This window comes from Elgaria multicarinata, chromosome 6 (genome assembly GCF_023053635.1).
Source record: "Elgaria multicarinata webbii isolate HBS135686 ecotype San Diego chromosome 6, rElgMul1.1.pri, whole genome shotgun sequence".
In the NCBI taxonomy this organism is placed as follows: Eukaryota; Metazoa; Chordata; class Lepidosauria; order Squamata; family Anguidae; genus Elgaria; species Elgaria multicarinata.
In genome coordinates, this window is record NC_086176.1 from 32442729 (window position 1) to 32514817 (window position 72089).

At 43.7% G+C, this 72089-nt stretch overlaps 1 non-coding gene across 1 annotated transcript; it reads left to right on the forward strand.

Annotated features, from left to right (window-relative positions):
* The first annotated feature begins 33997 nt into the window (after positions 1 to 33997).
* Positions 33998 to 34210, forward strand: LOC134400979 (small nucleolar RNA U3). The gene has a single exon (XR_010025612.1). It is a non-coding gene; the product is annotated as a small nucleolar RNA U3 (small nucleolar RNA).
* Positions 34211 to 72089: the final 37879 nt, after the last annotated feature.

Here is a 72089-nt window from a genome sequence, read left to right on the forward strand (position 1 = left end):
CCGTGGTCTTGGGATGATCCCAAGACTGCGGAACGTGTGGTCAGGCGTCGCAGGTTGTCCTGCCTCCTCATGAGTAACTGTGAGGAGCTGGGAACCAGGCACAGGGCACGGAGCTCTGTACCCATCGGGGGTGGGGGAGGTTTTTGTTTTTTTTAAACCACCTTACCTTTCATTCGAGTGCTTGTGCAGGAAGTTTTGTTCTTTTTGCTTCACTTGCTACCCCACTGGAAAATGGATACTGTTATGGAGTTGCTTTTTATTACTTTTCTGCATTGTTGTTGTCGTTTTGGTTTTGGCCTGATTATTGCGAGAGATTTTGTTGTATTATTTTGCTGCCCTTCTACTTATGTTTGAAAGTCAGATTGAATGTTAGAAGGGTGGCATGAAATGTTTAAAATCTAAAGAATCCAACACAACAGGCAACAAAATGAACTGCCTCTTCTGCCTGTCTCTTCTGCTGCACCATTGCAGTCAGGGTAAAAAAAATAATACATAAATAATAATAATAAAAAGAAAGGACAGATTTTGTTCTTTGCAGTGCTTTTTTGAGGATCGAGACGTTAAGCTTACTTTGACTTTTTAAAGGGACACCTGAGTGCTATATTTTAAAACAGGGTTGCTTTTGTTTTTATTTTGAGTCCTGCAAAACCTGCAATAGCTCCTGGGAAGTGAGGCCTTCAAATTGCTTAACCTAGAAGCGAAGCTTTTGTCTACTGTTTCTTAAATGCAATTTCACCTGTGTACGATTTTTCAAGGTCCAGCGACACAGACAGACAGCACCAGCTAGATTGCTCAAGTCATCTGTGGTCTCAGTCAGTCCTTTCCCTTCTCCTTGTAGTGGCAAATACAATACGCCCCAGGGTGATTAATGCAATATCATGATACTGAAAAGTCACTTCAAAGTTTGGCCGCCAGTTTCCTGAAAGCGCTAAGTGTTTTATCCACTCTCTGGAACTTTATAATCGCCGCCTCTATTTCTTAATTCATTTCCCCTGCTCATCTTTTCTGTCCTTAGTCATTCTGCTGCTGTGTCCAATTTCACATCTTTGGGCCACCAGCAAATACTGGTATCCAAACTCAAAGTCTGCGTTCAGATACAGCCAGCGGTGCAGTTATGTAATTTTTGACCCTGGACCTAATGGTCTTATTGTACACCCCATTCAGACAACTTCAGCAATTAACATCTCTCTTCTCTCCACTGTGCACCATCATTCCATGCTTTATGACTCCCTCTACATTCCTGATAGAGAAAAAAATACACACACACCGAAACTGTTTACCAAGATAGTAGTTATTTCTAAATTCGCAGGTATATGTATAAATTAGCAAGTGCAAATGTTCTTTTCTTTTGTCCTATTTTGGGGGTGATGCATTCCCCCGTTTTTTGGGCAACGTGTGAGTGGCCTCTCTAAATTATGGAAACACTCTGAGAAACAGACAGATTTTAGAGTGTGTTTTTCCTCACCTCCTGGGGCTCTATACTGTAACAACACAACAATTTTCAGTGATTTCTTTCTTCCTTCTGCATAAGCATTTCTGATTGTATCTGCACAGTAACTGCAGGATCCATGAATGTTTCACATTAGAAGATAAGCTAGGTGTATTTTCCTTATAAATAAATAAATAAATAAATAAATAAAACCCACCCCTTTCCTCTTTGCAAGCGATGCATGGCAGCCTCTTAGAGAAGGTTTCCTTTCTCTTGAAGTCCTTTTATGTCCCTGCAATCGAATAGAATTAAGTTATCACGAGGAGATAACCATCAGAAAGGGCTGAGGAAAGCACTATCAAGATGCACACGCAAATATAGCTGCAACAGAATCTTCAGAGAATTCACACAAGTGAGATGGGTGGAAGAAAGAAAAAAGAACAGTCCGTTCATATTTTAAGCTGCCTGCTTGCCTCCTTTACATAACCATTTCCTTTTTGAAGCCTGTGCACAACAAACTTGGGAAAGGTAAAGGGTGTGTGGAATATACCAGCCAAATCTAAATACATTGTAGAGAGGATAAAAATAACATCACAGCTAAGTGGGTGACCTTCACATGATTTTGAACAGTTGCACGAAAACACTTAGAAGGTGTGTCCCTCAGCTCTTCCTTTCCTATCCTTTTTCTCTCTCCTTTCCTCTCTCTGGCAATTGCACAGCCTTGTCTACCTGGATCTAATCTGTTTTAAGCGGTAAAACGGCAAAGAGAGGAAGTCATTATTTTTGCATGAAGAATATAATGGCAACCATAAAACAGGGGGGAGCCTGAAGGAGACCATCTGGGAATTACCCAATGGGGACAGCTAATCCGCGGAATCTTATTAGCATCCTTCATGCTGCAGTTCTGGCCTGACAGGAAGTATAGTGTGTTTTGCGCCTTCTACATAAATGAAGACCCCCTCCCTTAGATATTAAATAAATCTTTGCCTTCTTTAGGTAAACACAAAAGGGAACTACTGGCACAGGGAGAGTGCCTTCTGGGGGGTCACATTTACCTAACCCCACAGTGTTAGTGGCTATCAGAGATTAAGTATGGCATGTGCAGGGCATCACCCCATTTCTTAAGAAGAAAGGTACAAGCTCAAGCCTGCCTGGAAGCCAAATCCCTCTAACCATATGTACAAGAAGGATGTCCATCATTCTGGTGTGTTTGTGTGTGTGTGTATGGACTGAGGGGCAGACAATGCATCTCTCCATGTGGCGCACACTGCCACACACAGCTTGGAAGGTCATAATACACACAAAGAACCCTGGGCATGGCTCTTGGATCTAGATCTGTGTTATTCAACATAGCCCAACCAGTCTTGGGGCTCATCAACACCAAGCAGGATATTCCACAATGAAAGTAGTATATAAAAAGCAGGAGCCACACTTCTGCTTTATAGCAGTATTGAAGTGCACTGACAACTGTTGGGGCCCATACCACTTTCATACTGCTTTCATGGTGCTATATCCTGCTAGATGCATCATGGGCCCCAATAGTTGTCAGTGCACTTCCGTACCACTATAAAGCAGTAGTGTAGATCCTGCAGTGCACTTCAATACTGCTATAAAGCAGAAGTGTGGCTCCTGCTTTTTATATACAACTTTCATAGTGGAATATCCTGCTTGGTGCAGATGAGCCCCTAGACTCTACAATGGCCATCCTGTGATGTACCTCTCCAACAACTAACACCTGCCCATTTATCATCTTCTTCGTCTTCATCACCACCATAATAGCATGGGGAGCTCTGACCAACTTGCATACCTGACAAGAGGCATATAGCTAGAAATATGGAAGAGGTAATTCCAGACGTTGGAGTGAAAAGGAGTTCATGGTTAGTCTTAAATGGCTCTACCCTGGATCCTAGTACTAGCATTGCAATAACTTGTCTCTAGTTGCAGGGAGACAATTTGATCTTTGGGCAGAGGAGAATTACCTTCTTGCTGCTCTTTCTTTCTATGATAGGGTAATACCAGCATGGTGGTGGTGGCTGAGGGTACCAGTAACCTCTGTCATCTTCTGCTAGTGTCCTGCTTCTTCTGATTTCTGTTCAGTGGACATGCTGGACTTTATAGCCAGAACTAGGCACTCTGTGAAGGTGTGCATGTGTATGTGTGTATTCTGTTAAAAACAGCATTTGGAACCTGGTGCAAAAATTATTTATTTATTTATTTATTTATTTATTTATTTAAAACATTTGTATCCCGCCCTATATCACTAGGATCTCAGGGTACAGATAAAATGATACAATATAAAACAATAAATATACACAGCTAAAAACAAATTAAACCATTAATCCAATTAAAACCAGTATATAATTTAAAAGCAGTAAAAACAATTAAAACTGTTAAAACCATGTGCGAGCTTGGTGAATTTAATCATTAAAGGCTTTGTTAAAAAGCCATGTTTTTACTTGGCGCCGGAATAAAGTCAGCGTTGGCGCCAGTCGAGCCTCCAAGGGGAGGGCATTCCACAGTCGGGCTGCCACAACAGAGAAAGCCCTCTCCCTTGTCCCATCATAGCATATACAATGCATTGGTGGGATGTGGAGAAGGGCTCCTCCAACAGATCTCAAGTCTCGGGCAGGCATATATAAGGAGAGGAGCTCTCTCAAGTATTGAGGTCCCAAGCCGTTTAGGGCTTTAACATGGTGACTAAGCCAGGTGTACCCCATGAACCATGTAGTGGGATGACTTGCACATACAAGTACAAATCTACACTTTGGTTACTACAGATCAGGAATTCTAACAAGCTAATTTAGGATAGGGATGATGGAGAAATCCTTTCAGTTTGCATTTTGATGTGAACGTACTTAATGTTGCACTCTCAAACCACGATGTGATCCAAAACTCCGTTCTCCTTTGAAAGTCACACATCTCTGAATTTTGCAATGGAGTTCTCCAAATAATGTGTGCTAAAATGTATATGAGGTGGAAAAGGGTAAATAATAATAATAATCAATATATATTAGGAAGATTTCTTGCAAAACCAACCATGGCTATCAGACAAAAATACATACAAAATGCATGGATCTAGAGAAATGTGCACAAAAGTGCAAACAAATTTCCATATAAACTTAAAAGAAGTATCTCAAAGTTTTAGAGGAACCAAATTTAAGGTTGGAGAATTGAAAATCTGAGAGAAACCCAAATAGACAGCTTTTGTCAGTGGAGGCTGGTGGCTCTGATGTCAGTGGGGTGGTGAATCTGCTCCATGGTTCAGTCAGAACCACCCAGAACTCTAAAGGAGCTATCAAGGAGTCTTCCACATCTTAGGTAGCTCCTTTAGAGTTCTGAGTGGTTCTGACTGAAACTCAGAGTGGATTCACCACCCCACTGACATTGAAGCTGCCAGGTTCCACTGGGCTTTGACCATCTCTAATTTAGGGGTGGGACAGACGTTTTGTTATTGTTAAACAATTGAAAGTTTATGTTTAAAACCTTGCCGCTTTACTGCAAATCATCTAGTAGATCCCATTCTACTTTCTGCCCTGTTCTCAAGGATATATTCACAGTTCCCAGGGGAACGGTGATACCTAACAGGCCTAGACTGCACCCCATGTCAACTGTGTGCAGAACCCAGAATCCTTTGCAATTGACAGTAATGTCAGGGGTTTCTTAGCATGCCTACGTGGCAAGAGACCTTCAAGGTACATAGTTTGAAAGAGATGGCGCACTTGGACAAACATGGCCAGAGAAGTCCATCCCAGGGACTTGACCTTCATCATGATATCTACAGTTTCATCTCCCACACATCGAGTTAGACAGTTACCTAAAGAACAAGGCTATATGGAGGTGAATATAAAACCTGTGATCTGCTGAGATGCTCTGCATGTCAGATTTTGGCAGTGAGAATGAGTCATTTTTTAATGAATGTGCCTTTGCTGTAATATGACTGAAGTAATATAACCATATATTTTCAGAATAAACATGATTTAACACAGATCCCTAAAACCACAGTACCATCCCTGAAACCTACCCAGTGCTGTCACTCTCTTCCATACAGAGGCTTTGTCACTGGCAGCCATAAACTTTGTGAAATGACATTTCATTGTACAGGGGTTATGTGCACCAACTATTTATTTATGTATTTTATTAATGCTTCATGATAGAAGCCACAAGGTTGCAAATAAACTTGACTGCATAACATGCCCGGCTCCCATTAACAATAAATAATGGGACAACACTGATGACTCACCATGTGCCTGCATAAAGAAGAGGCATCCCTCCTGCTCAAATCTTCAGTTTTGCTGAATAAGATAAATTCAATGAAGACTGACTAGAAGATGAAAAGGCACACTTGAGCACTGGCGTGCGCAAGGGGTGTGCCAAGTGTGCCCAGGCACACCCTAATGTCTCAAGCAATAAGCACTGAATTGAAGGGGGCTTTGAGTAGGGATCCAGATGCAGTGGGGATGGTCTTCCAGCTGCCCCCGAGCTCCTCTACTGCCACTACCCCCAACAGCACACTGTTGCGCCTGGCAGCAGGAGCAAAAAGGAATCACTCTGTTGGGAGCCTCTTTGCTGGCAGCCATGCTTCAAAGAGGCCAGCAGGAGTGGCCTTAAGGTAATATCAACTCCTAAGCCCCTCTGCTGGCCAGCGTCACCACAAAGCCCCACCAATGATGTGGCTTGAGGAGTGTCTCTTCATTCTCTCCCCCCCCTCACCTGCAACACCCCTCCCACAGTCAGGCAAACTGAACGCAGAGTAGGACATCAGTGTCTACAATGTTTAATAAAACATTGCATAAAAATGTCTTTTATGGTTGAGTAAACGACCGCCTTAAAAAATAATTCCAGGGTGCACCCACTTATGAAATGTTCTGCGCATGCCTATGCACTTGAGCCAAACAGTTTGGGTGTACCAAGATGGTCGCTCCTGGTGAAGCATGCTTACCCTCCTCTCTCTGTCTTGTGTTAGAAAGGTGAGATTTGGAAACCACTGCTTTAATGGTGGGTGGGGGGAGAAGGAGCAGGATGGCATCTAGAAAGCTCAAGTTTGTCTTTCACTGTGCTGTGCTGTTCTTTTCTGTTATTCTCCCAGTGCAGAACTCACAGCAGCCACCTCGCCCATAAGCCCCGAGCCTCCACCCCACCCCAGGGTAAATACCTAACCCAGAGCAATGGAGAGGATGGAAAGGAAGGCTTGTAGAACATCAGATAGACACAGGAGGTCTTGACACAGAGTGGTAGATTTCAATCAATATTGTGCCCGTCCCCAGCATAGAACACAGTTGCATTCTCTCTCAATCTGGAGCAACATGGTGCGGGACAGATGTGTCTAAGGACCGGTGAACCTGACTATTTCTGGTCCATGTCAGTTTTGCCCATAATCAATCCAAAAATTCTGTTTCCACATTCATCTAAACATTAGAAACAAATCCTTCCAAAAGATTATTTAAATATTGGTTTGAATACATATTTTGATGTGTTCAAACTGCTGAGAACAGTACCACACTATTTGGAAACGTGCGAAAACTGACACTCGTTTATTTGTTTGTTTAAAACATTTCCATTATTGCTCAATGCAAAATTTTCAGGATGGTTTCTGTTGACTGATAAAAACATGACAAAAATGCTACAAAAGCTGTGAAAGGCAATGCTACAAACAATTGCAGCAGGGTGGGGAGGAGGGGGTAAAATACACCAGAGCTGAAAAGCCTGGGAATATGAAACAGTTTCTGCCTGATTCCTGAGAAGTATTAGCGTAGCGTAGCTAAGTTCTGATCTGTACATTACTTCGAGTGCTGAGGCTCAGCTCATTTCTAATAGGCTTTTGCAAAGGCAGAATCCCTCAGGCATCCATATTTATGTCCAAATCCCTACACTAGGGAACACTACCATCCTTACCTCTGGCTACATCACTGCAAGCTACAGGGTGGCAAAATTAATTATTGCCTAGGTAACAATATGACTTCGGCTAACTCTTCAAGGACTCACCCTCACCTGTCTGTGTTTGTGGGTGAGTTGAAGGAGTCGACGAACTCCCCAGAGCACAACGCTTCGGTCTTTCGTTGAGCCGCATGCTCCTGCTTGCAGAACTCTGTGGGCTTCTCAGTGGTTTGGTGAGCACTCACTAAGGCCACAGGGTGGGCTGTCCACCCTCTTTGCAAGCCACCTCCCTTTGGTGCACAATGGTGACGCCTCCTGCCGCCACCCACTTTTCTCGTGTTCTCTCCTTCCTTGCAAGGAGGGCTTGACCACCGGTGGAGTATAGGAGTCGCTGCAGTGGCGCCCCAATGCCTGTTCTTTCCTCCTTAAAAAGAAGGGGCTTGCAAGGGCTTGACAGCCAGTGGGGGCAAGAAGGCGAGACCACGACACAACAGGGGAAATGCACAATTTCTGGAGCCTCTGTTGTGGTGGGTGAGTGCAGACAGAGGATTCGCGGGCACTGAGAGAGCAGGTCTGCAAACATGCCATGGTACCCAACTGGGTCCAGGGGGGTGGACGCAGGGGGAGTCCTTTGGACTCCCAGACTTAGTGCCATGCCTATGTGAGTGAGGCCTTAGCTAGACCTAAGGTTTATCCTGGAATCATCCTTATTCATGTAAATGACACACAGGGGATACCGGGAGCAGGCAGAGATAACCCCGGGACAACCCCGGGATAAACCTTAGGTCTAGCTAAGGCCTGAGTGTGACTGGGGTCACTCCCCTGCTAGTGCTGTTAAATTAGCAGGGCCAGTGTGCATATTTCTGCACCTGTATCAATTTACCTGCTCAACGTGGTACATGGCTCCAAGTTGCTTTTGGATGTAAAGGGCAGCAGTGGCAACCAGAAAGACGCTTTTCTGTACCAGTTCACAAAAGCTCAATGGAAGCAAATATACTTAGAAGAGCAAAAGGGAAAAAAAAAAAACGATCTCGTGTTTAATGCTGCCCGTTAACTTAAAGAGCTAACAGAAGCCGAGTCTGATACATCACTCATTCAACAACTGTGTTAGGGGAACAGCCAAAAGCCGAATCCAGTTTTACAACATTACCAAATGCTGTAGCATTAAAATTATTTGAATATACATTTTTTGCCATGATTTTTCCTCTCACTCCCACAGGTTCTTTTAAAGCTGCTCTGTTTGTAGTCAATACTGGAATGTTTCTGCTTTCTGCACTGCTAACTGCAGATTGCATTCTGTCAACATATTCTCTCGCCAAAGGCATCACAGAATGCTAATCATGGAACATTTCTCTCTCCCCCCATCATAGTGTCTCTGCTACCTTGCTTCTTAGATGCTTTCCTACTGTTGCACTTGGCAACCATAAAATGTTTCAACATCATGAGCGCAATACTTTAAAATGTTAAGATTGGTTTTTTAAAAAATGACAGCTGATTTGTGTGTGTGTGAGTGCTTTTCAGTTGACTCCTAGTTTTTGAGATCTTTATTTATTCATTCATTTATTTTACTGTACTTTTATACTAGTGAATGCAAGCTCCCTGGAAGATCGCTGAGTGCTGTCTGACCAGTCCTCTTCCAGCTGAGCTGGCCTGGTGAGCACTCGGCATTGCGCATGTCTGAGGTCTCTGGAAAGTGCGTCATTTCCATGGTATGCCATTAGCGTGCTGGTGGAACTGCGCATCTCCCAGAGGCCTTGGACGTGCGCTTTCCCTCCCTCTCCCTTGAACCCATTGTGGCCTTATAGAGCCACAGCACTTGTATTAAGAGGCCTTTTTGGCTGCAATGGGCAAGGGAGGGGGTACAGGCATGGGTAAGTGTAAATTCTGGGCCTCCGGAAAATGTGCTTATTTCCCCGGCCATGCTAATGGCATGGCCAGGAGAATCTGCACACTTTCTGGAGGCCCGGAAAGTGCACTTTCCTGTTCCCCCTTCACCCACTGGTGCCTGAAAGGGCCTCCCAATGGGCACAGGAGGAGAAGGAGAAGAGCAACAAATAAAAACACTGCAGAATAAAACCAAGATAAAATCAGCAATAAATAACAAAGCCATTCAAGCACATAACACCAAATTAAAAACAGCAGCAGAATCAAGCCCTAAAAACAGTTCTTAAAATGCCTGGAAGAATAAAAAGGTCCTCGCCTAGGCACCAGGTGAGCCTTTCCGGGGCAGATATTCCACAAATGGGGTGCCACCACTTGAAAAAGCCCTCTGTCTTGTAGCTACCTGCCTCACCTAGGGCTGTCTGAAGATTCTGTCTGGGTGTGTGTGAAATCCACCAAGCATTCTGCAGCTCGACCCCCTGGCCTCCAACTCGCCAGCCTACAAGTTGCCTGACTTGATCTGTGTGAGTTGGGCCAGCTCATGGACTTCCACTTCTTTCCCCCCTGCCTAAAAATGGAAAGCTACATGGATCGCTGCTGCAATTTGCATAACGTGGGCAAATTACAGCCCTAGTTAGTGTAATTTGGGTAAATTGTTGCCATAAAGTGTTTAGTTACATGCAAATTAACTAAAGGTAACTAAAAAAAATTCTTAGGTTGCAATCCTATCAGGATAGTTGTAAGCCTACAAACTCAGAGGGTAACAACTATCCAGTGCAGGGGGGATGGAGTACAGAGGGGATCCTCTCGTCCACACTCCATCCGCCCTGCAGTTTTCGCTAGATGCTCAATTTTGAGCATCTAGCCATGGCTTCAGGGAAGGAAGGAGGCCAGAGTCCTGATAGGAAGCTTTGTACACCAGCTTCCACAGTCACCTCCCAAACCTGCTCCCAGACATGCCCACTTCTCACCCTCTCCATGCTCCATTTCCAAGTGGCCGAGAAGCAGCCGGTGTTGAGAGAACCACGCAGTTATGAGGCGGCAGGGGAGGGATGGGGCGAGCGGTTTCTGAGACCTCCGTTCCCAGGAACTGAAAAACAAACAAACTATGGCCATCTAGACTGTGCCTAGTGACCATAGGATTGCTCCCTCCAGCATGTTTTCTGATACAAACCTCAAAACGTGGGGAAATGAGGATTATTGCCATAAAGACATCAATTTTAATGCCAGTAAGACGTCAATTTTAGTTTAATTAATTAATTAATTAATTAATATCCTGCCTTTTTCCCCTCCAAGGAACCCAAGGTAGCATACATAATTCTCCTCCTCTCCATGTTATCCTCAAAACAGCAACCCTGTGAGGTAGGTTGGGCTGAGAGGCTGTGACTGGCCCAAAGTTACCCCGTGGGTTTCCATGGCCGAATAGGGACTAGAACCTGGATCTCCTGACTCCCAGTCTGACACCTTAGCCACTATGCCACACTGGCTCTTGTTTTGATTACTAAATGAAGGAAGAAATACCTGTGGCACCTTAAAGACTAATAGAGCATCCTAGTGCCCATATCCACCGGCTGGACAGGGTTAAGGTGGGACGGAAACATCTATAGATATAGACCACAGCCAGAAGGGTTTCCATCGGTGTTGTTTCCACCAGTGATAAGGCCCGACACACATACAAATATCTGCTCTGAAGGTTCCATCACCCCAGGAATCAGTTGCTTTTTCCAAGAATGTGTATGCCACAATTCATTTGTTGGTAGTGCAAGTCAGTCTCTCTCTCTGTCTCTCCCTCTCTCTCTGCCTCTCTGCTGTTATAGGCTAACACAGACTAACACAAACAAAACCCAGCAATTTCCTCTATATCTTCATGCATCTCCTTTTCCAAATTCAAAACCCTGAACAAAATATGAGCTGATTCCCTGCTGCCTGCCTGCACAGCCTTTGGTTGTCTCTCTTTTAAACCAACCAACCAACCAACCAACACACACACACACACACACACCTCCAACCTCCATCTAATCTGTGGATCTGGCTGCTTGCCTGGTGCATATATAATACATTAACACAGGAAGGCCATTGCTTTTCCTAGTCTCTCCACTCTGGCGTTTTGATGCAAGGCAGGCGGTTGAACTTAAAGCTGTGCTGGCTTGCTGGCTTGCCCAGGTTGTGCAAGCTGTCCAGTTATTCTGCCAAGTCCGCAGAGCTATATAAAGAAAAAAAAGGGGGGAAGGGGCATTTCCTGGTGCCAATAACACACTAATCATTCAGCCATCGCATCAGTCTGAGGATCATGGATTCCAATGAATTAAACTCTTGCTTCTTGTTCGTTGGCTGAGCTAGGCACAACTTGTCATTATCACAATGGTGTCCCTGTTGGAATTATCTTCCCAGAAACAGCTTCATTTTCTGATCTCCTCCTAACTCCCCTGTTCCTTAATGGGGAAAACACACACAAAAGAACACACAACCAATATAGACAGGGTCAGCCCTACCATTAGGCAAAGGAAGCAACCACGTCGGGCAGCGGATGTTGGAGGGCAGCATCAGCAGCCCCTTGGCTATTCCTCCTGAAGTGTTGGCTGTTTCCTTCTATTAGAGGAGACATCAGTGTATGCCATACTGCCTGCCCTGAGGTACCCTGGGCTAATCAGCTGACCTCAGGTGAGTTAGGGGATGCTGTTCCATCACCAATGTTGAACCCATTTGGCTCCTTTACATGGGATGGAGCACCATCTTGTCCTTTGCATGTAAGATTTTTTTAAAAACAAATTGTGAAAACTATGCTGAATTTTCAGTGGTGGTGCAGGTACTTAACTGATCCATAGGTGACACTTGAATCTCTTGTTATGTTCTGCTGAGATTTTTCTCATGTTGCTGTGATAAAATGAGAGAATACTGAATTACACAGAGGAGTTCACACCAGCATCACTCTTCCCAGAAATACAGGATATAGTGGGCCTCCTCTCATGTTAGGCTGATGTTATAGAAGCCATTCCAGTATGGCACCTTCCTGCACTGAGGCAGGGATGAACAAATCCATCAATGTTGGTTTCTCTCAGGGCAGGATAGGATTATGCCTTCTGCTCAGAAGCCTCCAAACTTAGAAGGTTCTGAGCTTCCTATGCCTTGCCGTACTGAAGCCAGTAGAGCAGGAAGAAAGGTGGAGGTGATATTCCCTGTCTTTGGTGGTTTTCACTAGATGGCTTTTTCAGCCTGTCTAGCGAGGGTGCTTTTGAGGGGGAGGAGGCTGGAGGAGGCTCAGGACATCTCATATCTTGGCCTCTATGGTCTCCTCCCCTCCCCTCCCACTGGAACATTCACTGAAATCGCTTTTCTGACATCAAAGGACAATCAATGCAGTTCTTTCCATGTTGGTTTCAAGGGAACAGGAGGGAGGGTGGACCTCCCCCCCCCCCATTCTTTGGAGCGCTGTCTCCAACCTTGGAAAGGTTCTTCCAAACAGTCCTATGCCCCTGGGACACTCTCCCAGGAACCATAGCATTGCTCTCACTGTTCCCCATTTTTTTTCTCATCTTCAGTTCATCTCAAATTTAAATCTTTCTTCAGTCTTAAGTTTGGTTTGTCCTGAACTTGGTTTTTTTTTTTTTAATATTTGTATTACAATTCATAAGCATTTTTGTGTACATTTCTTATAATACTTCCTTTTTGCCTAATATGCACATTTTTTGCAAACAATTTTCCTAAAATAATGCATTTCCTAATGTTGTTTTCCCTAATATGTGAATTTATGTATGCATTTTATTGGAAATAGCAAAATTCGGAGAAGTGTGAATTTTGAAAGTTAAGTTCCACTTGACATAGAGCATCATTGGGGGAAGATCGTGGTTCCCTACTGTCACTTCACTCCTGTCCCATGATACTTCTGCTTTCTTCCCAGAGAAGAAAGAGGAAGTAAACAAAGACCACGTGGCCCATTCAGGGGCCATTTTCATTGTGCTGCTTTTCCTGTACTCAGCAGGAAACAGCAGTACATTGTTTCCTAAAAAAATGTCAGATTAAAAGGGGTCCATTTTGTGATGGAAAAAAGGTAAGAAGGAGCGGGAGTTGAATATTGTCATCTAAAGCATGTGCAAAAAAACTGTGAGTGGGCAGTAGCAAGCATGTGATAAAACACTCATCTGATGAAGCCCTAAGTGGTGTGAAAGTGTAAAATTAGATAAGTTTGCATTAAACTCAAACAAGATATGTCACTCTCTCTATAGTTAGGTGGGGCATTGTGCTGGTATGGTTCTGAGCAGTGCAAACACATATTGCTTAATCCACCATAATAACAGCTACTTGTGCAGCTAGGTGGCCATTGATAGTACATGAAATAATGGGCTTAAGTTACAGGAAGACAGATTTCAGTTGAACACCAGGAAAAGCTTCCTATTAGTCAGAGCAGTCAGACAATGGAAGCAATTGCCCAGTTTGGTCTCCCTCACTGGAGGTGTTCAAGCAAACTGGGCAGCCATCAGTCGGTCATGCTTTAAATTGGATTCCTGCACCGAGTATGGGTTTGGACTTGATGGTCTAAATGGCCCCTGCCCTTCCTCCTCAAACCTTTCCAAACATAGTCCACTTAATTAGGCTGGGAGCCTTGCCAGCATGAGTAATAATTACTGATAATGGGCTCTTCAAGGCTAATTTTACTCACAGCCAGCTGATAAGGAGTTGTTCAGGAAGCAGTCCAAAAGTCCTGCCAGGCAAAACTCCAAGTATAGTAGCCAAACAAGGGTGAGGCAAACACAAAGGCAGGATCAATCCAAGGGTGGAAGAAGGTCCGGTTTCCAAGGCAAAAGGCCAGGATCACCAAAGACACACAAACACAGGAAGTACTACAAGATGGCACATTCAGCAAATCCTGGGGGGCTTTGCTGGCTTATATACAGGTGTTAGTCTGGACAGGCCCAAACTGCCAGCTGCATTATTTATTTATTTATTGGATTTATATACCGCCCCATAGCCGAAGCTCTCTGGGCGGCTTACAAAAGTTAAAACCCCCCAGTAAACATTAAAACAAATATACAAAGTTTAAAAACATAAAAAGCATAAAAACACAGTATCCTTATAAAAGCAGCTATTCTGGGGTCCATAAAAAAAACAAACACCTCAGCATATATTGTTAAATGCTGTTAAATGCCTGGGAGAAGAGAAAGGTCTTAACCTGGCACCGAAAAGATAACAACGTTGGTTAGGGTGACCATATTTTGGAAACCAAAAAGGAGATCATCATGGCTGCCCCAAGGGGGTGTGCCCACCTACATGTCCAACCCCCAAGGGGGCGTACCCACCCAAACTTGGCCTTGGTAACATGTCTGATTTCACAGTACACAATTAAGACAATCCTGTTCTACATAACATTTTAATGTTAAAATCACTGGAATAACTAACTTCACTCACTCCTACTTTTATAGCTTTTGCTATGCTTTGTGTGATACAGTCTCCCCTTTCCTCAAATATCTTTTCTGACTGCAAATCCTTCACTGGATGACCATAGTCTCACTTTTCCTAACATTTAACACCCTTTCCCCATCACCTTTCTTTTATCCATACTCACAGATTCAGCATATTGCTACCACTGAACAAATGAAGCAGTTGTCAAGTGCAGAAAAATCTAGCATTGAGAAAGAATATAAAATACTATGATCCTGCAACCATTACCCATGGAACAAAATAGACTAAAGGCTTGTTGCTGTCACCTCTCACTAGCACCACTTCACTTCTGATTTATCAGTGAGATAATCCAGTGTTATCAGTGTTCCAACTTCTGGTTTATTAGTGAGAAACTAATCTAAAAATGTGTCATTATGTCTCTGGTTCATTAGACATGTAAACAAGACCATGGTCAGTAGCAATACAAAGAAAGGCCAGAAAAGATGCTCATTATCATAATGCTAGACAAGGATCTTTCCCTCCTTTTATCCAAATATCTCCTGAGTTTACACTGCCTCAGTGTGCAGAGAACAGAAATCCCAATCAAGGTCCCAAAGAAACCCAGAAACAATTCCCACTGATTTCAATAAAGTTTACTTCCAGATAAATGAATACAGGATTGCAGCCTCTTCACATCTGTTCACCTTACAGTAACAAGTGCAAGCCCCTCCTGTCAAGAACAACCATGCATTCACAGAACCTGGCCTCATGGCTCATTCAACCAACAGGTGCTCTCCGGAAAGATGCTTTCAGAGCCTAGGAGGTCCAGACACACTCAAGGAAGTCAAGCCAAATCATGTTATGCACTCACATAATTATCTTGCTGGGACAGAACAATTCTGGGACGACATTTGAGACATCAGCTGCCATGTCACATACACCAATTTTCATACACCATCGTCTTCATCTTCTTGCTGTTGGTTATATAAATGTGTATGTCACCTGCAGTTTAAATGCAGCTGGTATGCTGACATGAATACTACTAAAACCAGATATCACCAATATATTATACTGTTTACAAGCCAACCATCAGGGATTTTACTGAGGCAACTGACCCATCATTCCAGATGCTTTTAAAAGAACTAACGCCTAAACTTTCAGATATTCCAATTCAGTTAAAATGAAATACAATGGAAAACTTTACTGAGGTATCATTTTATGGCAATTCCAAACTCACCCTCCCCAAGACAATTAAAAGCAAACAAACCTCCCCACACACACTTAACTGGGGGACAGGGGGGAGCAGAATAAAAATCCAGCCCACACTCATGAAGGGGGAAATAATAATAATCCACAGCCATCCACACAAGGAAAAATAGCATTCATCAGCATAATAAATCCACAAAGACATGCACACCCAAGGCAAAAAATGCCATTAAAAATACAACACACACCCATATACTCTCCCAAAGCATCATCATCATCATCCCACACATGCACCGAGGCAAAACCCAAACAAACATATACAACCAAGGCTAAAAATAAAATACAAATCCACACACCCCAACATATTCACCCACTAATAATTGTTTTAAAACACACCCAAGGCAAGCCCACTCCTTGCACCCACTCACCAAATTAATTCATCAAAATCAGTACCCAAAGAATGTATAGAAAATCAGTGGCAACTTATTTCATCAATGCAGCCCGAGATGAAGTCCAATCTACCTAGAGTGACCCTATGAAAAGGAGGACAGGGCTCCTGTATCTTTAACAGTTGCATAGAAAAGGGAAATTTCAGCAGGTGTCATTTGTGTATATGGAGAACCTGGTGAAATTTCTTCATCACAACAGTTAAAGCTGCAGGAGCTATACTAGAGTGACCAGATTTAAAAGAGGGCAGGGCACCTGCAGCTTTAACTGTTGTGATGAAGAGGGAATTTCACCAGATTCTCCATATATACAAATGACACCTGCTGAAATTCCCTTTTCTATGCAACTGTTAAAGACACAGGAGCCCTGTCCTCCTTTTCATATGGTCGCCCTAAATCTACCCCACTCCACTAGACTTAGATTGCAGCTAGAGACATTTCATTTGGACTTCAATTATTTTAATAACAACCCCCACCCACCCCCACATACACACTGCTTGTTCCTCTCTCCCTCCCTCCCCAGGCAGGCCTGTTGATTGCAGAAAACTTTTGAAATTAGGCAAAGAGTTGAATGCAGCCTTAGGGCTACAGGTTTCATACACATACACACATTTTACACTATCTCAGTGACTGCATACAATAGCACAAAAGAGAATGCATGCCAGCAACACTTCTTTTAACACAATGAGACTCCTGGCTAGATTTACAGACCTGCTGGCAAGGCTGAACAGAGAAGAGACCTCATGTCTCCTTATCGCTGTGTGGGAGAGGCTTGCCTGGGCATGTTGAAGCAGCAGCAAATAAGTAGGGTGACCACATGACTGGATTTACCCGGATTTGTCCGGGTTTTTGATGACAAATCTGGGAGGGGGAAGGGAAATCCGGATTTCTCCAAAGAGCAGCTCTAATGGGAATTAACAAAAATGCTTATAGCTCTGTCATTTTTAAAGATAAAGACATGAAATTTGGCATGATGATAGCTCTTAGGAAGGGCTTTAGTCACACCAAATTTGAAACAGATCCGTTCATCCATTGATTTTTTTAGGAATTTTTAAAAATTGAGGTTTTAAAATTATTATTTTTTAAATCATCATTTTTAAAGATAAAGAGATGAAACTTTGCACCATGATAGCTTTTAGGTAGAGCTTTAGCCATACCAAATTTTAAACAGATCTGTTCATCCATTGATTTTTAGGAGTTTTTTAAAATTTGAGGATTTAATTTTTTTTAAAAAATGTTAGTTTTAAAGTTAAAGAGATGAAACTTGGCACCATGATTGCTCTTAACAAGGACTTTAGCTATGCCAAGTTTGAAACAGATCTGTCCATCCATTGAGTTTTAGGATTTTTTTTAAAGTCTGAGGTTTTAAAATTATTTTTTAAAAATGACATTTTTAAAGATAAAGTGCTGAAAGTTGGCACCATGATAGCTCTTAAGGAGAGATTTAGCCGTGCCAAGTTTGAATCAGATCTGTTCATCCATATATTTTTTTAGGATTTTTTTAAAAGTTCAAAATTTTAAAATTATTGTGTTTTAAAACTGCTGGAGCCATATCCTTCAAACTCAGGTTGTCAGATATCCTCTTTGGGGTGTTGCATATTGAACAGTTTCAGCCTTTGGCATTAAGGGGATCTCCAGTCTTTAGGTAAGAAGTCCTGGGCAAGTAGGGCAGCTTTCCTGTTGCAGATTTGGTGTGCAGTCGGGTATCTGGAGCTCAGCAGAGGCAAGGCATCCACAAATCAAAATGTGGGAAAGGAGAGGTTAGTAGGGATGTGCTCCGCTCCGATTAGGAGCGTAGAAGCAGTAGCGGATTGGCCTGCTCCGCCTTACCCAGAGGCGGAGTAGGAGCGGACCGCGGACCCCCTAGAAGCAAGGCGAAGAGAAGCGCCCATTTTTCGGAGCTCCGAGTTCAGGCGGAGCGCTCCGGTCGCCATCTTGAAAACATTTCGCCATAGGATTGCATTGCGGCAAATAATCGCGCATAACTACGTTGTTTTTGAAGCTATCATTCTGGAAATTCTTGTGCACAGAGAGTCGTGGATGGGGGTCATTTTGAGACCACTCTCAACTTTCTGCGTTGTCTGGGTCGCGGGCTATATTTTTGTGAAAATCGGGTCAACCGCGCGGCTCAAACTGCGTTTTCGGCTTTTCGCCCATAGGATTGCATTGAGGGAAAGAATCGGGGATAACTGGGGGGGGGTTTAAGCTATCGTTCTGAAAATTCTTGTGCACAGAGAGTCGTGGATGGGGGTCATTTTGAGACCACTCTCAACTTTCTGCATCGTACGGGTCGCGGGCTAGACGTTTTTAAAAAATCGGCGGGAAAAATACCTTTTTCAAAGGGCTGAGGGGCAGAGTCAGCTCCCGGTCATGATGATCCCAAAGTTGGAGGAGGGCATAGGCAAAACAGGTAACTTGGGATTCTGGGAAACTTCTCTTTCTTCATCTGAATGGGCTTTTCCCCATGTTTTTTAACACAGTAGCCCCACCAAATGCACAAACACAACCTGAAATCATATACTAAGCCAAGAATAAGAGATAGAAACACAGCACTGCTCCCCACCCTAACCTTGGGGAACAACTGAATCGATGTGGTGCAAGGGGATGAGCTCCCCTAGGGCATCTCATCGTGGACGTGCCCCCACTCTCTCCTGCACTGGAAGGCCATTAGAGCCTTCCAAAGAGAGTAAAACGGTGGAGCAATGCCTATCATGAGTTGAAGTGAATGGTCACTTTTCAGTGGTGGAGCAATGCCTGTTCTGAGTCGAAGTGAGCGTTTTACTTCTTCTCAGAGCTGTGGCTGTCAGTGTCTTGAACTGGCAGCTACTTCCCCCTCCCCCGGGCACGTCCCCCTATTGCTGGTAAAAGACAGATATAGCCTTTTAAAAAAAGTTCTTCTTGTTGTTTATTGAGCAACACTGCTGCTTTTAATTCCACCCCTCCTTTGTTTATTGATTGATTTATTCCATTTTATATGCATTACTGGCTTATCCTTGGCTCACTTCCTTATGCCCCCAGAAATGCCAGCTGCATGCCTGCCTGCCTTCCCTCCCTCCTCCCCTGCCCACCTCGCAGGGATGTTGTGTGTGGGGTGCCCGATTTTCAAAAATTCGCCAAAAATCAGGGGATGATGGGATTGCTTTGAAACTTGGCATGCGTGTGTATATCCCCATGAGGTGTCATGGTGCCAAACATGAGGTTTCTAACTTGAACAGAAAAAAAGTTGTATAATTTTTTAGCTTTCAATGCAAGCCTATGGGGGGGGGGGGAAACGGAGCTCCGGATCCGGATCCGGAGCTCCGGGCGGAGCGGAGCGGAAGTGGGCGGAGCGGGGGCGGGGCGGAGCGGCCCGATCCGGAAAATGGCGGATCTGCAAGTGAAGCGGAGCGGGGGGTCTGTGCACACCCCTAGAGGTTAGTCAATGCAGCCCACAGGGCAAAACAGAATGGGCCAGAGGCCTTTTAAAAAATTTTTCCACATCATGGGCGATGAAGGGTCATCTTTAGAGAAAAACTCTCATGACCAACAGTAAGGTGCCAGTCGAGAGAGAGGCTCTCTACTTTGCAGATGCCCTGTTGCTGCGAATAAGGCAGAGAGAGGCTGAAGGCAACCTAGATGCACCTGTAGCTTGGCCCTGAGGCTGGCTTGCCACGCAAAGTGTTTTAAGAGTGCATCAAAATTGTGCAAAAGGAGAGGAGTTGGAGGCGGCTGGTGGCAGAGGTTTTCAAAGTATTGGGCAAAAGGTGGGAAATAATAATAATAATAATAATAATAATAATAATAATAATGTAAGAGTCACCAGACATGACCAAGCAATAACCTGCAATAAGCAATATCCCGAGCCACAAGTGTGCAGCCTAGCTGAACCATTGGGAGACTTTGGGGGAGAGAGAGAGTGAGAGATTGTTTGAGGCTGGAGGCTTTGGTTTGTCTGCAATGACTTAGAGTGAGAGACAACAGAGGCTGCACAGACAACCCAGAGGCATCTATTGTAACTTAGCCCCATGGTGTTGGCATGAAACGCAAGGCATTAGGAAGAGGGTCTCAGAGTCGCATGTTTGTGCAGGAAGTAGACAGGAGTCCAAAGTCTGGATGTGTGAAGTTGTGCCAATACACAAGCCTTGAGAAACTAATGTATATAAGTGAGAACTGTGAATGGGCAAAGTAGTGTTCACTGCCACAACACCCACCCTAATGTTAGAGTAGAGAAACTTGTGACAATTATACACAAGCTTTTTTAAAAAATTGAAATTAAAAAAAGCCAGCCATCCGGCCGGCCAGTACCAAACCCTGTTAACAACAACAGCAGCTTGCAATGAGTGAAGATACAGTCAGAAAAGATATTTGAGGGAAGGGGAGAATGTAACACACAGAATATAGCAAAAGCTTCAAAGTACAGCAAAACCTACAAAAGTAGGAGTGAGTGAAGTTAATTTCAGATACATTGAATCTCTCACTTGTTCTTTATTTCAGTGATTTTAACATTAAGATGTTATGTAGAAGAGATTTGTCTTAAATGTGTGCTGTAAAATCAGACATGTGACCAAGGCTATGTTTGGGTGGGCACGCCCCCTTGATGCTGGACACGCCCCCTTGGGGGTGACCATGTTGCCCTCCTTTTTGGTTTCCAAAATATGGCCACGCTAAAATAAGCAGCCAGCCAGCAGCCAGATAGCCGAGTGGGGGCAGGGGCTTAGTAGCTGGTGCCATTTTGCTGCCCAAGGAGAAGCCCCCACAAGCTCTGGGAGAGCCTGGAGCTGCCCGTTTCTGCACTTCCAGAAATGGGCCTCTCTAGGCACTGCTGCTCAGCGATCTATGCTACTCCTGGGTCATCACCATAGCGATGACCCAGAAGAAGTGCAGACAAGCCCTGCCCAGGCCACTGCTCTCACCTTGCTGCTCTCACCCCTCGCGCTATCTTGAATCTCACCGGAACTCACGCGAGATCTCGGCTGCTGGCTGGGTCTGGGTAGAGTTCCCAGCAAGCTGCTGAGATCTCGCATGAGTTCCGGCGAGATTCAAGATGGCCACCGCTACCCACCTGGGCAACTTAGGCCCGGTAAGTTGGGGTTGCGGTTACTGTGGGCCCAGTAACCACAACCCCAGTACTTTGGGCCCTAATTCTGGTTTCCCCAGTCCCGCCTTTCCCCCCGGAGGTTTCTGGAATTCCCCGATGGGTGTGGTCAGCCTAACGTTGGTGCCAGGCAAGCTTCATTGGGGAGAGAGCTTTCCGATGAAGCTGGCTATAAAAGGGAGTAGCCTGGCACTTTTCCACAAAGGCCAAGTCTCCTGTCTATGCATCATTCTTTGCCACTCCCAGGGGCTGGGTGGTCATGCCATGTCTGTTTCAGTGTCTGACTCATCCTAGGCAGGGAGTGGGAGAGGGAGGCTCCTATTGGGCACTCCTGAGAGGCCCAGCCTCCTCCTTAGCCACACATCCACCATCTTCCTACAATGCTGCCTCTAGAACATGCTCAGGGGAAGGAAAGTCCTTGAGCTCAGATGAGCCAGGTTCCTCCTCAGAAGAGGACTCATTGTCCTCTCATTTTACTGACTCATTTTACTGTTTTGTAGATTTTATCTTGGGGCTAGAAACGATCTTCTAAACCCTATTTTACAATCTTATCCTGGTCACCCAACTGAATTCTTAACGTTTCTTTTACTTTGTAATATAGACAAATCAATCACTGAGCAAGTGGCCAAGTTTTTGAACTTGGCCATTTCTTTTAGATCTTCTATGATAGCCTGACTTTTAATAATCAATGGTATGTTCAGTTTGCTTGTATATAAAATTTTTATTTGCTGGAATGGTCTATTGACTGCAATAAACTGTTGTTGTTGACTCATTGTGGGAGGGGGACATGGTAGCCCCCTCCCAACTCTATGATTGTTTGATTTGATGAACAGAAAATGAATATACAGCAGTAAGCAGACAAAGGCCTGGTTCAGACAACACACTAAACCATGCTGCTTAACCACAAAATGGTTAAGGGAATTCCTTAACCATTTTGTGGTTAAGCAGCATGGTTTAGTGTGTTGTCTGACCCATGCCAAAAAGCATTAAAACGGTATCATCAAAGATAGTTGTCTTCTTCGCTTTCAGATCTGTATCTCGTCTTTAGCCCAAACATGCATTTTCTTAATTATTTGTCATGGGTTGGATCCAAATGTAGTCAGATATAGAGTAGATCCACTGAAATCAATGAGACTTAATTTAGACATGAGTAACTTAGGACTAGAGCTCGACGGACTGATGTGTGCCCAGCTTCATTGGCTGCTGGCTGAGCTGCCCCTGCTGCTTGCCCCTGCTTCTCGATGGCTCATCGAGCATCTGATGAAGTCACAGAGTCACCCGTCATGTTGCCTGTAATGTTGTGCAAATGCCCCCTTTGCGCCACCATTCCCACAACATTCCCTTCCTGGAGATGCCAGAGCTGCCATTGTTGTGCAAAATAGTGGCTCAGTAAGGGCTTGGCAAGTGGGGTCCAGGAGGGTGGGCACAGGGGAGTCTATTGGACTCCAGCCCCCTCCCCCGACTCTTGCAGCATCCCTATTTAAGACCCATTGATTTCAGTGGGTCTACTCTAAGTATGACTAAATCTGGATCCAATCTCACGTATGCAAACAGTAATAGTGCTGCCAGTGCAATCCACTTCAGATTGTGGGTTCTGACCTACAATGGAGAGTGAATAGAAACAAGAGACAAACAGCTGTTTCAGCTAACATTTTGCCATGGGATATATAAATAAGTACAGCTTTGCCATTAAATATTGCATTTTTACACACATTAAATAGCTTAAATATAGTTTAAATATAGTTGACTGAGCAAAATGTCCACTAAAGTATTTCAGCGTGTATTATTGCTGATCACTTTTACATCCCCATACTAATCCTTGAGCCTTTGCTTCCAGACATGATGGGCATGGCAGCCTCTTTCTCCTTTCCTTTGAATGAATTAGATTCATTGGTAGGCATGCAAATGGGCCTGAGAGGGAGATAGGGATTGGCACAATGGCTGCTGTTGTCATGATGGTGCTGAAACTTTTCTAAATAATGATGTTTCCTCCACAGAAGGGAGCAGAAAGGTCGAAGATGAAAGGTCTTTAATTTTCCTAATATCAGCGCATTACTTTTTCACCTCCTCGGCTTTCTGATGGCACCTCTATTACCTGTGTACTTTAGGAATACATGATGGATAGATAGTAGGCTGACCATATGAAAAGGAGGACAGGGCTCCTGTATCTTTAACTGTTGCATAGAAAAGGGAATTTCAGCAGGTGTCATTTGCTGAAATTCCCACCCTCTTTGATATCTGGTCAAGAGAGCAGGGTCCTGGAACTTTTTTAACTGTTGTAATGAAGAGGGAATTTCATCTGGTGCTGCATGCATACAAATGACACCTGATGAAATTCCCTTTTCTATTCCCTGTCCTCCTTTTCATATGGTCACCCTAATAGATAGGCAGAGGGAATTGCACAGGTATAGAATATGTAGATATATGCATGTAGTGTGGAGGCAGCTAGCTGGGCATCTCCTATAAGGGCTTTTTTCCCCTTGGTCTTCAGCCCTTTGCACAATACATTTTTTTTAAAAAAATCTGCCTATTAGTTGCTGCACTTCTCTCTTTTCCTGCTGATTAGTTTCCTCCACCTCTGTTATGTTTTCCCTTTGCTTTGCTGCTTAATCCAGAAGGGATGTTGCATCCTCCCTTAAGAAAGGCCGAGGGGAAAAATTGAACACTACAAAGTCCAGATAGGAGTGAAAGTTACGGCAGTTCAGTAATAGAGCCATGCTGTGTAGCAGAAGTTGAGTAGCGATAACAGAGAATAATGATGCCATTTTAGAAATGTAGGCAAGGGGATTAAATTACCATCTCTGTGTTGCTGGCATGTGGACCTGCAGTAACTAGAGTGGCATTTTGCAGCCATGAATAAAATTCACATAGTTTAACCTTTTTTGGTGTGTGTGTGTGTGTGGACTCCACAGAGATGGATTCACTCCCTTCCTACCCCACCTCTTCGTTCAGATCATTTTCTCTTCCTTTATTAATTTCCTAGCAAATAACAGGAGTATTGTGGCAAGTGACTTAACAGCATTAACTGGCAAGAAAGTCGATAAGTTTCTGTTGATCGCTTTGCTCAATTAGCAGTGCTTTTTTTCCCTGGTGCTTTTTGGTTTATTCAGTGTGGGTTGCAAAATAGTCATTTATTTTATAGAACCTACCCCCAGGCCTGCACAGATTGTGACCCAACAATTCAAGAGCCTGCATGTCTTTATAAACCTCCAGTTTGTTGCTGCCTTCTCGGAAATGCAAACTAATCTCTGTGTGTGTCAGAATATCTGGGGGACTGCATTTAGTTTTGTGGCTCACTAATCATGCAGGTTGATCTGCTATTCAAAAAAATATATAGACACCTTAACCATGCAATTCTACATGGGTCTGCTAGGGATGGGCAAATGACTATCTCCTCCTGGCTCAGCTCTCCTCAATTTATTCTCACATTTGCAGTCATTGTTCATTTGGCATGAACGGGAAAACTACACAAAATGAACAGCTATCCAATATGAAAGTTGTGCAAACAATTCTCAAATCTGTGCGAAATTTCCCAAACTGTGCACGTTTCTCTGGTAAACTAAAGCATGGGTGATTTAAAATGAGAAAGTTGTGCATTTTCCAAGTACACATCTTGCAGACATAAGGCAAGTTCAGCAATTTGCAAACATTTTCAGAGAAAATGTGCTCTTGTTTGTGTATGGGATTGTGAACAGGGCATTTTCAAGTGATTTGCAAACTGAAATGAAATTCTCATAGTGAAGACTCAGATTTACCTGGGAGTACCTTTACTCCCAGGTAAATGGGCTTTGGATTGTAGCCTGAGCTAACCGTACAGATCCAGCTCAGAAGGCAAGCTGCATACAAAGGTTACCCTAACCTTCCTGAACCTGGTGGCCTCTGGATGTTTTGGACTACAACTCCCAGCATTCCTAACCATAGTCCATACTGCTTGGTGCTGAAGGAATTGAAGTCCAAAACATCTGGAGCGCACCAGGTTGAGGAAGGCTGGTTTACCCACATGAAACTTCTGCAGGTGAGTCAGAGGAAGGGATCATGTGATGCTTTTGCCAATCACTTATAGAGTCATCTGATACTTCTGTAGATTAGGGAATTCATGACACATTCATTAGTCACTTCTGTTCTTAAAAATATCCAAAGGTGTATGCAACATTAAAAGCATGAACAAGAATTAATTTAGTTCTAAGATGGTACAAAACGATCATCTGTGACTCAGTATAAATGACCCAGAAAAGAAAATAGTCTAAAATCATAAGTAGAAAAAAATAGCACAATTTCAGATTTCTGCAATAAACAATTTACCATCTGGAGCCATCAACCCACTAGAAAAGCCTACTGATATCAACATGTAAGTGGTCAGGTGGATCTTCTTTGGCAGGAAATTCCAAAAAGTGGTATAGCCAGCAAAGTATCACCAACGGATGTCAAAGCAGAGAGAGGGATAAATGGGAGAAGTAGTTCTCTCAGGGACCCAGGTTCCAGGCCATTTTTTTTTACTGTATCTGAAACCCTCTGAATGCTCCAAAGTGGTATCGAAATGCTAAGTAATCATTATACCGCTAAAAATAACCAACCTGCAGAAAATCCATAAAGAACAATGTTGTCCTAAACCTGACACCAACCAGCAATCCACTGCATTTATAAAGAAGCCCGGCTCCATGTGAAAGATCATTTCAAAGATTAACAGCTTTGATTCAGCTCTGTGGAAGATGGTCAGAAAATCTTTAAAGGTCATCTGTGTTGAGATTTTTGAAGAAGGATGTGAGTGCCTCAGTGTCACTTGTATTAAATCATGGGAATAGGAGTTATTGCAACCTTCATATTTTCCCCCTTCAAGTTGTTTGGAGGACCATAGTTGTACAGTGTTCAAATATGTGGTTTGGACTCTACTAGGCCAGCCAGCACAGCTACTCGCTATGCAACTTCCACCCTCATTGTGATTGCTATATGTACAGACCACCAACAGTCCCTTCTGCACCAGGATGGGGGCACCAGGCAAAATCCTAAGACGTAATTCTGTAGGTATCTGTTTCTGTTTAGTAGCTCATAGGACTTCCTGGGAAGCCCCTTAATCACAACACTGTAAGAATGGGCGAATTCTGCTTTGCTGGATTTTGGTAGAGAACAGAATGATTGTATCCCTGTGAAGGTTTGGGGCCTACACAGGCTTGGGTTTAGTTTAACCCTGAAGGCCCAAAAATCTCCTGATGGGAGGGGGCAGTCCTTGAGTTTAATTTTCCCCCTAAAGTAGTTAAGTTTCATTTCCCCAGTTTAAGGTTACCTAATTGTTTGGTTTCAGTTCTGGGGGAGGGTATAAAAAGGGGTGGAGTTAACTGTACAAGAGAGAGAGGAGGAACTACAGAGAGATACTCTGAAGAACAGCCAGGAGAAGGCTGGAAGGGACTGTAGGTCAAAGCCTACAGGTGAAAGAGTAGCTAGGCTAGAGGAAACTGCATTTTTATTTCTTTTATGCCTTTTAAAGTCTTACAGCTCTGTTTGAGTAAATGCCTTCAGTTTATATGTCTTTGCCTTATATAATCTAGTAAATATTTGTTGTAAAAACTTGGTGTTCAGGAGCGTCATTTACACCACGCCTAAACCCTAAACCCCACATTACTAAGAGGGGAAGGTAAAAACTTGATATCAGATGAGAAGGGCTCTTAAAAAGGCAAAACATCTTTAAGGAGCAGATCAAGGGGTTCAGGTAAAGGAGGAACCTTGACAATCCCACTTCACTATACTGAATCAGTGAGCCAAAAGTCATAAGTAGCACCTTCCACAAGGAATGGAGAGATGAGTGGAGTGTTTCTATTGTCTTCCCCTGGCTGAATTGCATCCTGGGACAAGAATGCAAGGCAGGGATGTAGGGCAGATACTCACCTCCCAAACTACAAAGCTACTGAGGCAGGAAGACAAAAGTCTTTCTCTTTTTCTGTTCCAGAGTCTGTTATTTCTGGAGTTTCCTGAGCCTGTTCTGGAAATTTGTCCATCCTGCTGAGGGCCTTGTGTGTCCATTGGAGGCAGAATTCTTCTATATCATATCTATAATTGTGATGTCAGGATTAGGTAATAAATGGATCAGACTACTCAGTCCATGTTGGTTGTGTGTTCCGTCCTGTTTCTGCATTAATCTACCTTTAAAATAAAGCTGCACGAAAAATTATATTCAAGTAAAATATGCATTTATATATGCATTTTGTGATAAACTCTGCACTCTGTTGAGATTTTCAAGCAAAAAAAAAAAAATAAAACTTAAAAAATGCATCAACCACTGAAAGAGAAATGCAGAATTGGAGGGACAACTGTGTTCCAATCTATACATTAGTTCAAGCAGTGTACTGTTTTTCGTTTTTCTTTTGGTCAATTTTATATTATTTTACTGTGTTTTATTGCTTGTGTCCTGTGTCAGGACTATTTTATAATGATATTTTATTTATTCTTCAATAAATAAAAATCTGAATCAGGCCAGTTTGCTTCTAAATGCAGACTGAATGAAATCCTAGGGCATGGGTACGTAAAGTTTCAGCAGATGTTAACGAAAGGGGAACGAAAGAGGCAGACTTTTTTTTTAAAACAAAATCCGTTGTTGCTCTGTAAGCAGGGAAGAAGTACAGTGTAGAAAAAAATGCTAGTAATAAAGCATTTTGGAGTACAGGATTCCAAGCTCCACCATCATGCAAAATACGAACAACCACATTAAATGCAAAACTATGGATGTTTACTCTTCATGGCAGTGTCTTTCTCTCATATTTGATGACTTGTTTGGAACGAGAGACCAAATCTCAGAGAGTGAGATCTGATCTTTAATTTGCCCAAACAACATTAAACATGCAAGAAGAACATTACCCGTGTCAATCCAAACAGAATTGATGTTGTTAATGTAAATGAAGGGAACATCACATAACATTCAGACCTTCTACCTAGAAAGATATATCCTCGTACTTCAATGTCCTCATTTATTTGGCTGTTGACAGATTCCTAACTACCTGTTTTCAGTAAATGAAGGTCAATAGCAAACAGGAGCATTTGGGAAAATATTGCTTTCCAGTGATTATTCAAAATTGCTATATACCATACTGAGCTGTGTTTTTCTTCTGTTTTTCCGATTTGCTTCCATATCTGTCTGAGTGGTCAGATAAAAATAACAGGTGTGAATTAGTGCATAAAAAAGATGGTTGTTTAGCCTATGAGAACTACTCTGTTCCTTCCACCAATCCTTTTTATGGCCTTTGCTAGACTTACCAGAAATTCCACGCTGGACGAGGGGAGGCCCCGTGATGCAAGTATCGCGGGATGTCGCCCTAGTCTACATGTCAGGTACGACAAGCTCAAGGAGCGACCCATCGCATCTGCCATTTTTTTTAAAGGAACGGAGCGTGCCAAGGTAAATGTTTTTTTGTTTTTTTTAATTGGGTTTCCCTACTCCCCCCACCCTGCCCCTGATGGGTGCAGCGCTCCTGGGGAGTGCTGCGCCCTATGCGCGGCTCCCGTCTCCGTGGCTTTTCTCGCGTGGAGCTGGGAAAAGCCACGACAACGGGCCACATGCTTGCAGTCTCGGGCTCAGCCCAAGACCACGGGAAAAAGTGGGTCCAAAGGGGTAGGCTATAGGGGTGTGCACGGACCCCCCGCTCCGCTTCACTTGCAGATCCGCCATTTTTCGGAGCGGGTCGCTCCGCCCCGCCCCCGCTCCGCCCACTTCCGCTCCGCTCCGCTCGGAGCTCCGGATCGGATCCGGAGCTCCGTTTTTGCCCCCCCATAGGCTTGCATTGAAAGCTAAAAAAGTAAACAACTTTTTTTCCGTTGAAGTTAGAAACCTCACGTTTGGCACCATGACACCTCATGGGCGTATACACACACACGCCAAGTTTCAAGGCAATCCCATCATCCCCTGATTTTTGGCGAATTTTTGAAAATCGGGCACCCCATTCACACCCCTTGGGATAGCTCCGTCAATTTGCATGTTACAAACCTCAAACTCGGCACCAGGGCAGCTTATCCATGTGTCCACATGCACGCCAAGTTGCAAGCAAATCCCATCATCCCCTGATTTTTGGCGCGGCTCTACCCTCTAACGCACCTCCCATAACCCTAATTCACACCCCTTTAGATAGCTCCGTCAATTTGCACGTTAGAAACCTCAAACTCAGCACCATGATAGCTTATCCACGTGTCCACATGCACGCCAAGTTTCAAGGCAATCCCATCATCCCCTGATTTTTGGGGAATTTATGAAAATCGGGCACCCCATTCACACCCCTTGGGATAGCTCCGTCAATTTGCATGTTAGAAACCTCAAACTCGGCACCAGGAGAGCTTATCCATGTGTCCACATGCACGCCAAGTTGCAAGCAAATCCCATCATCCCCTGATTTTTGGCATGGCTTAACTCACCCCAAATTGTCCCATTCTACAACTACGTCAATTTGCACGTTAGAAACCTCAAACTCAGCACCATGATAGCTTATCCACGTGTCCACATGCACGCCAAGTTTCAAGGCAATCCCATCATCCCCTGATTTTTGGGGAATTTATGAAAATCGGGCACCCCATTCACACCCCTTGGGATAGCTCCGTCAATTTGCATGTTAGAAACCTCAAACTCGGCACCAGGAGAGCTTATCCATGTGTCCACATGCACGCCAAGTTGCAAGCAAATCCCATCATCCCCTGATTTTTGGCGCGGCTTAAACTTTTTAACTCACCCCAAATCAAGTCCCATTCTACAACTACGTCAATTTGCACGTTAGAAACCTATCCTTTGGTCCCATGACAGCTTACCCATGTGTCCCCATGGACACCAAGTTTCAAGGCAATCCCATCATCCCCTGATGTTAGGGGAACTTTTGAAATTTGAACACTCCAGTATGTCAGGGATTTAAAGTTGCAATTGCAGACAGCTCAATGGGGCCAGTTCCAAGGCAATCCCAACATGCCACGAGATAACCCTAAATCTTCTGGCACATTTGAAAAAGGGATTATTGAATTTGATAAAGTCTAAGTGAGCGCAGGAAGGACTTCTCCCCTGAGTCAAAGCAAGACACATACACCATCGCTGCAAGGCGGGAAGGGGAGAATTATTATTATTATTATTATTTATTTATATAGCACCATCAATGGAAAGCAGGCAGGCAGCATGCATTGTAGTGCCGCAAGGATGGCTTGAGCACTAACGCATAGCAAACCAACCCATAAGTGGGCGCAAAGTGAGGCAAAGATGGCTGGTTGTTTCTTTCTAAGCCAGCAGTTACGCCTTGAGGGGCACAGAGGAGGACGATTGGGAGCAAACCAGGCACCAGGCGGGCAGAGAGGCAGGCAGAGTAGGCGAGGAGTCAGTCCTGGCAGATGCCCCACCACAGCAGCACCCCGGGGGAGGCGGGCAGGCAGGCAGGCAGGCTGCGGGCATTTCTGGGGGCACAAGGAAGTGATGGCTGGTTTCTAAGCCAGCATTGCAGTTAGTCACGCATTGCAAACGCAAACCATCCCAGCGAGTCGGTCACCGAGGAGGACAGGCTAGCAGAGGGGCAGGCAGAGTGACATGTCATAGATCTAGTATTGGGGAGGAGTCAGTCCCGGCAGATGCCCCAACACAGTAGCACCCTGGGTGGGCATTGGAAAACGCCATCTTGTGGGTCAATACTTCCCCCACCCCATGTCCTGCAGGGTTGCCTGCCTAACCCTTGTGGGGATGGGAGATGGAGAGCTTAGAGTGGCAGTGCCAGCAGCAGCCTTCGGCTTTCCCCTGGAACCAGTCGCCTTGCCCGCCTCTTTCCCCAGCAAGATCGCCTGGTGCTGCCTATGAAGATGCATCTTCATGCTGCTGGTTCCATAATGCCCTGTCGATGAACCCCTGCTTAGGCTGAGTTTGCAGTGGCGACAGACAGCAAAGCGGGGATCCGCTCCCAACTCAAAGTGGTCCCACACGATGCTTGTCTTTCGTTTCTGTGGTGACACCACCAATTGCCCGCCTGAGCTCTCTGGTGTTGCCACAGAAACAGGGGTGTGGGATGAGACTGGGGAGAGAGCCTCGGCCTGCTGCTGCTCCTCCTCAGCCCCCACATCCTGGAGGCCCACCGCCTCCTCCTCCTCCCCCCCCTCCACTGTGCTGAGGACCTCGTCTAGGTCCATCAGCGGGCTCGTGGGCTGAAAGGAGAATGAAGGAGTTGGGGATACTCCTCCTCCTCTAATGGCACTGCTGCCACGTGCCTCTTGCAAACGGGCACTTTTCCCATTCCCACCCTCAAAAAGAGAACGCCGGGCACAAGTTGCAGAAGAGAGTGGCTCTGCCTGCTGCTTGTCCTGCTTCTGTTTTGGAGCAGTCAGCCAAGGAGTTGCCCGTTTGAGTTTCACAGGAGGAGAGGAAGCCCTGCTGGCAGACTGAGCCTTGCTGCTTTCAGCACGCCTGCTTTCTCTTTTCATGATGACTAACAAAATATTAATACTACTAATACTATGTATAAGGTACTACTAAGAATATGTATAAGAAGAATATAATATGTTTAAATGTAGGGAAATGGGACAAGAACAATAAAATATACTACTACTAATATGTATGAGAATATACTACTAAGAATATCTACAAGAATATAATAATATGTTTTAGAATATTACTAATAAATGTAGGGAAATGGGACAAGAAATGGGACAACCACTACTATAAGAAGAACAAAATATGAATACTACTACTAATATGTATGAGAATGTATACTAATAGACTACTAAGACTATGTCAAAGAATATAATAATAATATGTTTAAGAATAGGGAAATGGTGTGCGTATGCTTTCCCCAAAATGCTCAATCTGTGGCTGCCTGTTGAACTTGACAAAAGCAGCCCACTCCGTCGAAGTTACACAGAGAAGAAAAAGAGAATCCAATTTTTTTGGTATATTTGGTATATAGAAGATAGAAGGAAACACAATCAGGATTTAAGAGAGGGGAGGGGGAAAAAGAACCAACCACTACTATAAGAAGAACAAAATATGAATACTAATATAATATGTATGAGAATATATACTAATGGACTATGTGAAAGAATATAATAAAATATGTTTAAGAATATAAATGTAGGGAAATGGGACAAAAAGTGTGTGTATGCTTTCAAAAGAAAGCTTTCACAAAAGCAGAACAGTCAGGCTTTAATACAGGGAAGGGGGGGGCAACCAACCCAACCACACACTCCAAAATTCAAAAATAAAGTTTATATTAAATCAAAGTAAGGGGAAAACACAGGGCAAACTAAGCTACAAGTCAGAAAGAAGCAAACAAACACACACACGCGCCAAACTAAACCTATATTAAATTAATCTATCTCCAAAGCAGGAGCACTAGCTAAGTAAGTGTTCCCTCCACGAACGCCAACCCACAAAGAGACACAAAACAGAAAGTTCTCAGGGTGGGTCTGCCTTAGTCCCCCCTCCAACGCTGGGATTGGAGGAGGATGCTTTCTGAGGAGATGAATTCTCATCAGGATTGGGAGTTGAATGTGCCTGTCATCGCTTCCAAAATAATAATAATAATAAAAAAAAAAAACCCAAACCCCGATTTTTAAAAAAATATTGCACGTGAACCACAGCACGCAGAAAGTTGAGAGTGGTCTCAAAATGACCCCCATCCACGACTCTCTGTGCACAAGAATTTTCAGAACGATAGCTTAAACCCCCCCCCAGTTATCCCCGATTCTTTCCCTCAATGCAATCCTATGGGCGAAAAGCCGAAACGGAGCCCCGCGGTTGACCCTATTTTTAAAAAACTTCTAGCCCGCGACCCGTACGATGCAGAAAGTTGAGAGTGGTCTCAAAATGACCCCCATCCACGACTCTCTGTGCACAAGAATTTTCAGAACGATAGCTTAAACCCCCCCCCAGTTATCCCCGATTCTTTCCCTCAATGCAATCCTATGGGCGAAAAGCCGAAACGCAGTTTGAGCCCCGCGGTTGACCCGATTTTTAAAAAAATATTGCACGTGAACCACAGCACGCAGAGAGGTGAGAGTGGTCTCAAAATGACCCCCATCCACGACTCTCTGTGCACAAGAATTTCCAGAACGATAGCTTCAAAAACAACGTAGTTATGCGCGATTATTTGCCGCAATGCAATCCTATGGCGAAATGTTTTCAAGATGGCGACCGGAGCGCTCCGACTGAACTCGGAGCTCCGAAAAATGGTCGCTTCTCTTCGCCTTGCTTCTAGGGGGTCCGCGGTCCGCTCCTACTCCGCCTCTGGGTAAGGCGGAGCAGGCCAATCCGCTACTGCTTCTACGCTCCTAATCGGAGCGGAGCACATCCCTAGTAGGCTATATCCCGGGGCCAGGCAGGGTTGATTCCTGCCTGAGCTTGGGATCCCCTGTGCATCATCTGGATGCACAGGGACAATCCTGGGTATCACCCCAGGATATAGCCTGGTCTAGAAAAGGCCAATGTTGCTACTTTTATTTTCCCATAGGCAGGGCAGGAAATAAATTACAACTATGAATTTCTAAATATTGTACTTTTTTTCTAGAACGTTGGTAAAGGAATCACTCCTAATGCTGCTACATGCCTCTTCTAGCATGGTTCTGTACTTGCACACATTTATCTGCACAGAAGGGGCTCTTTGAGTTATGCAGCCAGGTAATTTTAGACCCTGGAATTAATGGTCTTGTAGGTTAACCCCCGCCCCCCAGCCTTTTGACACCCATGTGTCAGTGAACATCACACTTAAGACTTCTCACAATTAGCACTATACTTTCAGGGATAATTTCTATAGTTAAACTAGAGAAGTGCATTCAAAAGTGGTTGGTCGAGCGGACCATGAGGAAGAGTCAAAGTGTTCTCTCCCGAGTGTGAAGCAAGCGTGCAGTGCTGCATTTATGCAGCTGTTGCGTGCTATCAATGCTCGTTCTGGTTTCTTTATTTTAAGGAGGCTGGAGGGAGAGTACATAGATGGAGGAGGGATGTCGCAGGAGAGAGATTTAAATGCCCATAATTGCAAAGTTATGCAGATTGGGGCAAATATACCTTCCCCCAGGTCAAACAATATTAGGATATAATTTTAGAATGCTTCCCTCAATATTTTTTTCTGAATCACCCAGAGAGCTTTGGCTATTGGGCACTATAGAAATGTAATAAATAAGTAAATAATATATAAACTTTTTTTGTTGTTGCCACCATGTGTACAAACTGGTATGTGTTGATTAAAATAAGTGGACAGCCCAGTGAGTCATTAGGAATACCCCACCACTATCACCAAGCAGAATAACCATTATTAAAAGTATCCCCAACATGTCCAACATTTATTTATCACTTTTGCATCCCATCTTACTTTCAGGGTGGTATTTTCTTTCAGGGAGCTCAGTGAAGCCGGGTAGTCATTGGCCCAACATCATTCAATGAGATTCATAGCTGAGTTGGGGGATCTGAACCCAGGACTTTCCAGTCCAAGACTAACACAGTCCTCAGTGGTTTTGCTATTAAGGCCTCCAAGGAAGAAGGATTGAAACCACCTAGAGCAGTCCTTGTACAGCCAAACAGATCTGACAGGAAGCTTTTCCCACTTTGACATTGTTGTTGTGGTTGTTGTTGTTTTACACTGATCACAGTCCTTCTTTTTGTATTCAGATCTCAGATATTGGCTAAGATGATCAGAACATGCTACGTCCAGTAGCATGTCGGTGTACAGCAGTTGAAGCTTCCCAGATGGTCTCCAACCCAGACTGAGGATAGCCAGCCCCACTTGTCCTGCTTTCACTGGTTCAGATTCTATGCTAAATTTCAAGTACAGAGGTCAAAGCCAGCATAGCGAATTAGGCCCGGAACTACACAGCTAACCACTGGTATAATGTGGTTACTACAATTCACACATGTGAGACCAGTCGAGTGGAGGCATTCTGTATGAGTAGTCGTCTGCATGGGCAGCACCACATAGACCTCGCAGCAATAGTCTAGCCACACAGCTACTAAGGCACCATGACTGGAAAAATGCCTTCCTAGACCAGTACTATGAAATGCTTTCTCTGAGTCAAAGGTGAAGGTGGTGCAATTGGACTTATTTGTGTTTCACTGCCATTGCACTACAGCAATGTCCTAAGGCCAAAGGAGGAAGTATAAGGGATTGTTGGTATCATTAGAGTTCAGCCAATCCCTGAGGCTCATGGGTCTGTGACATCACAAAGCATTTGTAAGTCAAGGGCAAAAAGAGGGATTGCTCGCTTCGGTAACTGCCACTTCAGCTCAGGAGCCTAGAGCAAGAGCAAGAGGGCAACTGAGATGGCAAGTTCACTAGGTGGATTTGCCAAGTGGGAGGCAAGTTTGTGGCCTGAAACTGGCAGATAATCCCCGTATGGAAGCAGGCTGATGTCAGGCCGACAGACGTGGCAGAAGTCAGATGATGGAAGCTTGGTGTATATTTGTGGATGGAAACCAGGACACACCAGTGAATGATTAGAAGAGTGTCTGATAGAGTGGATATTATCCAGTGCATGGCCCCTGACAGATATCATCTGGGATGTGTTTGTGTGCATGTCAGAGAGGTGAATAATGTGGTGATGGAGAGTGCTGGTGCATAAGTGTGTTTGGGAACCAGCAGAAGTCAGTCCCCAGATGTAGCATGACTGGGGATTATGCATTCAGGGGCTGGTAGAGGTTGGCTTCCAGATGCAGGGTGCAAGGAAACGGGTGGAGATCCATGGATGGAAGCCAAAGGAAGTTGGTGGGTGGAAGGTTCGGATGTTTTCACCAGGCAGAAGCCCGTGGATGTACCTGGGGTGATGCTGGCAGAATATAGCGGATAAACTGGTCCACTTACTGTGTCTGTGTTTGCCTTCCAGTTATGGGAAGCCTCATCTCAATGTGTCATCTGAAAGGCTGTGAGGTTACCATCTTGCTGAAGCTGAGTCAGTGTAGATCTGCTCAACGTTTGGATAGGAGACCACCTCCTAAAGCCATGTACAGCACCTTGGGTTCCCTGATGGAAGCATGACAAATGAATTTGCTAAATCTATATAAATAAAAATGTAAATGTTCGTTCGAAACAGACGTTATATCTCCGAAAGTTCTTCACTGATTGCTTTGAAATTTTGACACAACGTTGCATTCAAACACGCAAGCATTGTTATGTAACTATGTTCTATATGGGGTCAAAAGTGTGTCTTAAAATCGAAGAAATAGGCCTCCTCAAAACCAGTCCTGCTGATCATTGTGACATCGCCAACCAGTAGGCCAATCCACTGCCTCTGCCTCCTCTCCTATTTGCTCTTATAGGTCATTGTGACATCGCCAACCAGTAGGCCAATCCACTGCCTCTGCCTCCTCTCCTATTTGCATGTTCTCTCACAATTGGCTGAGTGAATATAGATGTCACACCTGTGACAGTTACACGTTCTGAAGAAAGGTAACTGCCAGGAGTTTCCACTAACCTCCTCACCGTAAAAAAATCTTTTTTAAAAAACCAAACAGTAGGCCAATCCACTGCCTCTGCCTCCTCTCCTATTTGCATGTTCTCTCCTATTTGCTCTTATAGGTCATTGTGACATCGCCAACCAGTAGGCCAATCCACTGCCTCTGCCTCCTCTCCTATTTGCATGTTCTCTCACAATTGGCTGAGTGAATATAGATGTCACACCTGTGACAGTTACACGTTCTGAAGAAAGGTAACTGCCAGGAGTTTCCACTAACCTCCTCACCGTAAAAACATCCTTTTTTTAAAACCAAACAGTAGGCCAATCCACTACCTCTGCCTCCTCTCCTATTTGCATGTTCTCTCCTATTTGCTCTTATAGGTCATTGTGACATTGCCAACCAGTAGGCCAATCCACTGCCTCTGCCTCCTCCTATTTGCATGTTCTCTCCTATTTGCTCTTATAGGTCATTGTGACATTGCCAACCAGTAGGCCAATCCACTGCCTCTGCCTTCTCTCCTATTTGCATATTCTCTCCTATTTGCTCTTATAGGTCATTGTGACATCGCCAACCAGTAGGCCAATCCACTGCCTCTGCCTCCTCTCCTATTTGCATGTTCTCTCACAATTGGCTGAGTGAATATAGATGTCACACCTGTGACAGTTACACATTCTGAAGAAAGGTAACTGCCAGGAGTTTCCACTAACCTCACCGTAAAAACATCCTTTTTAAAAAACCAAACAGTAGGCCAATCCACTGCCTCTGCCTCCTCTCCTATTTGCATGTTCTCTCCTATTTGCTCTTATAGGTCATAGAAGCAACAGTCTTGACAGGACCTTTTAAAGATGAAGATGTCCTCATTCCTCGCATTCCTATGATTCCAACAGATGTGCCATTTCAATTTAAGAGATTGCAATTCCCAATTCGATTGGCGTTTGCAATCACCATCAACAAAGCTCAGGGCCAATCTTTAGAATTGTGCGGTTTAGATCTAGACACAGATTGCTTCTCACATGGACTTATATGTTGCGTGTTCTAGAGTCGGCAAACCAGACAATCTCTATATCTACACAGACAATGGAACAACTAAAAATATTGTATATCCACAAGCATTGTGAAATTAAACATATTAGAAACATCCGCTTTGTCTTTTCTTTCTTTTCAATTTAACCAGACTGAGCCACAGCAACGTGTGGCAGGGTACAGCTAGTATATAAATAAATCCCAAGAGCTGTATTGAAGTATCCATTCAAGCTTTCTCTCCTACAGACAGTTTTAACCACACTGTCCAATTTGGAGAGAAGTAAATGAGCTGGCCCCCTGGTTTTGCAGTTTAATTATCTTGAGGGGGGGGTATAATTCCATCATTGCCCCTGGCTTACAGTGAATTGGTTCAAGGAATGGGTACCAATGAAAAGAAACAAGACGTACACACACCAAGAATAGTAAGCCAGCGGGCAGGTGGAGAGCAGTTCAGGTGGGAAGACAGCAGTGGTGGTGGCAGGTCCCAGTATCAGGTATCACAAGTGAACTACCTCTGCAATCGATGTGATTATTATTCCCCGCTATGTTTTATTTTCCCCTGCAAGCAGGCTAACAAATGAACTAAATCCAACCAATGCTAATTCACAGATTATTCTGATTTTAATTCTATGTGCCCTACATTTCACAGCATCCATTTGATGGACGTTGGTTTCATTCTAGCAAAAGAAGAATAACAGTGGCTGTGAAGTTTATGCCACAATTATTTTTCACATGTGCCATAAAATAAGAGACGCTTCATGCACCAACTGAACAGGAAACAGAAGCTTTCTAATTTCATTCCTGCCAATACCTTAGAATTGTTATAAAATATTAGTTGACAAGTTGGCAGGCTCAACACCATACAGATTCCATATGCACTGACAAAAAAGGAGGTGGAAGGAGGAATGTCTTACTATATTCTGGCGACATCTGACAACTAGCCAACCATTTTGATATTGCCTGCAGTTTTGCTGGAAGTTACACACATGTAAGGTCTCACTGAAATGGGTAAAACTTTTTTATGAGGAACTGTGTGTTGGATCAATGGATTGGGGTGGGGATTTGGTTCAGTTTGCACTAGGGCTGTGCACAGACCCCCCAATCTGCTTCTCTTCCAGATTCGCAAATTGCGGATTGGGCCTGCTCTGCCCCGCCTTGATCTGCCTAGGGTCCGCTCCGCTGCGGAGTTCCAGCTCCGAATCAAAGCTCCACAGCAGCGGGGGGCAGCGCCAGGTAAGGCCCCCTCCATCCTCCTCCTTACCTGCGTCCATCCCGGCCCATTGCCAGCTTCACTAGAGCCCGTGGCTCAACCAGGAACTGTAGGCCCCACTTTCGGCCTACACTTCCAGGTTGAGCTGCGGACTCTAGTGATGTTGGCGACAGGCCGCTACGGACGCAGGTAAGACCCCCTCCCTCTTGCCTCCTTACCTGGCTCTGCCGCCATTGCCGCACGGGCAGCGGCGGCAGGGCCAGTTAACCCCCTCCCTCCTCCCCCTTACCTGTGTCCATCCACGGTCCTGCGGCTGCTTCAGCTGAGCCTGAGGACTCAAAAAGGAAGACCAGCAGCCTGGTCTTCCTGTTTGAGTCCTCGGGCTCAGTTGAAGCAGCTGCAGGACCGCGGACGGATGCAGGTAAGACCCCCCTCCCCCTTGCCCCCTTACCTGGCTCTGCCACCGTGGCTGCATGGGCGGCGGCAGGGCCAGGTAAACCCCCTCCCTCCTCCCCCTTACCTGCGTCCGTCCGCGGTCCCTGCTTCAACTGAGGACTCAAACAGGAAGTCCAGGCCACAGATGCAGGTAAGACCCCCTCCCCCTTGCCCCCTTACCTGGCTTTGCCGCCGTCGCCACATGGGCGGCGACAGCAGCAGCAGGGCCAGATAACCCCCCCTCTCTCCTCCCCCTTACCTGCTCCCGTCCCAGCCCGTCGCCAGCTTCACTAGAGCCTGTGGCTCAACCAGGAACTGTAGGCCCCACTTGCGGCCTACACTTCTGGGTTGAGCCGCGGGCTCTAGTGAAGCTGACGACAGGCCGTGATGGACCAGGTAAGACCTCCCTCCCCCCTTACCTGGCTCTGCCACCGTCGCCGCACAGGCGGCAGTGGCAGGACCAAGTAAACCCCTTACCTTTTTTGCGGAGCTCCGGATTGAGGCGAAGGATCCACCTTCACCTCGATCCGCAACGCTCCGCTGCTCCCCCGATCCTCTTCTCTGCCTTAAGGGGAAGCGAAGCATCCCGATCCACTTCTGCTTCTCCGGTCCAAGGAGAAGTGGAGCACAGCCCTAGTTTGCACTGTAATGCAAATTTACCTGATTTCACACTTTTGAACCACCATGCAAGCTGAAATTCAGCGATCCTTCAAGATTTGCATTTCTCCAAATTTTGCAATCAAGCAATGGGTTAGCACATTCAGTAATGCACCATATTAGGAAAATGACTGACAAAAATATGTATTAGGCAAAACCGCATGTATTAGGAGGTGTGGACAAAAATGTTTATGAATGTTCACGCGGCCTTTAAGACGAGAAATTTTTGAAAGTTCGAGATGAACCGAATGTAAGACTGGAAAACTGAGAGAAAGACCGTAGCTAGACCTAAGGTTTATCCCAGGATTGGCCTGGGGTCAAACCTGTTCATCTAAGTGCCACACAGGGCATCCAGTGCTCAGGCAGGGACAAACCCGGGATGATCCTGGGATAAACCTTAGGTCTAGCTACGGCCAAAATCAAATTGTCAGATTCATCTTTCCCTAGAAGGAACACAACCTGAGTTGCAGAGTTTATATCTTGGGACTGTGATTACATGCAATACACTTCATGCCATACATTGTGGGGTGGGGAGTACTGATAGACCCATCCATCTGTTCTCATTACTATTGGTAGTCAATTCATTTTTATCAAAAAGGAGTTGCTCTGATATCCTCACAATTCTTAAACCCAAACCCCAAATGATGGTTAAGAACACAGAAAGAATCCTGCTGGATCAGACTGTCTAGTTCACTGTGATGTTTTACTGCAAATAGCTATGTTGTTAAGTGTGATATAAAAGTTTATTAAGGTTTGCAGAGTTTAAAGAAGGTACTCACTGTGTGTGTGTAGCAGAATGGTAAGTATGAAGCCATAGAGGGGGAGTGAGTGCTGGATGGAAGGAGAGTGCTGAATGGATGTTTGAGTGGAGCATCTGGATTGGCTGTGAGAGAAGGAGAGGAGTCAGAGGACTGTGTGGTATATATGTTGTTGCTGACAGGTATGAGGAGAGAGAGATTTGGAACAGAGACAGGATGGGTCTGCATGTTTTGTTGGCTTAGAGTGTGGGAGAAGGAACAGTGTAGCCTAGAATGGGTAGAGTAGGAAGGAGAACTTATGAAGTTACATTTGAAACGTTGAAGTGAAATTACCATCTGAAACCATTACACATTGTACTTTGAAACCATTATGCTTGTGAACTGAGAGAAACCATTAAGCTTTTGAACTTGCATTAACGTCTTGTTAATAAATTACATTCATTTACACCTGGTGTGGTCATTGGAGCACCTGGGGAAGGGTACAGGTCGATCTATGGTGGCAGCGGAAGGGAGAAGTTTAGGGCGAGGGTGCGAATCTGTATAGCTGTGAGGCCTAAGCAGAAGAAGGCGCGCCACAGAGATGGCTTCAGCATCCCAAACCCTTAAGAGAACAGTATAAAGTAGTGGTTGTCACACGTAGTGGCAACGGGAGTGATCCAGAGTAAACCCAGTGCAGAGGTGGTCGTCACATTCACCCATCTTGGATTTAGTGTCCTCCAGTTATTTTGCACCACAACATGCGGAATTCCTTACCTTTGGCCATGCTGCCTGCAGTTGAAGTCTTTAAAAGATCCAGAGGGCGCCAGGTGGGGGAAGGTTGATCTAGTTCAACATCCTAATTCCATCCAGGTTGATGTTGAGATTCAAACTGCACCTAGGGACAAATGGAGGCTCCTTAATCTTCTGAAAAACAACAACAACCCTCCTTCATGTGGACAGATTATGGGAGGGAGATGCCTGGATTTCTCCCTGTGCACTATGGCCCCAATCTGGATTGGGGGGTCCCACACACTTACTTTATTGTAAAAGAGGGGCAGCTGCACACTACATAATTAATAGGATGTGTGGTTTGTCACTAAGAAGTGCACAAGATGTAGTATGAAGGCAGTGGCCCTCTCCTTTTGTTTCTCCCACTCCACCTAGCATTCAGAAGTATGCTGTCTCTGGACATGGAGAGATAATACGTTAACCCTGTCATTCTCAAAAATGAGTTTCAATCCCCTGAGCTTTTTATTTATAGTTAAAACAAGTATTTTCAATTAGGGTGGCCACATCTGCATCATGAAAGAAGAGGACCATTAAAGCCAACAAAAAAGGACACCTATTTGTATAACATTGGCATATGGATAGATATATGTATATATGCAAACTTTTAAAGCATTGTTATAATTTATATAAAAATACCGTACACCTCACCACATGTGGAAGACTGACCAGGTGACATGTGTGCCTTATTCAGTCCTCTGTCCAGGTCTTGTTGGTGGACAACTTCAAGGCCCAGCTCCTGGTGGCTCTTTATCTTTATATTGGACTTGGACCAGACAGCCCTTCAAATGCAAGATGTTGTCAAAATAGAAGTCAGTCCTCCAGCAGACATTCAAATAGAGGATTGTCTTCTGTCAAAGGTGACACATGGCCACCCTACTCTCAACTCACTGCTTCAGAGTCCTTGTGTACATCAAAGATTGATCCTGCTGCTATTCATTATCACACATCTATAATTGTGCAGCGCTTTCCCAGTATTGCCAATTTTAAAATAAATTAATAAATAAATAAATAAATAAATAAATAAATAAAATCTCTACCTGTACCTTCAGTACCTCTGTATAAATCATCCAGCCATCTGTCAGGTATGCTTTAAGGTAGATTCCTGCAGTGAACAGGGGGTTGGACTCGATGGCCTTATAGGCCCCTTCCAACTTTACTATTCTATGATTCAGGTCTGGGACACAGCAGCATCTTCCAAAGCCCAAACCATTTAATCCCACTTTAAGCTTTTGTCTTGTTTAGCAGAATGCTAGGCCCCATTCTGTGTAGATGAATGATTCACCCAAACCACTACATCCTTTGCAGCAAGTTAGGGAGACCTGGATGTCCAAGCAGTCCACCAGGAAGTGGATCCAATTATTTGTGCTCACTTCTGGTGACTTGCCCCATTTTGCTGAAAGGCCACCAAGTAATCACCACTCTCTCCTTTGTACACAAAGGGCTCATCTACACCAAGCAGGATACTCCACTATGAAAGCGGTATATAAAAGGCAGGAGCCACACTACTGCTTTATAGTGGAATTGAAGTGCAATGACAACTGTTGGGGCCCATTGACACATACCATATACCACTTTCATTCCACTTTCATAGTGGAATATCCTGCTTGGTGTAGATGAGCCCAAAGACTCCAGGAAGCTCTGGGTTGAGAGTAGGATGGCCAAGTGTCCCCTTTGACAGGGACAGTCCTCTATTTACTACGAAATGTAGCTGACTCAGTTCATGAATGTCATTGAGCTTTGATTGTCCTGTTGTCCACTTCCATGTGAGATTCAGTTAACAAAAACCCTTTCAGTTTACCATGTTGTGTTAAGAGCTTTCCGTTTTCACTTAAGCTCCAAAATGCCATGGAATTCCAACTGTTAAGGGCCATGTCCTTACCAAGACACATTATTTAGTCAATGTGCATATGGTATGGTGTCCTATGCTGTGGGTAGTTGCAGCTGGATGGTTGTCAGTGGAGAGTGGAGGACTTAAGTCCCAGATTTGTCCATTCATTGGAACAGAGACACGGAGTATATACAACTGATGCTATCATGCAACTGAATCTACCATTCCATGTTACAAGTACCCAACTGGCAACCAATACTACCTACAGAGAATGATTCAGAGAGATGCTTAAGCCATCTGCCACCTTATCTTAATGAGAAGCTCTCTTTCCCCTCAAATATTTACTAAATCTGGTGACCTCCCCGCAAATGTCACTGAAATTGCCCCACTTTCCTAGGGACCCTGCAAAATCGGGGCCGGGGAGGGGGAAGAAAGCAGAATATTCATCTGCTGGAATTTATTTCCCTTTGCCAATCCCCCCCTTCCAGGATTGTATTTGTTTAATCCAACCTCCCAGTAGACTTTTGGAAAGACTAAAAAGGCGAAGAAATGACAACAATGGTTAAGAACAGCTCTGGCGATGACAGCAATGAGTTAAAAGTAGAATAAGAGCAAGAGCAAGCAAAGGACTCTGGCTCAAGAGGAAAATTCAGTAGCAATTCTCCACAGGCAGCAAATAATTTGTTTGAGTGCATAATTAATAGATTTGTCAGAAAGTACTTAGATTGTGAAATATTGCAAGTAGACCTCTTTCCAGATGGATTAAGATGAATGGGTCCTCCAGCAGAGTATGAAACCTCATTGCTCAGTGGCTGGAGAATTTGCCGCATCTCTAGGTTTGTCTGAGTCTCTGCTGCTTTGCTCTCCTCTTTCTCTTTCTCCTCTGGCTGCGGGGGAGGAAGACCAAAAAGAAAAAGAAAAAAAAGAAAGAGTATAGAACTCTAATTCCAATTGTGAGTGGTGTCCTTTACCTAAAGGGCATCCGAGCTGACAAAACTAAATCAGATACTCAATAGGAAACTTCAGCTGCAAAAGAATATAAAAGGTGTGTGTGTGTGGGGGGGGGCAATAACAAGGCTCAGAACAATGAAATTAACTACTCTGCCAAATCAGGAGTATATATCAGCTGATCACCGACTCTGACATTAATCTATATGAAACAGTTTCTTTCATCTTCTTTCAAAATGATTCCAGAGAAGCAAAAGCTAGCCCATAATTGAATGTCTCTTTAGGAAAGCAGACAAGGGAATACTGTGTCGTGATTTCTGGAATAAAGGTGAACCATAGACATCCTGGGGATAATTAATTAATCAATTAATTAAAAGTGTGTGTGTGTGTGTGTGTGTGTGTGTGTGTGAGAGAGAGAGAGAGAGAGAGAGAGAGAGAGAGAGAGAGAGAGAGAGAGAGACCTTAGCTAGACCTAGCGGTCTAGCAGGATGGAGGGGTGAAAATCTCACTTTTTTATCGCAAGATCTCCCCCTCTGTTCAAACACGGCGCGCAACGACCTTAGAGGGAGAGGCGTCGAGCCTGCCATTTTTAATTTTTAAAGAGACTGGAGCACATGAGTGCTCATGCACAAAATGTAAGTACTTTTTTTAAAAATAATTATTTCCCCTGCTCCCCGCACCCCACCCCCAATGGGCACAGAGCTCCTGAGGAGCTCTGCACCCCGTGTGCGGATCCTGGCTCCATGCAAGGAACTGTGATGAGCCGGGACAAACCGCGGCACCCGGCCACACATTCTGTGGTCTTGGGCTCAGCCCGAGACTGTGGAAAAAACGGGCCTAAAGTGTAGGGCAAGATTTATTTATTTATTTATTACAGTTCTATACCGCCCAATAGCTGGAGCTCTCTGGGCGGATCCCTGGGAAAGGTGGGGGATCATCCCTCCTTGATCCCGAGATCCCCTGTGTGTCATGTGGATGCACAGGGACAATCCCGGGGATCACCCTGGGATTTCACCCCGTCTAGCTAAGGCCAGAGAGAGAGAGACAGACAGACAGAATTTATTTATTTATTTATTTAAAATACTTGAATACCATCCTACATTTTATGGGACAAGGGCTGTTTGCAAAATTTAATATGTGCATTTTTTTAAAAAAAAAAACCCCAATAAAACCAAACTACTACAACAAAAAGGGGAGAAGATAGATAAAGGAGGCAGCTACACCATCTGGCTTCATAAACCAATTTATGATTGGGCCTTCTCTGTGGTGGCACCCAATTTATGGAATGCTCCTCCCCCACACACAGAGTATTTGGAAGGTGACAACTGTACCCAGGTTTCTTTACCTAGGCCTCTCTGATTGAATGTGCTGCCCAGTCAGTTTATATTGATTTTCATTTTTATTAATGTTTTATATAAATATTTTAGCAACTGTTGTATAATTTCATTGTATTTTCATGTATATTATAATGTATTTTTATGCACCTTGGATTTTTTGGGGTGGTGGTGGTGAAGAGATTTTTAAAAATATGTTCACCTGTATATAAATCTATTAAATACTTACAATTGATAAATAAATAAATAAATAAATAAATAATGACTGGGACAATGAATGGACTTTGACCTGACACCAAAAAGAATATAATGTTGTTGCCAGTCACACCTCCATGGGGAGGATGTTCCATAATTGGGGCACAACAGCAGATAAGTCTCCCTCCCCTGTTCTCACACAACACAGTGATGGGAAGAAGGTCGATCTCCAGATCGATCTCAGCAAAGAAAGCAACATTCTGGCAAGTGACCAAGAAAAGGCAGAATGGCACAACTATTTTTGCCATATGGTGGTACATATGGTGGTATCAAGATTTCTTCATGCAGTCTTATACCAGTCTACAGGAGAACATATGTACACCAGTAAGAAGATACGCAATAAGAATCTTGATCCAGTTGTTCATTCAATTTCCCATGATTGCTTTTTTTTGCAGTGTTTTATCAATGCTCATCAGTAGCTTGTTCTGCAGGGACCTGAGGCTCGTTAGGACCATGTGTCTGGTTAGTAGGGATCTAGGAGAAAACTGCAAAGGAATCCAAAGATTTTGGATTTCTCTGAATATGCCATGTGGATTTCCAAGTCCCATGGATTTACAGACCCCCTTTTTCTACTGGGGCGGGGGGCAGAATTTGCACAATTTCATTCATTTGCTAATGCGTATCAGCACTACTGCACATTAGCTCTAACGTGCATTAACTAATGCGCACATTTGCAAATGAATGAAAATCTCGTACAAAACCCCTGATTCCACCAATGAGTGGAGGCTGGAATGAAAGATGCCTGACATTCCGCTAAACACAGCAAAAATTTAACAAAATCTATGCAACCCTACTGGTTACTTCAGCTCATGAAGTAGCGTGTAAGAGATTAAGAGACGTCCAGTGCAGTGCAGTGAGGAAAAGCCACTTCAGGTCAAGTCACAGCAAGCAGAGTCAGAACAAGTCAAGTTACAATCTGTAGAGTCACATCAGGCAAAGTCAGGTTTAGGTAAGTGCAGCATGTTGCATTCAGGTTCAGGGAGACGTAGACCATCTCAAGACGTTATAAAGCTGATACCTTAAAAAACTGGGCAAGTTCTATTCTGCATTAAGCCACAACTCCCTGGAGAAGCTGGCTGTGTTTTTTTAAGGGGTCTTGGCTGGTTCAGAATCTGCTGGCATCTCTGAGTCCAGGGAGATTGAGAAACTGCTGGGAACTCATCTACTGGATCGGGGGGGGGGGTCATAGGGCCAAAATCCTCAAGCTGGGAGGGCAAGGGAGAAGGTATCAAGAGATCCTCCCCTTGGGGCCTTGCTAGACGATACCGGATAAGCCGGCAGGGAGGCGGGGTGACGGCGCGCTAACTTTAGTGCATGCCGCCCCACCTCCTAGACGGCCGACGCGCAGGGACTACGGAAGCCCTGCAGCGTCGGCCATTATTTTTTTTTACTGTTAAAGGGGCCACGTGCGGCCCGAAGACTCTGGACAAGGTAAGGTTTTTTTTTTACAAAAATAAAGCCCCCCCCGCTCTCCCTGCCCCTGATTCCCCCCTGCCTGCTCACTCATCCTCCCCCCTCTTGCTATCCTCGATCCCGTCCCCGATCTTCTCCCTCCCCTCTTGCCATCCCCGATCTTCTCCCCACCCCTCTTGCCATCCCCGATGCCGTGGCCGGCTTTCCCCCCCCTCTTGCCATCCCCGATCTTCTCCCCCCCCTCTTGCCATCCCCGATCTTCTCCCCCCCTCTTGCCATCCCCGATCTTCTCCCCACCCCTCTTGCCATCCCCGATGCCGTGCCCGGCTTCCCCCCTTGCCATCCCCGATCTTCTCCCCCCCTTGCCATCCCCGATCTCCTCCCCAACCCTCTTGCCATCCCCGATGCCGTGCCCGGCTTTCCCACCCCCTCTTGCCATCCCCGATCTTCTCCCCACCCCTCTTGCCATCCCCGATGCCGTGCCCGGCTTTCTCAACCTCTTGCCATCCCCGATGCCATGCCCGGCTTTCTCCCCCCCCCCTCTCCTGGCGGGTCCGGCCTTCTCCCTGCCCCTCTCTCTCCCCCCCCCGCAGGATCCCCCCCGCCTGATGGGCACAGCGCTCGTATGAGCGCTGTGCCCAGTCCGTGGCTTTTCCCAGCTACTCGCGAGTAAGCAAGTAGCCGCAAAAAGCCACGGACCCTGCTAGATGTTCCGGGGCTGCGGAAAAGGCGTGCCATAAGCGACTTCGCTTATGGCGCGTTAGGGGAGGCTTCAGCATGGCCTGATCCCGGATTCCCCTGTGTGTCATCTGGACGCACAGCAGGGAAACCGGGCCTCACAGCACGCTAAGGCCTTGTCTAGCAAGGCCCTTGGTGTAGAAGCCTGTACCTTGTCCACAGTTGGGATTTTCTTGGGGCACTGCGGGGCCATAGGGTAGGGGCTGTGAAGGGGAAATATGCATATGAATGGCAGGAATAAAAGCTACAGCAAACTGAGCATGCTCTACTGCCGTAATAGATTTTAGTTAAATCAATAATTCAGGAAGAATGAGACACAGGGCAGAGTGTACCCATGGAACAATAAAGGAACATAATGTGTGTGTGTGTGTGTGTTTGTGTGTGTTTGTGTGTGTGTGTGTGTTAGTGAATGGATCTGGCTTTAGTTGATACAGAGGAGCCTTCAAGCAGACTTACACAGCTATCATAGTTAGACACGTTATGCCCACCACAGCTGAGTGAAGGCACACCTGCTGGGACCTCTAGGCATGGTCCCTCCCATGGTCCACCCTATAGCTCCCTGAGAAAGGGGTCTGTCCACCTCATCCTCCTTACATGGAACTCCCCACAACAGGTGTGGGGGGGGCAGACCTCTGATTTGGCCCCACTAATCCCTGACTTCAAAGTGTGTTTGTACTCCCCCCCCCCATACTTATACCATATACTGTATCTTTAAAAACCCCAACATGAATGTTTTTGTATGGTTAAAATCTGCTCACTGCTGTGCTGAATCATGTTGTGAAGTTTGGTTGAAATAGATCAAATGGGATTGAAGTAATATATCTTTAAATTTTGACTGGTTGCCTTTTTGAGTTCAAGATGGCAGTTGAAATTTTCACTATGCCTAAAACCATTCCATATAGAAGTAGAACAAATCTTCAAAAATTCATAACCATGGCATGTATGGTTTTCGAGTCCATCAGGGACATATGAACAAGCATTTCCTTTTATTTATATAGAAGATATCTATGAATGTCAACGGCTTTGAGTGTGAAATATATGGAAAGGGTCCATAAACAAAATGACAGTGATCTCCACTCATGCTTACTTTGGCCATTGCTCACATCTTTATTGGCTAGAGTGGACATTAATTTTAAAAGTGTGTGTCTTCCACTTCCTATCCTGCCAGAACAATAATCCTATACGGTTGCACAAATATTGCAAGAGTGTGCTCCTTTCAGTATATGAAAATCATGACTTCAGACCACTACTTCCTAGGTTTTCCCAGAAACAGATATAATAAAGGGCACATCTACCATTTCTTGAAAACATGCAATATGGGATTCCAATCCAAATGCAACTCATGTGTAATCTTTGCATAATCCTCAAACTGCCTTTGGACCATGGTTGAGCCCAGGTCTCCTAATAGTAACAACTTGTGGGTTACTAATTACTGAGCCTTTCCTAATCGCTTTGTTTATGCAACCCACAGCAAACAAATATTTTATGTGGCTTCGAGCATATTCAGCAAATGTGTCCTGCGTTCTTTCACTCAGTGTATTAACTAGGTACTATCTGGCTAATTGCTTTTGATAAACCCACGAGCTGCATGTGCATACAAAGGATGAGCCAATTTTAACATTGCTTTCGAAAGCGTCAAGGATTTGACAAGCCTTCCTGGGCAGGGGGAGGAAATCAATAAATGACCAACAGTATATTAAACCCCTGCTGATAGAATGAGCCACTGTTTGTCTGATAACCGCAAAAATTACAGTTATAGAGCAAGTAATTTAGATGCAGATGAGTTGTCAGCGATGCCCTTTTTCAAGCTACAGGAATTGTGTGATTTAACAGGAGCCTCAGGCCATATGGAGACACTACAGAAGATCTGTGGCTGCCACCAAAAGCAACAGTCTCATGTCACTGTCTCCTCTCTGTCTAGTAAAGTCTACACATACAAAAGGTGTGACATGATATCACTGAGGCCAGTGTTTCCACCAATGAAGCAGAGGGGCCATCGATCACTAGGAGATAGAGATGGACACACCTATCAATTCCTCATTTTTCCAATCTTCAGCTCTTTGCAAACTTTGTGAATTTCTCTAGTCCTAAGTTTGGTTCATGCCAAATATTGAAAATGCTTTTCTTAAAGTTTGCATGGAAATTCATAGGTATTTTTGGGCACATTTCTCCTAATATTTGGGATGGATAGACTTGCCCGCACCCATGTTTGGTGGGTGCCGAGTTGCCGCTGCTATCCACCCTGCAGCTGCCTGCTCCTCGATGTGAGCCACTATTTTTACACAAGATGGCAGCTTTGCAATTTTCATATTTTTAATGTTGTGCAAAATGGCGGCTGTACATGGCCATTTCCGCAACATCAGAGGCATAGAGGGGCCCTTTAAACCTCTTGGTAGGTTCTTAGCAAACAGTGAACCAAACAAAATTCTCACCCATTGGCACCTGCCAAATTCATTAAGTACTGCTATTCCTAGTATTGAGAGGACCATTTTATGACTGCCTAACATATGGCTCTTAAAAATGAAAAGTGTGGCAGATTTTTTTTAATATCGCCAACATAGCTGAATACACAGGGAATCAAAGCCATACTTTTAAGAGCTGAGCACTCAAAGCTCTCTGCTAGGATGGGGAGATCTCTCAGTTTCGTTTCATAGAATCATAGAATAGTAGAGTTGGAAGGGGCCTAAAAGGCCATTGAGTCTAACCCCCTGCTCAATGCAGGAATCCACCCTACAGCATACTTGACAGATGGTTGTCCAGCTGCCTCTTGAATGCCTCTAGTGTGGGAGAGGCCACAATGTCCCATGTTTAATTTTAAAAAATCAGGTTCTTTCTGACTTGTTTATAGAGAAATTTGTGGGTTTTGGGAAGTTCTTATAAAAAAAATGAACCAAATGAATTTATCAGCCATCCCTTGTGTATGGCTGATAGTGAGTCAATACTGAGCTTGATGGACCAATGGTCTGACTTAGGGAAGTTTTTTATGTTGCTATGGAATGTGGTGGCATAAACTCTTTAAAAAATCACCATACCCTTAATGCTGTTGTCAGAATTTGCAAGCCATCAGAACATGATCCATGTTTCAGACCAAGAGGTGAGGATGGATTGTTGTCTTTTCCAAGTAGAGTTGGAGGAGGAGTTTTGAAGGCGAAGCAGATCATTGCTGAATCATACTGCTGTATAATCTACTAATTTATCTCCTGCTTCTATGAAATTGCTCCTATTACATCTTCCCCATCTTGAAAGACAAATCCTTATTATTCAAAAGATCAGTCATATGCTTTGATGATCTTTTCTTTGAGATCTGCATATGTACATATCAAGGCAAAAAGGATTGCTTCTTCCGTTTCCAGTTTTATGATGAAGAATAAACATGAATCCGCCAATCTATAACAAAAAAATAACAACAATGTCATATGGCACTTACGTGGTGCCTTTCATCATGAAAAGGGTTTCAAGCGAAATGCTGGAGTAGGGAAAACCATCCATATACATGCAGGTGACCTTTGTGTGGTAGCAAAGCATCATAGTTCAGCATGTTGGAAGCCCAAGTAAGTGGGTACTGTGAGTACTGGACCTAGGAAGTCTGGGTTCAAATCTAAATTCAGTGACAACGCACAGTTCCTCTGAATGTTGTCATGGTAGTAAGTGCCACTGCATTCAATGGGGCTCACTTATAGGTCAGGAGGTGGAGGTTGAGCTTAGGAAAACCTGTCAAACTCCATTCCCCCAATAATTCCCCTGCAAACAGATTTCTCCAACTCTGTATTCATGGGTAAATGTGCACAGGACTAGATCCAGTGTAGTGTAGTGGCTAAAGTGTTGTACCAGGAGTCAGAAGATCGAGGTTCTAGTCTCCATTCGGCCAAGGAAACCCACTGGGTGTCTTTCAGCCAGTCGTAGACTCTCAGCCAATCGTACCTCAGAGGGTTGTTGTTGTGAAGGTAAAATGGAGAGGAGGAGGATTATGTATGCTGCCTTGGGTTCCTTGGAGGAAAAAATGGCAGGATGTAAATGGTATGTATAAATAAATACATACATACATACATACATACATACATACATAAATAAATAAATACAGGGTAACTTTGGACAGGTCCTGGCAGAAGCCATCTGGGAGTCCATGTGGCTGACTAGGAGCATGTCTATACCACAAGGGTGTAGGGGGAGGATTGTGGACTTACCAGCTTCCTCGATCCTCCCTGGGTGTCCAGATGGCCGCAAGTCATCCTGGAAGGATGGTGTGGCCGCCATTATTTTTAAAAAACCAGGAGAGGAGCACATGGGCGCTCCTCCTGCAAAGGTAGGAAAAAACAACCACACCACCCCTGATGGGCACAGAGAGCCTGAAGAGCTCCGTGCTCCATGCCCGGTTCCCAGCTCCTTGTATTTATTTTTGAGGATCCGGGACAAAACCGGGATGGCTGTCCACACCTCTTGGGATGATCCCGAGACTGTGGGGAAAAATTGGGCTAAAAGCCATCCTGGTTATCCTGGGGAAATGGAGGGATCTTCCCTCCCTGCCCCCAGGATCCCCTGTGCATCAAGTGGATGCACAGGGATGATCCTGGGATGATCCTCAGGATAAGGCGTGGAGACTCAAAGTGCTGAGTGGAATGAGAGCTTTAGTCACAGTAAATTTAAGCTTGTCTGTATGGTTCTCTTGGCTATTTTAAACTGTTGTGTACTTTTATAGTTGTATGCTTTTCTATGGATGTATTTGTCATGGCCTTTGGCTAGCACAATAAACTGATGATGATGATGATAAGGCGTGGTGTAAACATGCCCTAGGAAGAGCCAAAAGGTGGGTCATCTCTCTCTCTCTCTCATTGCAGCTCAAGCCAAAAGTAACTGGAATGTATGGCCTTGGTATGGATGAGTCTGTCAAGTGTGGTTTCACTCATTTTCTTATCTGTTCAATGTCAAGTTCATTTACATTTCTTCCCCAAATATTGCATGGCTATTACATTAGTACTGTTTATGCAGTCCCAATTGTTAAAAGACTGTTATGGAGAAATGGTCAGAGCTTTAAAGCTCTGCTCTTGTCATTCTGGAGATATTGAAACATTGATACACATGGTGTTTTATTGTAGCTTTTATTGGAGCAAGGTTAGAAGAGAACTGTTTCAGCCAATTTTGACATCCTATCCTGGTCGTTCAAATGTGGTGCTATTTCTTACATGTCTGGAGCGATGTATTGTTACCATTACCCAGAAGGTCACAATGTTTTAAATACAGTCTAAAAAATTAAACCAAAGACGCTTGCAAATTAGTATGCTTGACTTTGGACATTTAATGTTAAGTGTATGCAAAAGCTATCCCTATTATTATGAGCATATATTGGTGTGTCTGTTTTTCTTGTTTGAGGTGTGTGTGCAGGGTTATAATTGTTGTGCTCTTTCCAGCATCAGGTAAAGACCTTTATGTGATTGGTACTGCAGCACACAGAGATGGTATTAACCCTTTGCTCCTGCACCATGATACCAACAAAGGCCAGATCTACACCAAGCAGGATATAGCACTATAAAAGTGTTATGAAAGCTGTATATAAAAGGCAGGAGCCACACTACTACTTTATAGTGGTATTGAAGTGCACTGGGAATTGTTGGGGTCCATTGACACATACCATATAGTGCTTTCATACCTCTTTCATAGTGCTATATCCTTCTTGGTGTAGATCAGAACCAGTGTGGTGTAGTGGCTCAAGTGTTGGACTGGGAGTTGGGAGATCTGGGTTCTAGTCCCCACTCAGCCATGGAAACCCACTGGGTGACTTTGGGCCAGTCACATACTCTCAGCCCAACCTACCTCACAGGGTAGTTGTTCTGAGGATAACGTGGAGAGGAGGAAGATTATGTATTCCACATTGGGTTTCTTGGAGGAAAAAAGGTGAGATATAAATGCAATAAATAAATAAATAAATAAATAAATCTGGTCAAAATTTACCCCAGCTACTACTTGTCATTAGAGGGAAGCTCCCATTGGGTCCAACATCTAACACACATTTAGTATGACTTATCCTTGTGTCTGAAGCCATTTTGTACTGCATTTCCTTGCCCCTGCTGTAACTTGTGCTAGGAATTATGGAGAGGGAGAGGACATCCCTTAGATACATCTGAAGATAGCAAAGGATGAACAATACTAGCATGCTCAATCACATTGTTCTATTTACACTTCTTCATTTGTATCATGAAGGTGGTTCTTAAGAGGATATATTCTGAAAAGTGTGGTATGTTTGTAGTTAGGGGAGAGAGACCAGCATTCTAGTCCATCCAGAAGAGGAACCACAGATGGGTATGGAGGTGTACTTACAAAATCCTGGTTTAAGTAGTATTGCCACATGTAGGAAACCAACACTATAGGGATGCAAAACTTTTTTGAACCTGATGGCCAAATTCCCGTTTAGAAGCTCTCAGAGACCACATCCCAGTTAAGGACAGAGCTGAAGAAGGGGCCAAAATACAACCATATTTCAACTTGAAGCTCTTCCAGCATTTAACTAAGCCTTAGGAAAAGTGTTTCAGTCTTTTTGAATTTGGGAGGAAATGCCCAAGTAATAGGGAAACTACCACACAACCAGTGGTTGGGGGCCAGGGGGTGGGGCCAGGAGAAGGGGTGTGTGGTCTTCTGGATACACCTGAAAGGTTATGTTTGATCTACAGCCCTGCCCCTTTGCTGTGTCTTAGGCCCTTTCTACACCTAAGGGTTATCCCAGGAAAATGGAGGGATAGTCCCTGCCTGCTCCCAGGATCCCCTGTGTGTCATTTGATTGCACAGGGATGATCCTGGGATGATTCCAGAAAAAAACAGGTGTAGAAATGGCCCTGGTGTACCTAGTGAGCCTTAGAGCCCTGGCAAATGGTTGCATTTCTATTGCAATGTAATTTCTGGACACTCGTGACCTTCAGAGATGGAAAGTGAATACTCTCCCTGTTCACTCCTTAGCTTGGAAATATCATATTCTGCCTCCTAAAAGTTTAATGAGTTTTTTTTTAAAAAAAGAGAATAAATAAGGAGAAAGATCCCCCCTATACACACACACACACACACACACACACACACACACGCAAAAACCTAAACCAACAAGAGTTTGACCTTGCTAAGTAGAGGCAAATGAAAAAAGAAAAAGAAATCTCTTTAAGCTTAACAAACCTGACAGGTTGTTTTTGCCATATACAGGCTTGATTCTTGCCAGGACATTTAAGTAGGCCTGGCAAGGGAAAAAGAGGCATAAACCTTTCATTTCATTTTCATGCTAACCAGATGGTATTTTAGTGTGTGTGTGTGTGTGTGTGTGTTTAGAAAAACACTAAGGTTCAGTTGTGGCTTTCTATTACTTCTCTGATTTAGAGCAAAATGGCCCTGCATAAGGTAACAGCTAACAAGCCAATCCAGCCTTCCAAAGTATCATGACTTCCACATGTTTTGGACTACAATTCCCATTACTCCTGACCCCTGACCATGCTGACTAGGGATGATGGAAGCTGAACTCCAAACTACTGAATGGCAAGAGGTTGGGAAAGGCTGTACAATGTGCACCGTGTACAGCTGGAGCAGCCCAAGACATTTTGCTCTTTGAGACAAAGGACAAGATGTCACCCCCTCCCATTCCATTGACTGCCTGGTGAATTTCCTTCAATATTGGTGATGGACAGCATCCTTCATGGCACCTGAATGCAACAGGCTAACTTAGGAAGCACACAGCAGGCTGCAGCACACAGGTCTTTCTCCAACACCTTGCTGCTGCCTTCCAGCAACTGCAGCCTGAGACAATTGTTTCACTTTGTGTAATGGTAGGGCCAGCCCTGCTGTACAGTGAAGCAACCAAGTATGTGGATGATACCAAATCTGTCTGGATGGCAAAGACAAAAAGGGATTGCAAAGAGCACCTAGGAACCTCTCAAAACTGAGGGAATGAACAGACTACAAAATGTCAAATGCAGTTTGATGTAAGTAATTGTAAAAGGATGAATATTGAGGCAAGAAATCCTAACTTCGCATATACAGTGACGGGTGACTAGGGATGTCTGAGAAATCCGAAATGGATTCGAATAACTTCAGATTTCTCTGAATTTGACAGGTAGATTCCACAGCAGACCAACATCTTCTGAGTCACATGGATTCTGTGAGCTTTTGAATGATTTGTTTCTACTTTCTGGAATTGTGTGCAAATGTAATAATACAGAAGCAAAATAGTATTCTCCCTTATAAGCCTGCCCGTGCTTTGAGATCTTCTGGAGAAGGCCTTCTTTCAGTCCCACCATCTTCACAGGTGCGCTTGGTGGGAACATGGGAGAGGGCCTTCTCGGTGGCTGCTCCAGTGCTCTGGAATTCTCTTCCTGGGGAAGCTAGACTGGCTCCCTTCTTGATGGGCTTTCGGAAAACAGGCTAAAACTTGTTTGTTCCAGCAGGCCTTTGGATAATTATCTGGTCCTCCATCTATGTTAATGACTTATAATATTGTCATGTATTTTAAATGTTTGTGTTTTAATATTAGTTTTTTTTGTACATTTCTTTTCCTAGGTTTTACAATGTCTATTTTAAATTTTGTAAGGCTGCCTTGAGGCCCAGTATAGTGAATAAGGCGGGATACAAATAAATATAATAATAATAATAATAATAATAATAATAATAATAGAAAATGTGCTAATATGTATGCCATATTAAAAACAAACACCAATGTCTTCAGCCTCTGCTGGGTATCAGTAAGAAAAATATTATTTATTATTTGTTTATTTATTACATTTATATCCCACCATTTTTCCTCCAAGGAACCCAGGGTGGCATACATAATCCTCCTCCTCCTCTCCATTTTATCCTCACAACAACAACCCTGTGAGGTGGGTTGGGCTGAGAGTCTATGACTGGCCCAAAGTCACCCAGTGAGCTTCCATGGCCGAGTGGGGACTAGAACCCAGATCTCCCAACTCCTAGTCCAACATTCCAGCCACTACTGGCTCTCAAAAATATCATGTCCCAGCAAAAGTAATATCAATTCTAGTGAACATTTTTGCGTATTTTTCTGAAGGAGGGAAAAAATGATTTCATCAACGAGCAGACAACACAATGAGAGATGCCTGACAATTCATGAAACACACAGAGAACAGATTAAATAAAATCTGTACATGCCTAGTGGTGACTGACCAGGAAAGGGATTTTGGGGTTGTGGAAACAATACAGTGCATGACAGTTGTGGAAAAAGGCAAATTCCATGATAGGGATCACTAGGAAAGGGTTGAGAATAAAACTGTTACTATCATAATACCTGTATACTAATCCATGGTGTGATTCCACTTGGAATACTGTGTGAAGTTCTGGTTGTCATATCTAGAAAATGACATTGTAGAGCTTGAAAAGATGGAAAAAATAGATAGGGGATTGGAGCAAACCCTCTCCCCCCACGAGGAAGGGTTACAAAGTTTGGGAGTTTTCAGATGAGAAAAAAAAGCTTAAGCAAGAGGAGATGCAATAGAGGTACATAAAATTGAAATAGTGGATAGAGAGAGGTTTTGCTTCCTCTCTCATAATACTAAAACCCCACGGTTACCTATTAACATAAGAGTATAGGAAGGGCCATGCTGGATCAGACCAAGGGTCAATGTAGTCCAGTATTCTGTGAACACAGTGGTCAAAGAGCTGCCCATGGGAAACCCACAAGTAGGACATGTGTACAAAAACACCTTCCAAGCCATGTTTCCCAGCAATTGGTGTACATAGGCATTCTTCCTCTGATACTGCTGGTAGCATATAGCTATCAGGACTAGTAGCCTTTGATAGCCTTATTGATAGCCTTATCCTTCATGAATTTGTCTGATCTCTTTTTAAAGCTGTCCTAAGTGGTTTTAAGCTGAATGGGGGGAGGCTTAGGACAGAGAAAATAATGAGCCTGTTCAGATGACATGCGAAGTCACGGTGGTTAAGCATTTTGAGCTAAACATTATGGCTTAGCTTGTCATTTTTGAACCATGTTGTGTGAACCGTTCCTAACCATGGTGGCTACATAACCATGGTTTAAACATTTGCTGCAAAAGGCTTAGTGGCCTAAGCATGGCCCAAGGTGTCTCTTCACACAGCATGAACTATGGAATTGGCTGCCACAATATATAGGTATGGCCACCAACCTTGATGGCTTTAAAGGGGGATTTGACAAATATGTAGATGATAAGACAATCAATGGCTATGAGTCATGGTGGCAATGTGCTACCTCCAAGGTCACATGCCTCTGAAGATCAATTGTTGCAGAACAGCGGTGGGAGAGGGCTGTTGCTCATTCATGTCTTGTTTCTGGGTTTCCCATAGGCATCTGGATGGACACTGTGAGAAATACGCTACTTGCCTAGATTTGCATTTGTTCTGATCCAGCACAGCTCTTCTAACATTCTTATTCTGCTCCACACCCCTAACTGATGTGCCCAAAAGATGTCTTTCACCCTTCAGTTAAAACAATTCATCAACCAACCAATTGATCTGGAAAAGAAGGATTTCAAGCCTGGATTCAATTTGGAATTCATAAAGCCCACACCCTTTCTTTAAATAAAGATTGGTTCTGCAGGAGGTGGTAAACAAGTGATTACATCCGTTTCCTTTCACACCAAAGTTGTAGAATTTTCAACGAAAAAGCAGTGAGAATATTACAAGGACTGCTGGACTGAGAGGCAATTCTCTTTGCTCTCTGTCTGTGTGACAATATACTTCTCGCCCTGCCTTTCTGTGCCCTTTCTCCACACATACACCCTGGAAAAACAGGATTCTAAATCATGTGGGGAGCTCTTTAAGTAGAACAGCCTTGCTGCTGCAGATATTTTCCCTGCAATTTGTGGAGGGCAATGCGGATGGCAACATGGGGGCGGAGTTAGCACATTCCTTGTGATTTGTCTCTGTGCATCTGTAGGTGCGTGAATGAGAAGAGCCAGCCGTACCATTAGGCAGAGTGAGGTGGTTACCTCAGGAAACTGATTTTAGATATCATGAAAGCTCATCAAATTGTTAGTTTTAAATATATTATTGTATTTTTACTTCCAAGGAAAGGCACTTCTGGGCAGGATCTACACTACTGCTTTAAAATGGTTTAGAATGGTAGTGACAAGTGTTGGGGCCCGGGACACACTCCACGTACAGTTTTCAAAACATTTTCAAAGTGTCATATCCTGCTTGGTGTAGATCTGACCCTGGAATTTTCTCAGGTACCAAAATAACATGAGTGTCATTTTTCTTGCTACAAATCAATAAATCAGATCAACAAACCTGCCCAGCACCGGGTACTACGCCCCTTGATTTGGGGGGTGGCAGTTGCCATTCTACCTCAGGCAGCAAAATATCTTAGGCTGACTCCTCCTTTTCAGTTAATTTGTCTGCCCCCAGGAGAACTAGAATGTTTTTCTGCTTTTTTAAAAAGTGTCTCTCTGTGTGTGTGTGTGTGTGTGATCATTTGCTCTTCGCTGTAACAGCAATTAGATCCTGTGGTAAACTTAGAATGAGAGAACTCTGTCTGACAATAAAAAGAGAGGGTCATATTTTGACCATAAAAAGAACTAATTGGAAATCTTAAATTCCTTACACAACACGATTGTCGTTCTAGCTAGTGGAACCTCAAGCCATCTTTGCTTCAAACATATGAAGAAAAACTGTGGACTCAAAATCAAATTGGTCCAAAAGTTTTCATCTCTTCAGGTCTAGTGGTTACTCCTACTAGCAATTAAATTGCCTGTCAGGAGTAAAACATTACTTTAAAAACAAAGGAGATGGATTACTGATAGCTGCTTGCTGTTTACCCCACTTTCAAGTGCTGACATTTAAGCTGGTTCTATTCCCTGACTCGTTCTAGCATTTTTCAAAACAAAGCAACAGCAAAATGGATGGTCCTTCTGTTGGGCTCAGCAGCTGCTGCTTCCCTTGACATTGCACTAGCAGGGCTTAAATTTTAAAGATTCAGGAGAAAAAGACTGAATGCATTTATTAGAGTTGGAGAGGGAGGGGTTGTCTAGTGTTCAGTACAGGTCACTATACAGCTTTCTTTTGTATTTTATGCTTGAATACAGCTAGATTCCAAAGGAGATCACATTTAGCTGATTCAAATGCCACTGAAATGAGGGGCAATGGGGCAGTATCCAAGAGGGCAATGGGGCAGTATCCAAGAGGGCATTTTATCCACAAGCAGTGGGTCCCGCTGATTCTGTTGTGCAATGGAGATTTAAACCTAATCTACACCAAGCAGGATATTGCACTGTGAAAGGGGTATGAAAGCAGTATATAAAAGGCAGGAGCCACACTACTACTTTATAGTGGTATTGAAGTGCACTGACAACTGTTGGGGCCCATTGACACATACCATATACCACTTTCATATCACTTTCATCGTGCTATATCCTGCTTGGTGTAGATTAAGCCTTAGTGTTTCCTAGAGGAAGCCCTGAAATGAGCAGAAGTGCTTGTTTCTGAATTGGGACAGGTTGGCAGTGATTTCTTATGTGAGCTCGGCTGACCTGCCCCATTCCAGAAAGGAGCATTTTCACTTGTTTTGGGTTGCCCCAGAAGCACTAAGACCACAGCTGGACCTAAGGTTTATCCTGGGATCATCCAGGGTTCACCCCTGCCTGAGCACTGAATCCCCTGTGTGTCACCTAGATGAACAGGTTTGACCCCTGGATGATCCAGGGATAAACCTTAGGTCTAGCTATGGCCTTAATCTCCAAGCTGCAAGCAGTGGCTGCTGCTTGTGGAATGGAATTGGCGGTGTGAAAGAATCAGCAGTGGTGTAAGCACCCCATTGGATGCTTCCCATGGTTTACTCCTGAATCCAGATCCATCATTCCACCAGTGGAAGGATTCTACTTGCTGAAAGGGACTTCCCCCCAATCCTACGGAGCAGATTTGGGAGGGCACATGGGTGCCTGCGAGAGGGAGCAGAGGATATAGAAATCCCTTTCTGCAATCTGGATCCTTCTTGATCTGACCTGATGATTTGAAATACTGCTGTAGTACTGCTACAGTACTACTACAGTACTGCTGTAGTACTGACTTCAGGCCTACACAGCTTGTGACCCACTAATCCAAACATAGACCATCCACCACCAATGTATGGGGATCTACCAGGGGCACAATGAACATCTATGTTGGTTGGTTGTCTGGGGCTGCAAACATAGGTGGGGTGAGATTTAAGTATCTGGCAAGGCAAATGCATTTGACTTGTAAGTCATAGATTTTGTAGGATTATAATCTTATATTTATTTTATTTCATGTATACCTCACTCCATCATGAAGACTCAGGCTGGATAACAAAAAGAATTCCATTCTGCTGCCTACCAAGAACAGAATATTATTGTATGAAACACTATTTCCATTAAGAATCTTCCCAATCCATAAGATTAGAAGCCCAACTCTCTGGCCTATCATGAATTAGGATCAGATTGGCTGGTACAAACTACAAGGCTTTCTCGGTGGTTGCACTGTGATTGTGGAACTCTCTTCCTGGGGAAATCCATCAAGGACCCTCTCTTTAGAGTTGTACGAAAATTTTGGTTTTGCTCACAAAAGATCTGAGCGAACCCCATTTGAAGTTGCGAATGCAAGCCGGAGCACACATCCATTGAAAATATTTGTAAATTGTCAAACACATGCTGGTGTTCATCTTGTTCCTAACTCCCAGTTTGGTTTGTGCAAATTTCCTAATATGTGCCACCAGTTGCTCACCCTTGAAACACATGTTTATTCAGAAGTAAGTCCCAATGCGTAAGCCCTAGGTCAAGGAACACATATAGGCGTATAGGATTGCAGCCTTCGCATGTCTGTGAAGGATAAATCCGATGCTTCAGGTCATAGATCGCTGTTTGAAGGAATCTTCCATCAAGCTGGTGCCCATGCGAAAGGTTTACATGCCAGTGAGAAGTTTAAATGGTAGTTTCTTGCCACTGTGAAAGATTTTCATGTGGGATGCACTTTCAGAAAAGAAGATCCCATGTACGTTCTGGAGTCCTACACTCTAAATGAGAGAAGTAATGCCAGAACAATCACAAATGTTACCGATTGCAACCCTTAGCAACCGCCAACTATCTTTGTTCCCAATCTGCATTAAAGGTTACATGAATATATAATACCTAAAAACAAACTTCCTGAATAATAAATATATTAAACACTCAAACGGCTTCTCAGGAGTTGTTTTCAGTCACTCGGGTAAATAATGCATGGTTTATAAACTGATTTCTGCTCCAGCGTTGAAATTAACTATAGATATTATTAAGCATAGAACACTATCCTTAAAATGACATTCAGGGGACAGATGCAACCTCTAATATCAAGGAAGTTTTAGGTTCAGACTGATGTTCTTTCTGTGACTTTACCCATTATGACTCAAGTATTGCATGGCTCTGTTTATCCCCATGTGGTAATGCCAGTGGTGTCAATAATTTCCCATGTGTGATTTTTCTCACCATGTGTGAGTTAAACATGGATCACGGTCCCTTTGATTACCTCCCATGTGACGGAACATAATGGCATTATCTGATTCACAGGCATCCATTTCTTGTTGTTCATTCTCAACTTATCTGTTTTCAAGATGCCCATCAACCCTTGGTCTCTATTGACAAGGCTTAATGCACGTCCATATAAATGTGTGTGCGCCTCTTTAAAAGTTTTTTGAACTTTCATGCAGACAAGGCTGGTGGGTGATGTTGTGCTTGACTTCTTGATGTGTAGACTTGTTAGGAGGAACATGATGTTAAATATGGCTCTTTAAATGGTACGTCTGTTTCCAATAAGACAAATTTGTTGTTGCTTACAAAACATGCGAGCATGTCCTGTTCGAATCCCTGAGTATGATCACAAATACGGGTCCATCGGAAATGTTTGCTAATTACAGACCATGTGCTCACATTAGATTTGTACAACTTTTAAAGTGCAGTTTCATGCAAATTTCATAATTTGTGCCACTTTCCTCCTCTAGACTGCATCAGCCCCACTTTAGACTATGGAGCAAAGTTGTTCAAATTAGGAAATTTGAGAAAATTTGAGAAAATTTCACATTCAATCACTGCTTGATTTATGCAATTTCTCCTTTGCACAGAGTGAGCAGTAATTGCAGAAGTGAACAGGAATTGGGCACAAGATCAATGGTGAGATGAGAGAATTCAAGAAATTTTGAAAATCACTTCTTCACCCATGCCTGGTTTTCACACATCATTTCTCTGCAATTTTTGTGAACCACCCAGAGAGCTTCAGCTACTGGATTCAGCACGGAACCCCGGGGAGACACTCCAAGCTCACACAATATGAGGTTTTAGACCTTTTATTAGGAAAAGGGTAGGAACACAGGGTTTGGTTTAATCCAACAATACATGCACACTAATAGAACCCAACACCACAAGCTAAAATCTATCACAGGTTACATACATCACTGGTCTCCTTTTCAGCCGACAGCAGACACCCCCCCGGCTTCTCCCCAACCTCTTTTATACCCTTCCCCCAGGCTCCAAACTTCCTCCCTCCCCAATTAGATGGATGGTGTTTTTTTCACACCCCGGGCCGCCTGGCTCATCACTCAAGGCCGTTAGTTATAACTTCTCCATTCCGGTGCTGCCCACATGCATCTGCGTTTCTTATCAGTTCTTCTCTAAAACCATAAAAATAAGATCATAAAACAAAGTTAAAAGTCATGCCATGCTCTAGGAACAGGTTAACCCTTGCCTTACCCTTACAGTTGGTATAGCAATGCAATAAATAAATACATTTTCTGCTGGACAGCATAATCCTATGCATGTCTAATATATATAAAAAAGAAGTCCCATTGAGTTCAATGAGACTTGCTCCAAAGAAAGTGTTGTAGGATTGCATCTTGTCACAAGTCACAATTTGTCATGATGCATATCTTCCAGACTTCATCTTGAATATTTCCCTCCATGTATCCTAGAAATGCTACAGGGAAAAGTAGCAGGGGAAAGACCCTAAGAGATTTGTGAACACTCGTTCTGTCTTACTGGAGGCATTTCTGGGACAGTTGCCAGCTTCTGCTCCAAAGAGAACTCTTGTACTTGTAATAACTGAACATCACAGAGAACTTCAGCAAAGGTGGCAGAAAACCTGCTTGTCAAACCTCTCCCTGCTGTGCCATTATTAAAGACACAGAAATTATCGTTCAAAGGCAGGGGTTAAGAACTGTTAAGATCTGGCATGACGCACATTACCTCCTGCCATTTCTGCTGATGACACCATTTTGGCTGAATAATATAGGCTAAACTTTTGGCCAGGGAAAGTGTAGATTAGAAAGTGATAAAAGATTTTGAGTTTGCCTGCTCCTTAGAACAAATATTGATTTTGGCAGTCTTCATGTACTGGTAGTGGAACTGAATGTCTACATTTTGTCCAACAGCCATTGGTTGTGGATTCCATCATGCCCTGGAATACTTTAGGTAAACTAGCTGGTGTGGTTTCAAGTTGTTGTGGGCTCCAGGCAATAGAACTGCAGTTGGCCATTCAAACACGCACAACACAGACTGTCAGTGTGTTTCATGTTGTTCCTTTCACTGTGTACAATGTTCACATTTTTACGAGCACAATTTCATTGTGTCCCTGTTCTGCACCACATTGTGAATGTTTTACCAAGTACAGTTGTGTGTATTTGTTCTGTCTAATATACACAGATGCATGCACAAGAAATAACAAACACTCGTGCACACTCCTTATATATGCTGTATAACTTGCATTTTTATTCTTCCGTTATCTAGCGATGCTGTTTTTCTGTAGATGTTCAACAGGCATATCTGTTCTACACTAAGAATTATAATTATCAAATGTGTTTGTTTCTTTAGTGATCTTGTTATATTATTATGTATGTTTCTTTTTTGTTGCCTTTATTTATTTATTTTTTAAAAATTCTTTCTTTCAAAATAAAATAAAATTTCATGGAAATTTCATGGAAAAAAGTCTGCATGAACAATTTTGTACATTTGTGTACATATTTTCATATGTGTGTGCAGTGTTGCATTCATTTCCCCAAATTTGTGAACCGCCCAGAGAGCTCTGGCTATTGGGCGGTATAGAAATGTAATAAATAAATAAATAAATAAATAAATAAATAATATATGCCTTTTTGTACACTATTTTTCCTAATGTATACATTTTGCTATACAATTTTCATGAATTTATGTGCATTTTTTTATTTTAGAGAACTGCATTGCAAAATTTGGAGAAGTCTGAATGCCAAAATATATTCTGGTATGCATATTAGTTCAGGAAGTATGAATTAGGTCTGCCCCTCTTAAAATAAGAACCACCATCCCTAACTGAGATCTGACAGAAGGGTAACCTTAGTATGGCTAGGGAAGGTGGAGGTAAACTAGCAGTCAGGCTTGCCTGGCTGATCAACATGATGGCTGTGCCACTGTGGAGTGGCAAAACAAATTGCACAAAGTGGAAAGTGAATAAATGCAATATATAAGGTGTAAGGATGTATGGATTTTGTAAAATCTGTTTCATCTGTGCCTTTCATTCCATTGTGAGTTCATTGATGGAATCAGATCTTATTCCAATTTCCCAAATTTTCACAAATTCACATTTGTGCAAATTCGCATTTGTGAAAAATCATCAAATTCTCACAAAATGTGCTTTATCATATTTTAGCCTATGGAGGAAATGTGCATTTTCAGATGGTGTTTTTATTTTATTTTACATAATTTTCTATGACCAAAGTTTTCATAAAATTTTAGAAAGAAAGGAGAGAGAGAGAGAAAACTGCTTTGCAAGTCTACGGAATTGTGCAACTCAGGAAAAGCCGGTCTGCTGAAGAATCTCCAAGGTGGATTCATAGAAATCTGAACTCATTTGACTCCATTGTAGATATCTCTGACATCTTTATCAGGGGCCGTGTCTACATCAGCCCTTTTTCCTGAGGTCATCCCTAGATTGTTCCTGTGCCCCTCCATTTTTGCGGAATAACTGGTTGCCCAGTTATCCTGATTTTCCCCGCAGTCCCAAGACCATCCTGAGGACCATGGGTGGTGTGGGTGCCTGTCCTGGCTTCTCCCTTCCTCCCTGTGAGTAGCAGGACCAGGCACGGAGCTCTTCGGGGGGCTGTAAGCCCTTCGGGGGTGGAGGGTGGGGGGATTGGGCACAGTTTTTTTTTTCTTTTTAAGAAAAACCACACTTACCTTTCTGATGCAAGTGTGCACACGCACAGCTCCTCTTTTGAAAAAAAAAGGTGGCCGCAACATCCCTCTTCCCTTCCAGGATGTCACACACCTGTCTAGATGCTGGGGAGGATCGCAGAAGCAGGTAAGTTCACGATCCTTCCTCCTTCCTCCTCCCTCCCTCTGCACTCTTAGGTGTAGACATGCCCAGTGTCTTAATCAGGAATGGAATAAGAAATTACTGTCCCATTTGGCCTAATCAGTGGATCGCTGCTTTAGCATCTTTTGAAGCATCTATGAATTTCAGGTTATGCCTTGCCTTATTCAGCAAAACCCCTCTTGTTTGTGTCTTTTGGATGACACAATGTCTTTTTAATAAGGATTTTTAAAAGTCAGCTAATTGCTGGAAGTGTAATGCAGTTAATGCTACTTTTAACCATATGTTTTGGCAATGCCTACTAGTTACCTCTTTTTTGGAAGAGGTTATTATATGGATAAAGTTTGTATTGGAGCCCTCTTTAATATTTACTGATGTACATGTCCTCTGAAATTTTCTATCTGCTTCCTGGAAGTTAATCAAAATTCAGCACAAATGGATTCTCCGCACCCTTTTGATAGCTAAAAGTCTAATATTACAACATTGGAAGGATAAATGCTCACCTCCTACAATGCAATGGACTGAGGACCTTACAATGCTTTCAGCATTTGAACAGGAAGTGTATAGACATGTTTATCGGATATTTGGTCTGCTTTTGTTGATATTTATGGATAATTCTTAGAAAGCATATATATATATATATATATATATATATATATATATATATATTCAAATTTAGGTAGCTAATTTTTTCTGGTTTTTTGGTGGGTGCGTGTCAAAATTTCACAATAAAAATTAATTAAAAACAAAACAAAAACAAAATGCACATGCTAGTTAATCTGCAACAGGAGGTCAGATGTGGCAGCATGGCTAGCCCAGATAGTCTCTATACCAGCTAGGATAAACTCCCAAGAAGGCTGAGTGAGACTTTCCCTTAGGGCTGAGTTGAGCAGTAGGAGGCCAGTCTGGGTGAGAAGTGAAGAAGCAGGAGTGCTGGAAGAGACCTTTTTGTTTATCCAGTTCTAGCTCCAGACTATTGAGGCCCATGGGCAAGACCTCCTGAATGGCCTTTCTCCCTCGATGTGTCTATATTCTCATCACCATTGTCACCAGATGCAATTGATCCTCATCCTCTTTCTCATACTTGCTGCTTCTTGCTTGCTTGACAGGCAGAAAACCAGCAAGAAGTGGCATCTCCTGCTCCTCCACCATTGTCTGGGCCAGAGCAAGAGGCAGGTGAGCAACCAGGTTGCAATGGTGAAGAGGAGGAGCTTTTGTCAGTTTGTCCTCTTGGGTATGGTCCCTTGGCATGTGCCTGACCATACCTACCCTGATGCTAGTTCTTTTATCTGAGGCTCTAACAGGTGGCTTTAGTGGTGGCCACACCCTTGACACCAGACTACTGGTAGTGCATGGCCATTGCTCTGGGATTAGGTGAGCATGGCTGGGGAATGCTGGGAGTTGTCGGGCGATGCATAGTATTGCAGCCTAAATCATGTATTTTGCAACAGTTTGGAACCACAGCAGGTTTGCTTGTTCTCCTAGAGTTCTAAATGGAACAACAGATGTAGGTATCCTCATGGAAACGGAGAGAAACATTTGCCAACTTCTGAAGTTGAAACAATTGCCTTAGCTGAGGGGAATTGCTTACGCTTGCTTCTTTGAGAAGATTTCTCTCCCCCCGTGTTTTTTTTTTTTAAAGGAGCACACAGGCAAGAAATCACTTCTTTCCGAGTAGTGGGAGTGTTCGCTCTTTTTCTCAGCCCCCCTACAAGCCTAGCAAGCAGGGGGTTGGAATGGTTAAGCTCCAACTGTCAAAGAATCATAGCGATTTTGCAGAGCACAGCAGGGAGACAGTAAGACTCCAAGCTGTTCTCAGTCAGGAAGGGAAGTGTTCTCTAGTCTTGCACGTTCGAACAGTTCCAAGAGGAGAGGGAAGAGCAGTGTATGTGCTGAGTTGAATCTTCACACACACACACACACACACACACACACCAACCACAACCCATGTTCACATAAACACAGCAGCGTTTGAGATAACAGATGCTAGTGCTGAAAAAACACCCATTGTATTTCCTGAAAAGAAAAATGTATGTTATGATCCCAGTAAATGCAAATTCGGAGTTGGAAATCATTTGTCTACCCCAAGGGTCAGTTGCCACAGGTTTCTTTCTTATCTTGTTAGTTGTTTCATTCTATAAACGCCATCAATATTCAGGGAAATTAGCACACTCATTCCATTCCACACATAAGGCAAATTTCACACGACACTCCTTTGTTCAGGCAATGTATTGTGGGAATGCCTTATGGACAGGTATGGGCCATTCACACAAGACAAACGTTTTGTTTTCTACTCACATGATGTTGAATTTATTGTTTGAGTCACATTTATTGCCAGAAAGGCATAAATTAACGTTCATTGCTATTTAATGTTCTTTTGTTTTGTCTTCAGAGTTCTGGTGTGGAGTTGAAAGGCAGGATACAAAGGTTTTAAGTTTTTTAAAAGTAAAAATATTGAAGAAAAAAGTCTCCAGTGCTTGACCATGAACTTTGGAGGCTAAGCATGGACAATGGAAGGAATTCAGATAGCAGAGCCAAGAAAGGCCTAAGTTTTTGGAGAGCTATTGCCAATTGGAGCGAATGGTATTGAATAGGGAAGTCAGAGGAATCCAGTTGGGGGTGGGGGTCAGCTTGACAAGCTTTTGTCAGTTTGCCCTTCTTCGATTTCGACTCCAGGAGGGGCAAGGTGACAAAGTCGGACCAGCTTCTTGCTAGCTGGCCTGACTTGGTCCACAGCAAATTGGGCCAGTGAGCAGATTTTCTGTGGTTTTTGTTTTTTTAAAAAAAAATTGCACAAATTTTGGTAACAATTTGCATAATTTGCAAAAATTGCAAAAATTGCAGCTGCAATTTCTGCAAATCACAGTTGAAATTTGCACATTTTTTAAAAATGGGAAAAGTTCCCAGATTTCCAAAAACCAAAAGAAAACAAACAAAAAACAAATGGAGCTCAGCCTGCAAAAGCGAGCTGGGTTGGGTGGTCAGTGGGAATCTGTCAAGTTTCCAAAGGGATGGATTTCACAGTGATGGACATCTGTAGTAGCTAACAAAATGGACCTTTGGGCTGATTCAGTGTAAGTTATGTGCATATGCCACAGCAGACTCTCTGTGCTCAGGTCCCTTTGAGGCTTCATCTTGTGAACCATCGTCCACACTGATTGGCAGGCACTGTGAAATCTCTGGATTGGCCCGGCCTGGTTTAAACCCTGGAAACCTTGGCCTTCTGCCTTGGTCAGCAGAGCTCCCAGCTTTACAGTTAAAGCTACTCAAAGGGTAGCCATGTGTCCTTCTTTTTGAGGACAGTCCTCTTTTTAAAGTGCGGTCACAGGTTAGGCCTCTGTTTGAATGGCTGTCCAGTCCAAGTCTGGGTTAAAGACAAAGCATCATATGAAGGGGCTGCAGAGGCTTTGAAGTTTCCCATCAAAAGTTAGCACTAGGACAACTGACTTAGCAGGTACACAGGTCTCCTAGTTATAATCTTCCTCGCCGTGATTCAATGTGTTTCATTTCTACTTTCTTAATCGGCATCTATATGTACAGTATAAATTAGAATATGCAAACTTTATACAAATCACTGTCTCTTTTGTCCTCTTTTTTGGCAATGTGTAAATGGCCACCCTTCAACTACTGTCCTCAGGTCCACTGCCCAGTTTGAGTTTGACACAGAGCACAGTAGAACATTTATTTCATCTCCAAAGCTTCAATGTGGCTAACAGCAATGCATTCACATAATAGAACTTCCCGTATGTGAGCTTCTGTACATTTCTTTAGCTGCCGACACATGACAGAGGTCACAAACAACCAAGCCATCATGTCATACCAGTGACGACCATTCGGAAAATGTGTCTATGTGAATCCACTCACAGCCTATGCTTCCCCTATTTATGACTTCCCACTCCGAAAAGGTATCTTGCTGAAAGTAATGTGTTGGAAAGAATACTACTGTATGGCTTGAGTTCAGTGTAAAAAGAGCAATTCAAATGTTTTACGGTCTGACAGGAATTTCTGGCAAAGCTGAAATATATGAATATACAAGGACTTAATTTTTTAAACAACAACGTTGCATTGCAATACAAACACTTTAGTGCTGAGTTGATGAATAAGTAATGCTTGCTGACTTCTGCAGAAATGTTTGGTGGCTGTTATAGAGCTTCTGCGGCTAGGAGTTCAGTGATAAGTGTTGCTTCCAGTGAGATTTTAGAAGATGGCTACCCATTTAAGCTGTGCACAGTGCCAAAGAGTTCCAGAGACTTTGGCATCATTCTGATGACTTATTTTACCATGATATGCCATTTCCTCTAATCTACCTAATTGGACCTCAGTATGTATCACAAGCCCTTTCAAGTTCAACTGGAAATCGGCAACATTCTGAATAACATAAGCATTTTAAAGGAACTTTTCTTACATTAAGGTAAGACTGAAGCAGCCATGCTGTTGCAGGAGAAATACGATTTCGATCATTCATATTTTATCGCATGGAAATGATTGGTGGCCAGGCTCTTATACAACAGAACCTGAACTTTGGGCCTGTGACTCCAGATTTACGATGTTTTCGCACGTCCTTTTTGCAATGCAGATGGAAGTGACTTATGCTCTAAACGTACACAGAAGCATTGGAGCAGCCATTTGCATCATACTGCAGAGCTGCTTAACGTGCGAGCCGCGGAGCCAAATGCAGCCCACCGGCAATATGTCACGGGCTGCCAAAGGTCTGAGAAATCCCCTTGCTTTCTCAGCCCCAGGCAAGCAAACAGCCAAAAGAAGAGGTTTATTGACTATCAGTGACCTTCGCTAGACCTAAGGTTTATCCCAGGATCATCCCGGTTCATGCAAATGGCACACAGGATATCCCAGGAGCAGGCAGGGACGACCCCGGGATAAACCTTAGATCTAGCTAAGGCCTGATATGCCATGAAACATGACCAATGGGTTGCATGTTGGATTGGTGGATCACAAGTGATTATTGATTCAGTTCAATGCATTATGGCTGGGACTGACTGAGCTGTAGTCCAGAGCATCTGGAGGGCAGCAGTCTGGCGAAGGCTGCAAAAATAAATAAATAAATAAATAAATAAATAAATAAATAAATAAATAAGAAAATAGATCCATCCATCTATTTAAGTCAGGACAACACTATTAGGTGTCAAAAACCTTCTTCTTTTTTAAACAATTTGGTAACATCCCTCTGAATGTTAAGAATTATGACATTTACACCTGTGCGTAGCTATAGTCGTTGTCTAAAGATGCAGCTTCTTCATTTTTCACATCATATAGAGCTGCCTGGAATTAGTTTGCTGTATTTATGAGTATGTACAAATTCTGTCCTAAACTCAACATACTCTGCCAACACTTTTGGCAATGACTTTCCTGTAACCTCAGTCACCGTTCATTGTTGTATTTTTGACATCCTTCATAATTTCACAGAGACAAGTTTTCTAAATTTGAATGCCAAGCATTTAACAACAAATAACAGCAACAAAAGCCCTTTCCGAAGATGGTTACTTGCTTAGGAATGATAATTAAGAACTGCAGTGGGGGTAAGTGATATTGAACTCAGTGGGGCTTATTTCTGAGTAGACATTCATATGATTGCTCTCTAAGGCTACATTCCTATAGATATCTCCCTTGGACTACCCAACTCAATAGGGATTAATTCTGAATAGACATGTGTAGGATTGCATTGCAAACAGAAGACAAAGTACTTTTCCAGTTCCTGGGCAGGATGGGATGAACAATGGCATTATTTGTAGGTGAGTAACAAAAATTTCTGGGGGGAGGACAGGAGTGTAC